This window comes from Symphodus melops, assembly GCF_947650265.1.
Source record: "Symphodus melops genome assembly, chromosome: 14".
Taxonomy (NCBI): Eukaryota; Metazoa; Chordata; class Actinopteri; order Labriformes; family Labridae; genus Symphodus; species Symphodus melops.
Window position 1 is genome coordinate 8260221 of NC_136704.1, and position 68885 is coordinate 8329105.

A 68885-nucleotide genomic window follows, 5' to 3' on the forward strand; every position below is an offset into this window, starting at 1 on the left:
CTTTTAGTTCCTCAAGAGAAGTCCCTGAACCTTTTATTTCCATGAAGAGAAGTCCCTGAACCCTGTAGTTCTGAGAAGAGAAGTCCCTGAACCTTTTAGCTCTTGGAAGAAAAGTCTCTGAACCTTTTAATTCTATGAAGAGAAGTCCCTGAACCTTTTAGTTCTTGGAAGAGAAGTTCCAGAACATTTTAGTTCTTTCAAGAGAAGTCCCTGAACCTTTTAGTTCTATGAAGAGAAGTCCCTGAACCTTTTAGTTCCTGAAGAGACGTCCCTGAACCTTTTGGTTCTATGAAAAGAAGTCCCTGAACCTTTTAATTCTATGAAGAGAAGTCCCTGAACCTTTTAGTTCTTTGAAGAAAAGTCCCTGAACCGTTTAGTTCTATGAAGAGAAGTCCCTGAATCTTCTAGTTCTATCAAGAGAAGTCCCTGAACCTTTTAGTTCTGAGAACAGACGTCCCTGAACCTTTTAGTTCTGAGAAGAGAAGTCCCTGAACCTTTTAGTTCTTTGAAGAGTAGTCCCTAAACCATTTAGTTCTTTGAAGAGAAGTCCCTGAACCATTTAGTTCCATGAAGAGAAGTCCCTGAACCTTATAGTTCTATGAAGAGAACTCCCTGAACCTTTTAGTTCCTTAAGAGAAGTCCGTGAACCTTTTAGTTCTTTAAAGAGAAGTCCCTGATCCTTTTTATTTTCTATGACGAGAAGTCCCTGAACCTTTTTATTTTCTATGACGAGAAGTCCCTGAACCTTTTAGTTGTATGAAGAGAAGTCCCTGAACCTTTTAGTTCAGAGAATAGAAGTCCCTGAACATTTTAGTTCTTTAAAGAGATGTCCCTGAACCTTTTAGTTCTATGAAGAGATGTTCCTGAACATTTTAGTTCTATGAAAAGAAGTCCCTGAACCTTTTAGTTCCTCAAGAGAAGTCCCTGAACCTGTTATTTCCATGAAGAGAAGTCCCTGAACCTTTTAGTTTTGGAAAAGAAGATCTTGAACCATTTAGTTCCTTGAAGAGAAGTCCCTGAACCTTTTTATTTTCTATGACGAGAAGTCCCTGAACCTTTTAATTCTATGAAGAGAAGTCCCTGAACCTTTTACTTCATAGTATAGAAGTCCCTGAACATTTTAGTTCTTTAAAGAGATGTCCCTGAACCTTTTAGTTCTCTGAAGAGAAGTCCCTGAACCTTTTTATTTTCTATGACGAGAAGTCCCTGAACCTTTTTATTTTCTATGACGAGAAGTCCCTGAACCTTTTAGTTCTATGAAGAGAAGTCCCTGAACCTTTTAGTTCAGAGAATAGAAGTCCCTGAACATTTTAGTTCTTTAAAGAGATGTCCCTGAACCTTTTAGTTCTATGAAGAGATGTTCCTGAACCTTTTATTTCATGAAGAGAAGTCCCTGAACCTTTTAGTTCCTCAAGAGAAGTCCCTGAACCTTTTATTTCCATGAAGAGAAGTCCCTGAACCCTGTAGTTCTGAGAAGAGAAGTCCCTGAACCTTTTAGCTCTTGGAAGAAAAGTCTCTGAACCTTTTAATTCTATGAAGAGAAGTCCCTGAACCTTTTAGTTCTTGGAAGAGAAGTTCCAGAACATTTTAGTTCTTTCAAGAGAAGTCCCTGAAACTTTTAGTTCTATGAAGAGAAGTCCCTGAACCTTTTAGTTCCTGAAGAGACGTCCCTGAACCTTTTGGTTCTATGAAAAGAAGTCCCTGAACCTTTTAATTCTATGAAGAGAAGTCCCTGAACCTTTTAGTTCTTTGAAGAAAAGTCCCTGAACCGTTAAGTTCTATGAAGAGAAGTCCCTGAATCTTCTAGTTCTATCAAGAGAAGTCCCTGAACCTTTTAGTTCTGAGAACAGACGTCCCTGAACCTTTTAGTTCTGAGAAGAGAAGTCCCTGAACCTTTTAGTTCTTTGAAGAGTAGTCCCTAAACCATTTAGTTCTTTGAAGAGAAGTCCCTGAACCATTTAGTTCCATGAAGAGAAGTCCCTGAACCTTATAGTTCTATGAAGAGAACTCCCTGAACCTTTTAGTTCCTTAAGAGAAGTCCGTGAACCTTTTAGTTCTTTAAAGAGAAGTCCCTGATCCTTTTTATTTTCTATGACGAGAAGTCCCTGAACCTTTTTATTTTCTATGACGAGAAGTCCCTGAACCTTTTAGTTGTATGAAGAGAAGTCCCTGAACCTTTTAGTTCAGAGAATAGAAGTCCCTGAACATTTTAGTTCTTTAAAGAGATGTCCCTGAACCTTTTAGTTCTATGAAGAGATGTTCCTGAACCTTTTAGTTCTATGAAGAGAAGTCCCTGAACCTTTTACTTCCTCAAGAGAAGTCCCTGAACCTGTTATTTCCATGAAGAGAAGTCCCTGAACCCCGTAGTTCTGAGAAGAGAAGTCCCTGAACCTATTATCTCTTGTAAGAGAAATCCCTGAACCTTTTAGTTCCTCAAGAGAAGTCCCTGAACCTGTTATTTCCATGAAGAGAAGTCCCTGAACCCTGTAGTTCTGAAAAGAGAAGTCCCTGAACCTTTTAGCTCTTGGAAGAGAAATCCCTGAACCTTTTAATTCTATGAAGAGAAGTCCCTGAACCTTTTAGTTCTTGGAAGAGACGTTCCAGAACATTTTAGTTCTTTCAAGAGAAGTCCCTGAACCTTTTAGTTCTATGAAGAGAAGTCCCTGAACCTTTTAGTTCCTGAAGAGACGTCCCTGAACCTTTTGGTTCTATGAAAAGAAGTCCCTGAACCTTTTAATTCTATGAAGAGAAGTCCCTGAACCTTGTAGTTCTTTGAAGAAAAGCCCCTGAACCGTTTAGTTCTATGAAGAGAATTCCCTGAATCTTGTAGTTCTATCAAGAGAAGTCCCTGAACCTTTTAGTTCTGAGAAGAGAAGTCCCTGAACCTTTTAGTTCTGAGAAGAGAAGTCCCTGAACCTTATAGTTCTATGAAGAGAACTCCCTGAACCTTTTACTTCCTTAAGAGAAGTCCCTGAACCTTTTAGTTCTTTAAAGAGAAGTCCCTGAACCTTTTAGTTCTTGGAAGAGAAGTCCCTGAACCTTTTAGTTCTATGAAGAGCAATCCCTGAACCTTTTAGTTCTTTCAAGAGAAGTCCCTGAACCTTTTAGTTCTGAGAAGAGAAGACCCTCAAGCTTTTATTTCTATGACGAGAAGTCCCTGAAACTCGTTGTTCTATGAAGAGAAGTCCCTGAACCTTTTAGTTCTTTGAAGAGAAGTTCCTGAAGCTTTTAGTTCCTTGAAGAGAAGTCCCTGAACCGTTTAGTTCTATGAAGAGAAGTCCCTGAAACTTGTAGTTCTTTGAAGAGAAGTCCCTGAACCGTTTAGTTCTATGAAGAGAAGTCCCTGAACCTTGTGGTTCTATCAGGAGAAGTCCCTGAACCTTGTAGTTCTATCAAGAGACGTCCCGGAACCTTTTAGTTCTGAGAAGAGAAGTCCCTGAACCTTATAGTTCAATGAAGAGAACTCCCTGAACCTTTTAGTTCCTTAAGAGAAGTCCCTGAACCTTTTAGTTCTTTCAAGAGAAGTCCCTGAACCTTTTAGTTCTGAGAAGAGAAGTCCCTCAAGCTTTTAGTTCTATGACGAGAAGTCCCTGAAACTCTTTGTTCTATGAAGAAAAGTCCCTGAACCTTTTAGTTCTTTGAAGAGAAGTCCCTGAACCATTTAGTTCCATGAAGAGAAGTCCCTGAACCTTTTAATTCTATGAAGAGAAGTCCCTGAACCTTTTAGTTTTGGAAAAGAAGATCCTGAACCATTTAGTTCCTTGAAGAGAAGTCCCTGAACCTTTTTATTTTCTATGACGAGAAGTCCCTGAACCTTTTAGTTCTATGAAGAGAAGTCGCTGAACCTTTTACTTCAGAGTATAGAAGTCCCTAAACATTTTAGTTCTTTAAAGAGATGTCCCTGAGCCTTTTAGTTCTATGAAGAGAAGTCCCTGAACCTTTTTATTTTCTATGACGAGAAGTCCCTGAACCTTTTTATTTTCTATGACGAGAAGTCCCTGAACCTTTTAGTTCTATGAAGAGAAGTCCCTGAACCTTTTAGTTCAGAGAATAGAAGTCCCTGAACCTTTTTATTTTCTATGACGAGAAGTCCCTGAACCTTTTTATTTTCTATGACGAGAAGTCCCTGAACCTTTTAGTTCTTTAAAGAGATGTCCCTGAACCTTTTAGTTCTATGAAGAGATGTTCCTGAACCTTTTAGTTCATGAAGAGAAGTCCCTGAACCTTTTAGTTCCTCAAGAGAAGTCCCTGAACCTTTTATTTCCATGAAGAGAAGTCCCTGAACCCGGTAGTTCTGAGAATAGAAGTCCCTGAACCTTTTAGCTCTTGGAAAAGAAGTCCCTGAACCTTTTAATTCTATGAAGAGAAGTCCCTGAACCTTTTAGTTCTTGGAAGAGAAGTTCCAGAACATTTTAGTTCTTTCAAGAGAAGTCCCTGAACCTTTTAGTTCTATGAAGAGAAGTCCCTGAACCTTTTAGTTCCTGAAGAGACGTCCCTGAACCTTTTGGTTCTATGAAAAGAAGTCCCTGAACCTTTTAATTCTATGAAGAGAAGTCCCTGAACCTTTTAGTTCTTTGAAGAAAAGTCCCTGAACCGTTTAGTTCTATGAAGAGAAGTCCCTGAATCTTGTAGTTCTATCAAGAGAAGTCCCTGAACCTTTTAGTTCTGAGAACAGACATCCCTGAACCTTTTAGTTCTGAGAAGAGAAGTCCCTGAACCTTTTAGTTCTTTGAAGAGTAGTCCCTAAACCATTTAGTTCTTTGAAGAGAAGTCCCTGAACCATTTAGTTCCATGAAGAGAAGTCCCTGAACCTTATAGTTCTATGAAGAGAACTCCCTGAACCTTTTAGTTCCTTAAGAGAAGTCCGTGAACCTTTTAGTTCTTTAAAGAGAAGTCCCTGATCCTTTTTATTTTCTATGACGAGAAGTCCCTGAACCTTTTTATTTTCTATGACGAGAAGTCCCTGAACCTTTTAGTTGTATGAAGAGAAGTCCCTGAACCTTTTAGTTCAGAGAATAGAAGTCCCTGAACATTTTAGTTCTTTAAAGAGATGTCCCTGAACCTTTTAGTTCTATGAAGAGATGTTCCTGAACCTGTTATTTCCATGAAGAGAAGTCCCTGAACCCTGTAGTTCTGAGAAGAGAAGTCCCTGAACCTATTATCTCTTGGAAGAGAAATCCCTGAACCTTTTAGTTCCTCAAGAGAAGTCCCTGAACCTGTTATTTCCATGAAGAGAAGTCCCTGAACCCTGTAGTTCTGAAAAGAGAAGTCCCTGAACCTTTTAGCTCTTGGAAGAGAAATCCCTGAACCTTTTAATTCTATGAAGAGAAGTCCCTGAACCTTTTAGTTCTTGGAAGAGACGTTCCAGAACATTTTAGTTCTTTCAAGAGAAGTCCCTGAACCTTTTAGTTCTATGAAGAGAAGTCCCTGAACCTTTTAGTTCCTGAAGAGACGTCCCTGAACCTTTTGGTTCTATGAAAAGAAGTCCCTGAACCTTTTAATTCTATGAAGAGAAGTCCCTGAACTTTGTAGTTCTTTGAAGAAAAGCCACTGAACCGTTTAGTTCTATGAAGAGAATTCCCTTAATCTTGTAGTTCTATCAAGAGAAGTCCCTGAACCTTTTAGTTCTGAGAAGAGACGTCCCTGAACCTTTTAGTTCTGAGAAGAGAAGTCCCTGAACCTTTTAGTTCTTTGAAGAGAAGTCCCTGAATAATTTAGTTATTTGAAGAGAAGTCCCTGAACCTTATAGTTCTATGAAGAGAACTCCCTGAACCTTTTACTTCCTTAAGAGAAGTCCCTGAACCTTTTAGTTCTTTAAAGAGAAGTCCCTGAACCTTTTAGTTCTTGGAAGAGAAGTCCCTGAACCTTTTAGTTCTATGAAGAGCAGTCCCTGAACCTTTTAGTTCTGAGAAGAGAAGTCCCTGAACCTTTTAGTTCTTTCAAGAGAAGTCCCTGAACCTTTTAGTTCTTCGAAAAGAAGTCCCTGAACCTTTTAGTTCTATGAGTAGAAGTCCCTGAACCTTTTAGGTCCCCAAGAGAAGTCCCTGAACCTTTTATATACTAAAGAGAAGTCCATGAACCTTTTAGTTCTATGAAGAGAAGTCTGTGAACCTTTTAGTTCCTGAAGAGAAGTCCCTGAACCTTTTAGTTCTATGAAAAGAAGTCCCTGAACCTTTTAGTTCCTGAAGAGAAGTCCCTGAACCTTTTAGTTATTGGAAGAGAGGTTTCTGAACCTTTTAGTTATTGGAAGAGAGGTTTCTGAACCTTTTAGTTCGATGACGAGAAGTCCCTGAATCTTTTAGTTCTATGAAGAGAAGTCCTTGAACCTTTTAGCTCCTGAAGAGAAGTCCCTGAACCTTTTTGTTCTATGAAGAGAAGTCCTTGAACCTTTTAGCTCCTGAAGAGAAGTCCCTGAACCTATTAGTTCTACGAAAAGCAGTCCCTGAACCTTTTAGTTCTACGAAGAGCAGTCCCTGAACCTTTTAGTTCTGAGAAGAGAAGTCCCTGAACCTTTTAGTTCTTTCAAGAGAAGTCCCTGAACCTTTTAGTTCTTCGAAGAGAAGTCCCTGAACCTTTTAGTTCTATGAGTAGAGGTCCCTGAACCTTTTAGTTCTATGAAGAGAAGTCCCTGAACCTTTTAGTTCTACAAAGAGCAGTCCCTGAACCTTTTAGTTCTATGAAGAGAAGTCCCTGAACCTTTTAGTTCTACAAAGAGCAGTCCCTGAACCTTTTTGTTCTATGACGAGAAGTCCCTGAACCTTTTAGTTCTATGAAGAGAAGTCCCTGAACCTTTTATTTCGGTCAATAGAAGTCCCTGAACCTTTTAGGTCTATGAAGAGAAGTCCCTGGACCTTTTAGTTCTTTCAAGAGAAGTCCCTGAACCTTTTAGTTCTATGAAAAGAAGTCCCTGAACCTTTTAGTTCCTGAAGAGAAGTCCCTATACCTTTTAGTTATTGGAAGAGAGGTTTCTGAACCTTTTAGTAATTGGAAGAGAGGTTTCTGAACCTTTTAGTTCTATGAAGAGAAGTCCCTGAATCTTTTAGTTCTATGAAGAGAAGTCCCTGAAGCTTTTAGTTCTTGGAAGAGAAGTCCCTGAACCTCTTAGTTCTGAGAAGAGAAGTCCCTGAACCTTTTAGTTCTTCCAAGAGAAGTTCCAGAACCTTTTAGTTCTGAGCAGAGAAGTCCCTGAACCTTTTAGTTCTATGAAAAGAAGTCCCTGAACCTTTTAGTTCCTGAAGAGAAGTCCCTGATCCTTTTTGTTCTATGAAGAGAAGTCCTTGAACCTTTTAGGTCTCCAAGAGAAGTCTCTGAACCTTTTAGCTCTTGAAGAGAAGTCCATGAACCTTTTAGTTCTATGAAGAGAAGTCATTGAACCTTTTCGTTCTACGAAGAGCAGTCCCTGAACCTTTTAGTTCTGAGAAGAGAAGTCCCTGAACCTTTTAGTTCTTTCAAGAGAAGTCCCTGAACCTTTTAGTTCTTCGAAGAGAAGTCCCTGAACCTTTTAGTTCTATGAGTAGAAGTCCCTGAACCTTTTAGGTCCTCAAGAGAAGTCCCTGAACCTTTTATTTCCTAAAGAGAAGTCCATGAACCTTTTAGTTCTATGAAGAGAAGTCCCTGAACCTTTTAGTTCTAAAAAGAGCAGTCCCTGAACCTTTTAGTTCTATGACGAGAAGTCCCTGAACCTTTTAGTTCTATGAAGAGAAGTCCCTGAACCTTTTATTTCGGTCAATAGAAGTCCCTGAACCTTTTAGGTCTATGAAGAGAAGTCCATGAACCTTTTAGTTCTTTGAATCGAAGTCCCTGAACCTTTTAGTTCTATGGAGAGAAGTCCCTGAACCTTTTAGTTCTGAGAAGAGAAGTCCCTGAACCTTTTAGTTCTTTCAAGAGAAGTCCCTGAACCTTTTACTTTCTATGAAGAGAAGTCCCTGAACCTTTTACTTCTGAGAAGAGAAGTCCCTGAACCATTTAGTTCTATGAAGAGAAGTCCCTGAATATTTTAGTTCCTCAAGAGAAGTCCCTGAACCTTTTAGTTCCTGAAGAGAAGTCCCTGAACCTTTTAGTTCCTGAAGAGAAGTACCTGAACCTTTTAGTTCTTTAACGAGAAGTCCCTGAACCTTTTAGTTCTTCCAAGACAAGTTCCAGAACCTTTTAGTTCTGAGCAGAGAAGTCCCTGAACCTTTTAGTTCTATGAAAAGAAGTCCCTGAACCTTTCAGTTCCTGGAGAGAAGTCCCTGAACCTTTTTGGTGTATGAAGAGAAGTCCTTGAACCTTTTAGGTCCCCAAGAGAAGTCTCTGAACCTTTTAGCTCCTGAAGAGAAGTCCATGAACCTTTTAGTTCTATGAAGAGAAGTCCCTGAACCTTTTAGTTCTACGAAGAGCAGTCCCTGAACCTTTTAGTTCTGAGAAAAGAAGTCCCTGAACATTTTAGTTCTTTCAAGAGAAGTCCCTGAACCTTTTAGTTCTTAGAAGAGAAGTCCCTGAACCTTTTAGGTCTATGAGTAGAAGTCCCTGAACCTTTTAGGTCCCCAAGAGAAGTCCCTGAACCTTTTATTTACTAAAGAGAAGTCCATGAACCTTTTAGTTCTATGAAGAGAAGTCTGTGAACCTTTTAGTTCATGAAGAGAAGTCCCTGAAACTTTTAGTTCTTTAAAGAGATGTCCCTGAACCTTTTAGTTCTATGAAGAGATGTTCCTGAACCTTTTAGTTCATGAAGAGAAGTCCCTGAACCTTTTAGTTCCTCAAGAGAAGTCCCTGAACCTTTTATTTCCATGAAGAGAAGTCCCTGAACCCGGTAGTTCTGAGAATAGAAGTCCCTGAACCTTTTAGCTCTTGGAAAAGAAGTCCCTGAACCTTTTAATTCTATGAAGAGAAGTCCCTGAACCTTTTAGTTCTTGGAAGAGAAGTTCCAGAACATTTTAGTTCTTTCAAGAGAAGTCCCTGAACCTTTTAGTTCTATGAAGAGAAGTCCCTGAACCTTTTAGTTCCTGAAGAGACGTCCCTGAACCTTTTGGTTCTATGAAAAGAAGTCCCTGAACCTTTTAATTCTATGAAGAGAAGTCCCTGAACCTTTTAGTTCTTTGAAGAAAAGTCCCTGAACCGTTTAGTTCTATGAAGAGAAGTCCCTGAATCTTGTAGTTCTATCAAGAGAAGTCCCTGAACCTTTTAGTTCTGAGAACAGACATCCCTGAACCTTTTAGTTCTGAGAAGAGAAGTCCCTGAACCTTTTAGTTCTTTGAAGAGTAGTCCCTAAACCATTTAGTTCTTTGAAGAGAAGTCCCTGAACCATTTAGTTCCATGAAGAGAAGTCCCTGAACCTTATAGTTCTATGAAGAGAACTCCCTGAACCTTTTAGTTCCTTAAGAGAAGTCCGTGAACCTTTTAGTTCTTGGAAGAGAAGTTCCAGAACATTTTAGTTCTTTCAAGAGAAGTCCCTGAACCTTTTAGTTCTATGAAGAGAAGTCCCTGAACCTTTTAGTTCCTGAAGAGACGTCCCTGAACCTTTTGGTTCTATGAAAAGAAGTCCCTGAACCTTTTAATTCTATGAAGAGAAGTCCCTGAACCTTTTAGTTCTTTGAAGAAAAGTCCCTGAACCGTTTAGTTCTATGAAGAGAAGTCCCTGAATCTTGTAGTTCTATCAAGAGAAGTCCCTGAACCTTTTAGTTCTGAGAACAGACATCCCTGAACCTTTTAGTTCTGAGAAGAGAAGTCCCTGAACCATTTAGTTCCATGAAGAGAAGTCCCTGAACCTTATAGTTCTATGAAGAGAACTCCCTGAACCTTTTAGTTCCTTAAGAGAAGTCCGTGAACCTTTTAGTTCTTTAAAGAGAAGTCCCTGATCCTTTTTATTTTCTATGACGAGAAGTCCCTGAACCTTTTTATTTTCTATGACGAGAAGTCCCTGAACCTTTTAGTTGTATGAAGAGAAGTCCCTGAACCTTTTAGTTCAGAGAATAGAAGTCCCTGAACATTTTAGTTCTTTAAAGAGATGTCCCTGAACCTTTTAGTTCTATGAAGAGATGTTCCTGAACCTGTTATTTCCATGAAGAGAAGTCCCTGAACCCTGTAGTTCTGAGAAGAGAAGTCCCTGAACCTATTATCTCTTGGAAGAGAAATCCCTGAACCTTTTAGTTCCTCAAGAGAAGTCCCTGAACCTGTTATTTCCATGAAGAGAAGTCCATGAACCCTGTAGTTTTGAAAAGAGAAGTCCCTGAACCTTTTAGCTCTTGGAAGAGAAATCCCTGAACCTTTTAATTCTATGAAGAGAAGTCCCTGAACCTTTTAGTTCTTGGAAGAGACGTTCCAGAACATTTTAGTTCTTTCAAGAGAAGTCCCTGAACCTTTTAGTTCTATGAAGAGAAGTCCCTGAACCTTTTAGTTCCTGAAGAGACGTCCCTGAACCTTTTGGTTCTATGAAAAGAAGTCCCTGAACCTTTTAATTCTATGAAGAGAAGTCCCTGAACTTTGTAGTTCTTTGAAGAAAAGCCACTGAACCGTTTAGTTCTATGAAGAGAATTCCCTTAATCTTGTAGTTCTATCAAGAGAAGTCCCTGAACCTTTTAGTTCTGAGAAGAGAAGTCCCTGAACCTTTTAGTTCTGAGAAGAGAAGTCCCTGAACCTTTTAGTTCTTTGAAGAGAAGTCCCTGAGTATTTTAGTTATTTGAAGAGAAGTCCCTGAACCTTATAGTTCTATGAAGAGAACTCCCTGAACCTTTTACTTCCTTAAGAGAAGTCCCTGAACCTTTTAGTTCTTTAAAGAGAAGTCCCTGAACCTTTTAGTTCTTGGAAGAGAAGTCCCTGAACCTTTTAGTTCTATGAAGAGCAGTCCCTGAACCTTTTAGTTCTGAGAAGAGAAGTCCCTGAACCTTTTAGTTCTTTCAAGAGAAGTCCCTGAACCTTTTAGTTCTTCGAAAAGAAGTCCCTGAACCTTTTAGTTCTATGAGTAGAAGTCCCTGAACCTTTTAGGTCCCCAAGAGAAGTCCCTGAACCTTTTATATACTAAAGAGAAGTCCATGAACCTTTTAGTTCTATGAAGAGAAGTCTGTGAACCTTTTAGTTCCTGAAGAGAAGTCCCTGAACCTTTTAGTTCTATGAAAAGAAGTCCCTGAACCTTTTAGTTCCTGAAGAGAAGTCCCTGAACCTTTTAGTTATTGGAAGAGAGGTTTCTGAACCTTTTAGTTATTGGAAGAGAGGTTTCTGAACCTTTTAGTTCGATGACGAGAAGTCCCTGAATCTTTTAGTTCTATGAAGAGAAGTCCCTGAAGCTTTTAGTTCTTGGAAGAGAAGTCCCTGAACCTCTTAGTTCTGAGAAGAGAAGTCCCTGAACCTTTTAATTCTAAGAAGAGAAGTCCCTGAACCTTTTAGTTCTTCCAAGAGAAGTTCCAGAACCTTTTAGTTCTGAGCAGAGAAGTCCCTGAACCTTTTAGTTCTATGAAAAGAAGTCCCTGAACCTTTTAGTTCCTGAAGAGAAGTCCTTGAACCTTTTAGCTCCTGAAGAGAAGTCCCTGAACCTTTTAGTTCTACGAAAAGCAGTCCCTGAACCTTTTAGTTCTACGAAGAGCAGTCCCTGAACGTTTTAGTTCTGAGAAGAGAAGTCCCTGAACCTTTTAGTTCTTTCAAGAGAAGTCCCTGAACCTTTTAGTTCTTCGAAGAGAAGTCCCTGAACCTTTTAGTTCTATGAGTAGAGGTCCCTGAACCTTTTAGTTCTATGAAGAGAAGTCCCTGAACCTTTTAGTTCTACAAAGAGCAGTCCCTGAACCTTTTAGTTCTATGAAGAGAAGTCCCTGAACCTTTTAGTTCTACAAAGAGCAGTCCCTGAACCTTTTTGTTCTATGACGAGAAGTCCCTGAACCTTTTAGTTCTATGAAGAGAAGTCCCTGAACCTTTTATTTCGGTCAATAGAAGTCCCTGAACCTTTTAGGTCTATGAAGAGAAGTCCCTGGACCTTTTAGTTCTTTCAAGAGAAGTCCCTGAACCTTTTTTGTTCTATGAAAAGAAGTCCCTGAACCTTTTAGTTCCTGAAGAGAAGTCCCTGAACCTTTTAGTTATTGGAAGAGAGGTTTCTGAACCTTTTAGTAATTGGAAGAGAGGTTTCTGAACCTTTTAGTTCTATGAAGAGAAGTCCCTCAATCTTTTAGTTCTATGAAGAGAAGTCCCTGAAGCTTTTAGTTCTTGGAAGAGAAGTCCCTGAACCTCTTAGTTCTGAGAAGAGAAGTCCCTGAACCTTTTAATTCTAAGAAGAGAAGTCCCTGAACCTTTTAGTTCTTCCAAGAGAAGTTCCAGAACCTTTTAGTTCTGAGCAGAGAAGTCCCTGAACCTTTTAGTTCTATGAAAAGAAGTCCCTGAACCTTTTAGTTCCTGAAGAGAAGTCCCTGATCCTTTTTGTTCTATGAAGAGAAGTCCTTGAACCTTTTAGGTCTCCAAGAGAAGTCTCTGAACCTTTTAGCTCTTGAAGAGAAGTCCATGAACCTTTTAGTTCTATGAAGAGAAGTCATTGAACCTTTTCGTTCTACGAAGAGCAGTCCCTGAACCTTTTAGTTCTGAGAAGAGAAGTCCCTGAACCTTTTAGTTCTTTCAAGAGAAGTCCCTGAACCTTTTAGTTCTTCGAAGAGAAGTCCCTGAACCTTTTAGTTCTATGAGTAGAAGTCCCTGAACCTTTTAGGTCCTCAAGAGAAGTCCCTGAACCTTTTATTTCCTAAAGAGAAGTCCATGAACCTTTTAGTTCTATGAAGAGAAGTCCCTGAACCTTTTAGTTCTAAAAAGAGCAGTCCCTGAACCTTTTAGTTCTATGACGAGAAGTCCCTGAACCTTTTAGGTCTATGAAGAGAAGTCCATGAACCTTTTAGTTCTTTGAATCGAAGTCCCTGAACCTTTTAGTTCTATGGAGAGAAGTCCCTGAACCTTTTAGTTCTGAGAAGAGAAGTCCCTGAACCTTTTAGTTCTTTCAAGAGAAGTCCCTGAACCTTTTACTTTCTATGAAGAGAAGTCCCTGAACCTTTTACTTCTGAGAAGAGAAGTCCCTGAACCTTTTAGTTCTTTCAAGAGAAGTCCCTGAACCTTTTAGTTCTATGAAGAGAAGTCCCTGAATATTTTAGTTCCTCAAGAGAAGTCCCTGAACCTTTTAGTTCCTGAAGAGAAGTCCCTGAACCTTTTAGTTCCTGAAGAGAAGTACCTGAACCTTTTAGTTCTTTAACGAGAAGTCCCTGAACCTTTTAGTTCTCCCAACAGAAGTTCCAGAACCTTTTAGTTCTGAGCAGAGAAGTCCCTGAACCTTTTAGTTCTATGAAAAGAAGTCCCTGAACCTTTCAGTTCCTGGAGAGAAGTCCCTGAACCTTTTTGTTCTATGAAGAGAAGTCCTTGAACCTTTTAGGTCCCCAAGAGAAGTCTCTGAACATTTTAGCTCCTGAAGAGAAGTCCATGAACCTTTTAGTTCTATGAAGAGAAGTCCCTGAACCTTTTAGTTCTACGAAGAGCAGTCCCTGAACCTTTTAGTTCTGAGAAAAGAAGTCCCTGAACATTTTAGTTCTTTCAAGAGAAGTCCCTGAACCTTTTAGTTCTTAGAAGAGAAGTCCCTGAACCTTTTAGGTCTATGAGTAGAAGTCCCTGAACCTTTTAGGTCCCCAAGAGAAGTCCCTGAACCTTTTATTTACTAAAGAGAAGTCCATGAACCTTTTAGTTCTATGAAGAGAAGTCTGTGAACCTTTTAGTTCCTGAAGAGAAGTCCCTGAACCTTTTAGTTCTTGGAAGAGAAGTTTCTGAACCTTTTAGTTCTATGAAGAGAAGTCCCTGAACCTTTTAGTTTTTTCAAGAGAAGTCCCTGAACCTTTTAGTTCTATGAAGAGAAGTCCCTGAAGCTTTTAGTTCTTGGAAGAGAAGTTCCTGAACCTTTTAGTTCTGAGAAGAGAAGTCCCTGAACCTTTTAGTTCTTTGAAGAATAGTCCCTGAACCTTTTAGTTCTATGAAGAAAAGTCCCTGAACCTTTTAGTTCCTGAAGAGAAGTACCTGAACCTTTTAGTTCTTTAAAAAGAAGTCCCTGAGAATTTTGAATCTATGAAGAGAAGTCCCTGAACCTTTTAGTTCCTCAAGAGAAGTCTCTGAACCTTTTACTTCTATGAAGAGAAGTCCCTGAATCTTTTAGTTCTATGAAGAGAAGTCCCTGAACCTTTTATTTCGTTCAAGAGAAGTCCCTGAACCTTTTAGTTCTTTGAAGAGAAGTCCCTGAACCTTTTAGTTCTATGAAGAGAAGTCCCTGAACCTTTTAGTTCTTGGAAGAGAAGTTCCTGAACCTTTTAGTTCTGAGAAGAGAAGTCCCTGAACCTTTTAGCTATTGGAAGAGAAGTCCCTGAACCTCTTAGTTCTGAAAAGAGAACTCCCTGAACCTTTTAATTCTATGAAGAGAAGTCCCTGAACCTTTTAGTTCTCGCAAGAGAAGCTCCAAAACCTTTTAGTTCTGAGCAGAGAAGTCCCTGAACCTTTTAGTTCTATGAAGAGAAGTCCGTGAACCTTTTAGGTCCCCAAGAGAAGTCCGTGAACCTTTTAGCTCCTGAAGAGAAGTCCCTGAACCTTTTAGTTCTACGAAGAGCAGTCCCTGAACCTTTTAGTTCCTGAAGAGAAGTCCCTGAACCTTTTAGTTCTTTAAAGAGAAGTCCCTGAACCTTTTAGGTCCCCAAGAGAAGTCCCTGAACCTTTTAATACTATGTAGAGAAGTCCCTGAACCTTTTAGTTTTGGAAAAGAAGATCCTGAACCATTTAGTTCCTTGAAGAGAAGTCCCTGAACCTTTTTATTTTCTATGACGAGAAGTCCCTGAACCTTTTAGTTCTATGAAGAGAAGTCCCTGAACCTTTTACTTCAGAGTATAGAAGTCCCTGAACATTTTAGTTCTTTAAAGAGATGTCCCTGAACCTTTTAGTTCTATGAAGAGAACTCCCTGAACCTTTTTATTTTCTATGACGAGAAGTCCCTGAACCTTTTTATTTTCTATGACGAGAAGTCCCTGAACCTTTTAGTTCTATGAAGAGAAGTCCCTGAACCTTTTAGTTCAGAGAATAGAAGTCCCTGAACATTTTAGTTCTTTAAAGAGATGTCCCTGAACCTTTTATTTCCATGAAGAGAAGTCCCTGAACCCTGTAGTTCTGAGAAGAGAAGTCCCTGAACCTTTTAGCTCTTGGAAGAGAAGTCCCTGAACCTTTTAATTCTATGAAGAGAAGTCCCTGAACCTTTTAGTTCTTGGAAGAGAAGTTCCAGAACATTTTAGTTCTTTCAAGAGAAGTCCCTGAACCTTTTAGTTCTATGAAGAGATGTCCCTGAACCTTTTAGTTCCTGAAGAGACGTCCCTGAACCTTTTGGTTCTATGAAAAGAAGTCCCTGAACCTTTTAATTCTATGAAGAGAAGTCCCTGAACCTTTTAGTTCTTTGAAGAAAAGTCCCTGAACCGTTTAGTTCTATGAAGAGAAGTCCCTGAATCTTGTAGTTCTATCAAGAGAAGTCCCTGAACCTTTTAGTTCTGAGAACAGACGTCCCTGAACCTTTTAGTTCTGAGAAGAGAAGTCCCTGAACCTTTTAGTTCTTTGAAGAGTTATCCCTAAACCATTTAGTTTTTTGAAGAGAAGTCCCTGAACCATTTAGTTCCATGAAGAGAAGTCCCTGAACCTTATAGTTCTGGGAAGAGAAGTCCCTGAACCTTTTAATTCTATGAAGAGAAGTCCCTGAACCTTTTAGTTCTTGGAAGAGAAGTTCCAGAACATTTTAGTTCTTTCAAGAGAAGTCCGTGAACCTTTTAGTTCTTTAAAGAGAAGTCCCTGAACCTTTTTATTTTCTATGACGAGAAGTCCCTGAACCTTTTTATTTTCTATGACGAGAAGTCCCTGAACCTTTTAGTTGTATGAAGAGAAGTCCCTGAACCATTTAGTTCAGAGAATAGAAGTCCCTGAACATTTTAGTTCTTTAAAGAGATGTCCCTGAACCTTTTAGTTCTATGAAGAGATGTTCCTGAACCTTTTAGTTCTATGAAGAGAAGTCCCTGAACCTTTTAGTTCCTCAAGAGAAGTCCCTGAACCTGTTATTTCCATGAAGAGAAGTCCCTGAACCCTGTAGTTCTGAGAAGAGAAGTCCCTGAACCTATTAGCTCTTGGAAGAGAAATCCCTGAACTTTTTAGTTCCTCAAGAGAAGTCCCTGAACCTGTTATTTCCATGAAGAGAAGTCCCTGAACCCTGTAGTTCTGAAAAGAGAAGTCCCTGAACCTTTTAGCTCTTGGAAGAGAAATCCCTGAACCTTTTAATTCTATGAAGAGAAGTCCCTGAACCTTTTAGTTCTTGGAAGAGACGTTCCAGAACATTTTAGTTCTTTCAAGAGAAGTCCCTGAACCTTTTAGTTCTATGAAGAGAAGTCCCTGAACCTTTTAGTTCCTGAAGAGACGTCCCTGAACCTTTTGGTTCTATGAAAAGAAGTCCCTGAACCTTTCAATTCTATGAAGAGAAGTCCCTGAACCTTGTAGTTCTTTGAAGAAAAGCCTCTGAACCGTTTAGTTCTATGAAGAGAATTCCCTGAATCTTTTAGTTCTATCAAGAGAAGTCCCTGAACCTTTTAGTTCTATGAAGAGAAGTCTGTGAACCTTTTAGTTCCTGAAGAGAAGTCCCTGAACCTTTTAGTTCTATGAAAAGAAGTCCCTGAACCTTTTAGTTCCTGAAGAGAAGTCCCTGAACCTTTTAGTTATTGGAAGAGAGGTTTCTGAACCTTTTAGTTATTGGAAGAGAGGTTTCTGAACCTTTTAGTTCTATGACGAGAAGTCCCTGAATCTTTTAGTTCTATGAAGAGAAGTCCCTGAAGCTTTTAGTTCTTGGAAGAGAAGTCCCTGAACCTCTTAGTTCTGAGAAGAGAAGTCCCTGAACCTTTTAATTCTAAGAAGAGAAGTTCCAGAACCTTTTAGTTCTGAGCAGAGAAGTCCCTGAACCTTTTAGTTCTATGAAAAGAAGTCCCTGAACCTTTTAGTTCCTGAAGAGAAGTCCCTGAACCTTTTTGTTCTATGAAGAGAAGTCCTTGAACCTTTTAGCTCCTGAAGAGAAGTCCCTGAACCTTTTAGTTCTACGAAAAGCAGTCCCTGAACCTTTTAGTTCTACGAAGAGCAGTCCCTGAACCTTTTAGTTCTGAGAAGAGAAGTCCCTGAACCTTTTAGTTCTTTCAAGAGAAGTCCCTGAACCTTTTAGTTCTACAAAGAGCAGTCCCTGAACCTTTTTGTTCTATGACGAGAAGTCCCTGAACCTTTTAGTTCTACAAAGAGCAGTCCCTGAACCTTTTTGTTCTATGACGAGAAGTCCCTGAACCTTTTAGGTCTATGAAGAGAAGTCCCTGAACCTTTTAGTTCTTTCAAGAGAAGTCCCTGAACCTTTTAGTTCTATGAAAAGAAGTCCCTGAACCTTTTAGTTCCTGACGAGAAGTCCCTGAACCTTTTAGTTATTGGAAGAGAGGTTTCTGAACCTTTTAGTTATTGGAAGAGAGGTTTCTGAACCTTTTAGTTCTATGAAGAGAAGTCCCTGAATCTTTTAGTTCTATGAAGAGCAGTCCCTGAACCTTTTAGTTCTATGAAGAGAAGTCCCTGAACCTTTTAGTTCTACAAAGAGCAGTCCCTGAACCTTTTTGTTCTATGACGAGAAGTCCCTGAACCTTTTAGTTCTATGAAGAGAAGTCCCTGAACCTTTTATTTCGGTCAATAGAAGTCCCTGAACCTTTTAGGTCTATGAAGAGAAGTCCCTTACCTTTTAGTTCTTTCAAGAGAAGTCCCTGAACCTTTTAGTTCTATGAAAAGAAGTCCCTGAACCTTTTAGTTCCTGAAGAGAAGTCACTGAACCTTTTAGTTATTGGAAGAGAGGTTTCTGAACCTTTTAGTTATTGGAAGAGAGGTTTCTGAACCTTTTAGTTCTATGAAGAGAAGTCCCTGAATCTTTTAGTTCTATGAAGAGAAGTCCCTGAAGCTTTTAGTTCTTGGAAGAGAAGTCCCTGAACCTCTTAGTTCTGAGAAGAGAAGTCCCTGAACCTTTTAATTCTAAGAAGAGAAGTCCCTGAACCTTTTAGTTCTTCCAAGAGAAGTTCCAGAACCTTTTAGTTCTGAGCAGAGAAGTCCCTGAACCTTTTAGTTCTATGAAAAGAAGTCCCTGAACCTTTTAGTTCCTGAAGAGAAGTCCCTGATCCTTTTTGTTCTATGAAGAGAAGTCATTGAACCTTTTCGTTCTACGAAGAGCAGTCCCTGAACCTTTTAGTTCTGAGAAGAGAAGTCCCTGAACCTTTTAGTTCTTTCAAGAGAAGTCCCTGAACCTTTTAGTTCTTCGAAGAGAAGTCCCTGAACCTTTTAGTTCTATGAGTAGAAGTCCCTGAACCTTTTAGGTCCTCAAGAGAAGTCCCTGAACCTTTTATTTCCTAAAGAGAAGTCCATGAACCTTTTAGTTCTATGAAGAGAAGTCCCTGAACCTTTTAGTTCTAAAAAGAGCAGTCCCTGAACCTTTTAGTTCTATGACGAGAAGTCCCTGAACCTTTTAGTTCTATGAAGAGAAGTCCCTGAACCTTTTATTTCGGTCAATAGAAGTCCCTGAACCTTTTAGGTCTATGAAGAGAAGTCCATGAACCTTTTAGTTCTTTGAATCGAAGTCCCTGAACCTTTTAGTTCTATGGAGAGAAGTCCCTGAACCTTTTAGTTCTGAGAAGAGAAGTCCCTGAACCTTTTAGTTCTTTCAAGAGAAGTCCCTGAACCTTTTACTTCTATGAAGAGAAGTCCCTGAACCTTTTACTTCTGAGAAGAGAAGTCCCTGAACCTTTTAGTTCTTTCAAGAGAAGTCCCTGAATATTTTAGTTATTTGAAGAGAAGTCCCTGAACCCTGTAGTTCTGAAAAGAGAAGTCCCTGAACCTTTTAGCTCTTGGAAGAGAAATCCCTGAACCTTTTAATTCTATGAAGAGAAGTCCCTGAACCTTTTAGTTCTTGGAAGAGACGTTCCAGAACATTTTAGTTCTTTCAAGAGAAGTCCCTGAACCTTTTAGTTCTATGAAGAGAAGTCCCTGAACCTTTTAGTTCCTGAAGAGACGTCCCTGAACCTTTTGGTTCTATGAAAAGAAGTCCCTGAACCTTTTAATTCTATGAAGAGAAGTCCCTGAACCTTGTAGTTCTTTGAAGAAAAGCCCCTGAACCGTTTAGTTCTATGAAGAGAATTCCCTGAATCTTGTAGTTCTATCAAGAGAAGTCCCTGAACCTTTTAGTTCTGAGAAGAGACGTCCCTGAACCTTTTAGTTCTGAGAAGAGAAGTCCCTGAACCTTTTAGTTCTTTGAAGAGAAGTCCCTGAACCTTTTAGTTCCTGAAGAGACGTCCCTGAACCTTTTGGTTCTATGAAAAGAAGTCCCTGAACCTTTTAATTCTATGAAGAGAAGTCCCTGAACTTTGTAGTTCTTTGAAGAAAAGCCACTGAACCGTTTAGTTCTATGAAGAGAATTCCCTTAATCTTGTAGTTCTATCAAGAGAAGTCCCTGAACCTTTTAGTTCTGAGAAGAGACGTCCCTGAACCTTTTAGTTCTGAGAAGAGAAGTCCCTGAACCTTATAGTTCTTTGAAGAGAAGTCCCTGAATATTTTAGTTATTTGAAGAGAAGTCCCTGAACCTTATAGTTCTATGAAGAGAACTCCCTGAACCTTTTACTTCCTTAAGAGAAGTCCCTGAACCTTTTAGTTCTTTAAAGAGAAGTCCCTGAACCTTTTAGTTCTTGGAAGAGAAGTCCCTGAACCTTTTAGTTCTATGAAGAGCAGTCCCTGAACCTTTTAGTTCTGAGAAGAGAAGTCCCTGAACCTTTTAGTTCTTTCAAGAGAAGTCCCTGAACCTTTTAGTTCTTCGAAAAGAAGTCCCTGAACCTTTTAGTTCTATGAGTAGAAGTCCCTGAACCTTTTAGGTCCCCAAGAGAAGTCCCTGAACCTTTTATATACTAAAGAGAAGTCCATGAACCTTTTAGTTCTATGAAGAGAAGTCTGTGAACCTTTTAGTTCCTGAAGAGAAGTCCCTGAACCTTTTAGTTCTATGAAAAGAAGTCCCTGAACCTTTTAGTTCCTGAAGAGAAGTCCCTGAACCTTTTAGTTATTGAAAGGGAGGTTTCTGAACCTTTTAGTTATTGGAAGAGAGGTTTCTGAACCTTTTAGTTCGATGACGAGAAGTCCCTGAATCTTTTAGTTCTATGAAGAGAAGTCCCTGAAGCTTTTAGTTCTTGGAAGAGAAGTCCCTGAACCTCTTAGTTCTGAGAAGAGAAGTCCCTGAACCTTTTAGTTCTATGAAAAGAAGTCCCTGAACCTTTTAGTTCCTGACGAGAAGTCCCTGAACCTTTTAGTTATTGGAAGAGAGGTTTCTGAACCTTTTAGTTATTGGAAGAGAGGTTTCTGAACCTTTTAGTTCTATGAAGAGAAGTCCCTGAATCTTTTAGTTCTATGAAGAGCAGTCCCTGAACCTTTTAGTTCTATGAAGAGAAGTCCCTGAACCTTTTAGTTCTACAAAGAGCAGTCCCTGAACCTTTTTGTTCTATGACGAGAAGTCCCTGAACCTTTTAGTTCTATGAAGAGAAGTCCCTGAACCTTTTATTTCGGTCAATAGAAGTCCCTGAACCTTTTAGGTCTATGAAGAGAAGTCCCTGAACCTTTTAGTTCTTTCAAGAGAAGTCCCTGAACCTTTTAGTTCTATGAAAAGAAGTCCCTGAACCTTTTAGTTCCTGAAGAGAAGTCACTGAACCTTTTAGTTATTGGAAGAGAGGTTTCTGAACCTTTTAGTTATTGGAAGAGAGGTTTCTGAACCTTTTAGTTCTATGAAGAGAAGTCCCTGAATCTTTTAGTTCTATCAAGAGAAGTCCCTGAAGCTTTTAGTTCTTGGAAGAGAAGTCCCTGAACCTCTTAGTTCTGAGAAGAGAAGTCCCTGAACCTTTTAATTCTAAGAAGAGAAGTCCCTGAACCTTTTAGTTCTTCCAAGAGAAGTTCCAGAACCTTTTAGTTCTGAGCAGAGAAGTCCCTGAACCTTTTAGTTCTATGAGTAGAAGTCCCTGAACCTTTTAGGTCCTCAAGAGAAGTCCCTGAACCTTTTATTTCCTAAAGAGAAGTCCATGAACCTTTTAGTTCTATGAAGAGAAGTCCCTGAACCTTTTAGTTCTAAAAAGAGCAGTCCCTGAACCTTTTAGTTCTATGACGAGAAGTCCCTGAACCTTTTAGTTCTATGAAGAGAAGTCCCTGAACCTTTTATTTCGGTCAATAGAAGTCCCTGAACCTTTTAGGTCTATGAAGAGAAGTCCATGAACCTTTTAGTTCTTTGAATCGAAGTCCCTGAACCTTTTAGTTCTATGGAGAGAAGTCCCTGAACCTTTTAGTTCTGAGAAGAGAAGTCCCTGAACCTTTTAGTTCTTTCAAGAGAAGTCCCTGAACCTTTTACTTCTATGAAGAGAAGTCCCTGAACCTTTTACTTCTGAGAAGAGAAGTCCCTGAACCTTTTAGTTCTTTCAAGAGAAGTCCCTGAATATTTTAGTTATTTGAAGAGAAGTCCCTGAACCCTGTAGTTCTGAAAAGAGAAGTCCCTGAACCTTTTAGCTCTTGGAAGAGAAATCCCTGAACCTTTTAATTCTATGAAGAGAAGTCCCTGAACCTTTTAGTTCTTGTAAGAGACGTTCCAGAACATTTTAGTTCTTTCAAGAGAAGTCCCTGAACCTTTTAGTTCTATGAAGAGAAGTCCCTGAACCTTTTAGTTCCTGAAGAGAAGTCCATGAACCTTTTACTTCAGAGTATAGAAGTCCCTGAACATTTTAGTTCTTTAAAGAGATGTCCCTGAACCTTTTAGTTCTATGAAGAGAACTCCCTGAACCTTTTTATTTTCTATGACGAGAAGTCCCTGAACCTTTTTATTTTCTATGACGAGAAGTCCCTGAACCTTTTAGTTCTATGAAGAGAAGTCCCTGAACCTTTTACTTCAGAGTATAGAAGTCCCTGAACATTTTAGTTCTTTAAAGAGATGTCCCTGAACCTTTTAGTTCTATGAAGAGAACTCCCTGAACCTTTTTATTTTCTATGACGAGAAGTCCCTGAACCTTTTTATTTTCTATGACGAGAAGTCCCTGAACCTTTTAGTTCTATGAAGAGAAGTCCCTGAACCTTTTAGTTCAGAGAATAGAAGTCCCTGAACATTTTAGTTCTTTAAAGAGATGTCCCTGAACCTTTTATTTCCATGAAGAGAAGTCCCTGAACCCTGTAGTTCTGAGAAGAGAAGTCCCTGAACCTTTTAGCTCTTGGAAGAGAAGTCCCTGAACCTTTTAATTCTATGAAGAGAAGTCCCTGAACCTTTTAGTTCTTGGAAGAGAAGTTCCAGAACATTTTAGTTCTTTCAAGAGAAGTCCCTGAACCTTTTAGTTCTATGAAGAGATGTCCCTGAACCTTTTAGTTCCTGAAGAGACGTCCCTGAACCTTTTGGTTCTATGAAAAGAAGTCCCTGAACCTTTTAATTCTATGAAGAGAAGTCCCTGAACCTTTTAGTTCTTTGAAGAAAAGTCCCTGAACCGTTTAGTTCTATGAAGAGAAGTCCCTGAATCTTGTAGTTCTATCAAGAGCAGTCCCTGAACCTTTTAGTTCTGAGAACAGACGTCCCTGAACCTTTTAGTTCTGAGAAGAGAAGTCCCTGAACCTTTTAGTTCTTTGAAGAGTTATCCCTAAACCATTTAGTTTTTTGAAGAGAAGTCCCTGAACCATTTAGTTCCATGAAGAGAAGTCCCTGAACCTTATAGTTCTGGGAAGAGAAGTCCCTGAACCTTTTAATTCTATGAAGAGAAGTCCCTGAACCTTTTAGTTCTTGGAAGAGAAGTTCCAGAACATTTTAGTTCTTTCAAGAGAAGTCCGTGAACCTTTTAGTTCTTTAAAGAGAAGTCCCTGAACCTTTTTATTTTCTATGACGAGAAGTCCCTGAACCTTTTTATTTTCTATGACGAGAAGTCCCTGAACCTTTTAGTTGTATGAAGAGAAGTCCCTGAACCATTTAGTTCAGAGAATAGAAGTCCCTGAACATTTTAGTTCTTTAAAGAGATGTCCCTGAACCTTTTAGTTCTATGAAGAGATGTTCCTGAACCTTTTAGTTCTATGAAGAGAAGTCCCTGAACCTTTTAGTTCCTCAAGAGAAGTCCCTGAACCTGTTATTTCCATGAAGAGAAGTCCCTGAACCCTGTAGTTCTGAGAAGAGAAGTCCCTGAACCTATTAGCTCTTGGAAGAGAAATCCCTGAACTTTTTAGTTCCTCAAGAGAAGTCCCTGAACCTGTTATTTCCATGAAGAGAAGTCCCTGAACCCTGTAGTTCTGAAAAGAGAAGTCCCTGAACCTTTTAGCTCTTGGAAGAGAAATCCCTGAACCTTTTAATTCTATGAAGAGAAGTCCCTGAACCTTTTAGTTCTTGGAAGAGACGTTCCAGAACATTTTAGTTCTTTCAAGAGAAGTCCCTGAACCTTTTAGTTCTATGAAGAGAAGTCCCTGAACCTTTTAGTTCCTGAAGAGACGTCCCTGAACCTTTTGGTTCTATGAAAAGAAGTCCCTGAACCTTTCAATTCTATGAAGAGAAGTCCCTGAACCTTGTAGTTCTTTGAAGAAAAGCCCCTGAACCGTTTAGTTCTATGAAGAGAATTCCCTGAATCTTTTAGTTCTATCAAGAGAAGTCCCTGAACCTTTTAGTTCTATGAAGAGAAGTCTGTGAACCTTTTAGTTCCTGAAGAGAAGTCCCTGAACCTTTTAGTTCTATGAAAAGAAGTCCCTGAACCTTTTAGTTCCTGAAGAGAAGTCCCTGAACCTTTTAGTTATTGGAAGAGAGGTTTCTGAACCTTTTAGTTATTGGAAGAGAGGTTTCTGAACCTTTTAGTTCTATGACGAGAAGTCCCTGAATCTTTTAGTTCTATGAAGAGAAGTCCCTGAAGCTTTTAGTTCTTGGAAGAGAAGTCCCTGAACCTCTTAGTTCTGAGAAGAGAAGTCCCTGAACCTTTTAATTCTAAGAAGAGAAGTTCCAGAACCTTTTAGTTCTGAGCAGAGAAGTCCCTGAACCTTTTAGTTCTATGAAAAGAAGTCCCTGAACCTTTTAGTTCCTGAAGAGAAGTCCCTGAACCTTTTTGTTCTATGAAGAGAAGTCCTTGAACCTTTTAGCTCCTGAAGAGAAGTCCCTGAACCTTTTAGTTCTACGAAAAGCAGTCCCTGAACCTTTTAGTTCTACGAAGAGCAGTCCCTGAACCTTTTAGTTCTGAGAAGAGAAGTCCCTGAACCTTTTAGTTCTTTCAAGAGAAGTCCCTGAACCTTTTAGTTCTACAAAGAGCAGTCCCTGAACCTTTTTGTTCTATGACGAGAAGTCCCTGAACCTTTTAGTTCTACAAAGAGCAGTCCCTGAACCTTTTTGTTCTATGACGAGAAGTCCCTGAACCTTTTAGGTCTATGAAGAGAAGTCCCTGAACCTTTTACTTCAGAGTATAGAAGTCCCTGAACATTTTAGTTCTTTAAAGAGATGTCCCTGAACCTTTTAGTTCTATGAAGAGAACTCCCTGAACCTTTTTATTTTCTATGACGAGAAGTCCCTGAACCTTTTTATTTTCTATGACGAGAAGTCCCTGAACCTTTTAGTTCTATGAAGAGAAGTCCCTGAACCTTTTAGTTCAGAGAATAGAAGTCCCTGAACATTTTAGTTCTTTAAAGAGATGTCCCTGAACCTTTTATTTCCATGAAGAGAAGTCCCTGAACCCTGTAGTTCTGAGAAGAGAAGTCCCTGAACCTTTTAGCTCTTGGAAGAGAAGTCCCTGAACCTTTTAATTCTATGAAGAGAAGTCCCTGAACCTTTTAGTTCTTGGAAGAGAAGTTCCAGAACATTTTAGTTCTTTCAAGAGAAGTCCCTGAACCTTTTAGTTCTATGAAGAGATGTCCCTGAACCTTTTAGTTCCTGAAGAGACGTCCCTGAACCTTTTGGTTCTATGAAAAGAAGTCCCTGAACCTTTTAATTCTATGAAGAGAAGTCCCTGAACCTTTTAGTTCTTTGAAGAAAAGTCCCTGAACCGTTTAGTTCTATGAAGAGAAGTCCCTGAATCTTGTAGTTCTATCAAGAGCAGTCCCTGAACCTTTTAGTTCTGAGAACAGACGTCCCTGAACCTTTTAGTTCTGAGAAGAGAAGTCCCTGAACCTTTTAGTTCTTTGAAGAGTTATCCCTAAACCATTTAGTTTTTTGAAGAGAAGTCCCTGAACCATTTAGTTCCATGAAGAGAAGTCCCTGAACCTTATAGTTCTGGGAAGAGAAGTCCCTGAACCTTTTAATTCTATGAAGAGAAGTCCCTGAACCTTTTAGTTCTTGGAAGAGAAGTTCCAGAACATTTTAGTTCTTTCAAGAGAAGTCCGTGAACCTTTTAGTTCTTTAAAGAGAAGTCCCTGAACCTTTTTATTTTCTATGACGAGAAGTCCCTGAACCTTTTTATTTTCTATGACGAGAAGTCCCTGAACCTTTTAGTTGTATGAAGAGAAGTCCCTGAACCATTTAGTTCAGAGAATAGAAGTCCCTGAACATTTTAGTTCTTTAAAGAGATGTCCCTGAACCTTTTAGTTCTATGAAGAGATGTTCCTGAACCTTTTAGTTCTATGAAGAGAAGTCCCTGAACCTTTTAGTTCCTCAAGAGAAGTCCCTGAACCTGTTATTTCCATGAAGAGAAGTCCCTGAACCCTGTAGTTCTGAGAAGAGAAGTCCCTGAACCTATTAGCTCTTGGAAGAGAAATCCCTGAACTTTTTAGTTCCTCAAGAGAAGTCCCTGAACCTGTTATTTCCATGAAGAGAAGTCCCTGAACCCTGTAGTTCTGAAAAGAGAAGTCCCTGAACCTTTTAGCTCTTGGAAGAGAAATCCCTGAACCTTTTAATTCTATGAAGAGAAGTCCCTGAACCTTTTAGTTCTTGGAAGAGACGTTCCAGAACATTTTAGTTCTTTCAAGAGAAGTCCCTGAACCTTTTAGTTCTATGAAGAGAAGTCCCTGAACCTTTTAGTTCCTGAAGAGACGTCCCTGAACCTTTTGGTTCTATGAAAAGAAGTCCCTGAACCTTTCAATTCTATGAAGAGAAGTCCCTGAACCTTGTAGTTCTTTGAAGAAAAGCCCCTGAACCGTTTAGTTCTATGAAGAGAATTCCCTGAATCTTTTAGTTCTATCAAGAGAAGTCCCTGAACCTTTTAGTTCTATGAAGAGAAGTCTGTGAACCTTTTAGTTCCTGAAGAGAAGTCCCTGAACCTTTTAGTTCTATGAAAAGAAGTCCCTGAACCTTTTAGTTCCTGAAGAGAAGTCCCTGAACCTTTTAGTTATTGGAAGAGAGGTTTCTGAACCTTTTAGTTATTGGAAGAGAGGTTTCTGAACCTTTTAGTTCTATGACGAGAAGTCCCTGAATCTTTTAGTTCTATGAAGAGAAGTCCCTGAAGCTTTTAGTTCTTGGAAGAGAAGTCCCTGAACCTCTTAGTTCTGAGAAGAGAAGTCCCTGAACCTTTTAATTCTAAGAAGAGAAGTTCCAGAACCTTTTAGTTCTGAGCAGAGAAGTCCCTGAACCTTTTAGTTCTATGAAAAGAAGTCCCTGAACCTTTTAGTTCCTGAAGAGAAGTCCCTGAACCTTTTTGTTCTATGAAGAGAAGTCCTTGAACCTTTTAGCTCCTGAAGAGAAGTCCCTGAACCTTTTAGTTCTACGAAAAGCAGTCCCTGAACCTTTTAGTTCTACGAAGAGCAGTCCCTGAACCTTTTAGTTCTGAGAAGAGAAGTCCCTGAACCTTTTAGTTCTTTCAAGAGAAGTCCCTGAACCTTTTAGTTCTACAAAGAGCAGTCCCTGAACCTTTTTGTTCTATGACGAGAAGTCCCTGAACCTTTTAGTTCTACAAAGAGCAGTCCCTGAACCTTTTTGTTCTATGACGAGAAGTCCCTGAACCTTTTAGGTCTATGAAGAGAAGTCCCTGAACCTTTTAGTTCTTTCAAGAGAAGTCCCTGAACCTTTTAGTTCTATGAAAAGAAGTCCCTGAACCTTTTAGTTCCTGACGAGAAGTCCCTGAACCTTTTAGTTATTGGAAGAGAGGTTTCTGAACCTTTTAGTTATTGGAAGAGAGGTTTCTGAACCTTTTAGTTCTATGAAGAGAAGTCCCTGAATCTTTTAGTTCTATGAAGAGCAGTCCCTGAACCTTTTAGTTCTATGAAGAGAAGTCCCTGAACCTTTTAGTTCTACAAAGAGCAGTCCCTGAACCTTTTTGTTCTATGACGAGAAGTCCCTGAACCTTTTAGTTCTATGAAGAGAAGTCCCTGAACCTTTTATTTCGGTCAATAGAAGTCCCTGAACCTTTTAGGTCTATGAAGAGAAGTCCCTGAACCTTTTAGTTCTTTCAAGAGAAGTCCCTGAACCTTTTAGTTCTATGAAAAGAAGTCCCTGAACCTTTTAGTTCCTGAAGAGAAGTCACTGAACCTTTTAGTTATTGGAAGAGAGGTTTCTGAACCTTTTAGTTATTGGAAGAGAGGTTTCTGAACCTTTTAGTTCTATGAAGAGAAGTCCCTGAATCTTTTAGTTCTATGAAGAGAAGTCCCTGAAGCTTTTAGTTCTTGGAAGAGAAGTCCCTGAACCTCTTAGTTCTGAGAAGAGAAGTCCCTGAACCTTTTAATTCTAAGAAGAGAAGTCCCTGAACCTTTTAGTTCTTCCAAGAGAAGTTCCAGAACCTTTTAGTTCTGAGCAGAGAAGTCCCTGAACCTTTTAGTTCTATGAAAAGAAGTCCCTGAACCTTTTAGTTCCTGAAGAGAAGTCCCTGATCCTTTTTGTTCTATGAAGAGAAGTCATTGAACCTTTTCGTTCTACGAAGAGCAGTCCCTGAACCTTTTAGTTCTGAGAAGAGAAGTCCCTGAACCTTTTAGTTCTTTCAAGAGAAGTCCCTGAACCTTTTAGTTCTTCGAAGAGAAGTCCCTGAACCTTTTAGTTCTATGAGTAGAAGTCCCTGAACCTTTTAGGTCCTCAAGAGAAGTCCCTGAACCTTTTATTTCCTAAAGAGAAGTCCATGAACCTTTTAGTTCTATGAAGAGAAGTCCCTGAACCTTTTAGTTCTATGACGAGAAGTCCCTGAACCTTTTAGTTCTATGAAGAGAAGTCCCTGAACCTTTTATTTCGGTCAATAGAAGTCCCTGAACCTTTTAGGTCTATGAAGAGAAGTCCATGAACCTTTTAGTTCTTTGAATCGAAGTCCCTGAACCTTTTAGTTCTATGGAGAGAAGTCCCTGAACCTTTTAGTTCTGAGAAGAGAAGTCCCTGAACCTTTTAGTTCTTTCAAGAGAAGTCCCTGAACCTTTTACTTCTATGAAGAGAAGTCCCTGAACCTTTTACTTCTGAGAAGAGAAGTCCCTGAACCTTTTAGTTCTTTCAAGAGAAGTCCCTGAATATTTTAGTTATTTGAAGAGAAGTCCCTGAACCCTGTAGTTCTGAAAAGAGAAGTCCCTGAACCTTTTAGCTCTTGGAAGAGAAATCCCTGAACCTTTTAATTCTATGAAGAGAAGTCCCTGAACCTTTTAGTTCTTGGAAGAGACGTTCCAGAACATTTTAGTTCTTTCAAGAGAAGTCCCTGAACCTTTTAGTTCTATGAAGAGAAGTCCCTGAACCTTTTAGTTCCTGAAGAGACGTCCCTGAACCTTTTGGTTCTATGAAAAGAAGTCCCTGAACCTTTTAATTCTATGAAGAGAAGTCCCTGAACCTTGTAGTTCTTTGAAGAAAAGCCCCTGAACCGTTTAGTTCTATGAAGAGAATTCCCTGAATCTTGTAGTTCTATCAAGAGAAGTCCCTGAACCTTTTAGTTCTTTGAAGAGAAGTCCCTGAACCTTTTAGTTCCTGAAGAGACGTCCCTGAACCTTTTGGTTCTATGAAAAGAAGTCCCTCAACCTTTTAATTCTATGAAGAGAAGTCCCTGAACTTTGTAGTTCTTTGAAGAAAAGCCACTGAACCGTTTAGTTCTATGAAGAGAATTCCCTTAATCTTGTAGTTCTATCAAGAGAAGTCCCTGAACCTTTTAGTTCTGAGAAGAGACGTCCCTGAACCTTTTAGTTCTGAGAAGAGAAGTCCCTGAACCTTATAGTTCTTTGAAGAGAAGTCCCTGAATATTTTAGTTATTTGAAGAGAAGTCCCTGAACCTTATAGTTCTGAGAAGAGAAGTCCCTGAACCTTTTAGTTCTTTCAAGAGAAGTCCCTGAACCTTTTAGTTCTTCGAAAAGAAGTCCCTGAACCTTTTAGTTCTATGAGTAGAAGTCCCTGAACCTTTTAGGTCCCCAAGAGAAGTCCCTGAACCTTTTATATACTAAAGAGAAGTCCATGAACCTTTTAGTTCTATGAAGAGAAGTCTGTGAACCTTTTAGTTCCTGAAGAGAAGTCCCTGAACCTTTTAGTTCTATGAAAAGAAGTCCCTGAACCTTTTAGTTCCTGAAGAGAAGTCCCTGAACCTTTTAGTTATTGAAAGGGAGGTTTCTGAACCTTTTAGTTATTGGAAGAGAGGTTTCTGAACCTTTTAGTTCGATGACGAGAAGTCCCTGAATCTTTTAGTTCTATGAAGAGAAGTCCCTGAAGCTTTTAGTTCTTGGAAGAGAAGTCCCTGAACCTCTTAGTTCTGAGAAGAGAAGTCCCTGAACCTTTTAGTTCTATGAAAAGAAGTCCCTGAACCTTTTAGTTCCTGACGAGAAGTCCCTGAACCTTTTAGTTATTGGAAGAGAGGTTTCTGAACCTTTTAGTTATTGGAAGAGAGGTTTCTGAACCTTTTAGTTCTATGAAGAGAAGTCCCTGAATCTTTTAGTTCTATGAAGAGCAGTCCCTGAACCTTTTAGTTCTATGAAGAGAAGTCCCTGAACCTTTTAGTTCTACAAAGAGCAGTCCCTGAACCTTTTTGTTCTATGACGAGAAGTCCCTGAACCTTTTAGTTCTATGAAGAGAAGTCCCTGAACCTTTTATTTCGGTCAATAGAAGTCCCTGAACCTTTTAGGTCTATGAAGAGAAGTCCCTGAACCTTTTAGTTCTTTCAAGAGAAGTCCCTGAACCTTTTAGTTCTATGAAAAGAAGTCCCTGAACCTTTTAGTTCCTGAAGAGAAGTCACTGAACCTTTTAGTTATTGGAAGAGAGGTTTCTGAACCTTTTAGTTATTGGAAGAGAGGTTTCTGAACCTTTTAGTTCTATGAAGAGAAGTCCCTGAATCTTTTAGTTCTATGAAGAGAAGTCCCTGAAGCTTTTAGTTCTTGGAAGAGAAGTCCCTGAACCTTTTATTTCGGTCAATAGAAGTCCCTGAACCTTTTACTTCTGAGAAGAGAAGTCCCTGAACCTTTTAGTTCTTTCAAGAGAAGTCCCTGAATATTTTAGTTATTTGAAGAGAAGTCCCTGAACCCTGTAGTTCTGAAAAGAGAAGTCCCTGAACCTTTTAGCTCTTGGAAGAGAAATCCCTGAACCTTTTAATTCTATGAAGAGAAGTCCCTGAACCTTTTAGTTCTTGGAAGAGACGTTCCAGAACATTTTAGTTCTTTCAAGAGAAGTCCCTGAACCTTTTAGTTCTATGAAGAGAAGTCCCTGAACCTTTTAGTTCCTGAAGAGACGTCCCTGAACCTTTTGGTTCTATGAAAAGAAGTCCCTGAACCTTTTAATTCTATGAAGAGAAGTCCCTGAACCTTGTAGTTCTTTGAAGAAAAGCCCCTGAACCGTTTAGTTCTATGAAGAGAATTCCCTGAATCTTGTAGTTCTATCAAGAGAAGTCCCTGAACCTTTTAGTTCTGAGAAGAGACGTCCCTGAACCTTTTAGTTCTGAGAAGAGAAGTCCCTGAACCTTTTAGTTCTTTGAAGAGAAGTCCCTGAACCTTTTAGTTCCTGAAGAGACGTCCCTGAACCTTTTGGTTCTATGAAAAGAAGTCCCTGAACCTTTTAATTCTATGAAGAGAAGTCCCTGAACCTTGTAGTTCTTTGAAGAAAAGCCACTGAACCGTTTAGTTCTATGAAGAGAATTCCCTTAATCTTGTAGTTCTATCAAGAGAAGTCCCTGAACCTTTTAGTTCTGAGAAGAGACGTCCCTGAACCTTTTAGTTCTGAGAAGAGAAGTCCCTGAACCTTATAGTTCTTTGAAGAGAAGTCCCTGAATATTTTAGTTATTTGAAGAGAAGTCCCTGAACCTTATAGTTCTGAGAAGAGAAGTCCCTGAACCTTTTAGTTCTTTCAAGAGAAGTCCCTGAACCTTTTAGTTCTTCGAAAAGAAGTCCCTGAACCTTTTAGTTCTATGAGTAGAAGTCCCTGAACCTTTTAGGTCCCCAAGAGAAGTCCCTGAACCTTTTATATACTAAAGAGAAGTCCATGAACCTTTTAGTTCTATGAAGAGAAGTCTGTGAACCTTTTAGTTCCTGAAGAGAAGTCCCTGAACCTTTTAGTTCTATGAAAAGAAGTCCCTGAACCTTTTAGTTCCTGAAGAGAAGTCCCTGAACCTTTTAGTTATTGAAAGGGAGGTTTCTGAACCTTTTAGTTATTGGAAGAGAGGTTTCTGAACCTTTTAGTTCGATGACGAGAAGTCCCTGAATCTTTTAGTTCTATGAAGAGAAGTCCCTGAAGCTTTTAGTTCTTGGAAGAGAAGTCCCTGAACCTCTTAGTTCTGAGAAGAGAAGTCCCTGAACCTTTTAGTTCTATGAAAAGAAGTCCCTGAACCTTTTAGTTCCTGACGAGAAGTCCCTGAACCTTTTAGTTATTGGAAGAGAGGTTTCTGAACCTTTTAGTTATTGGAAGAGAGGTTTCTGAACCTTTTAGTTCTATGAAGAGAAGTCCCTGAATCTTTTAGTTCTATGAAGAGCAGTCCCTGAACCTTTTAGTTCTATGAAGAGAAGTCCCTGAACCTTTTAGTTCTACAAAGAGCAGTCCCTGAACCTTTTTGTTCTATGACGAGAAGTCCCTGAACCTTTTAGTTCTATGAAGAGAAGTCCCTGAACCTTTTATTTCGGTCAATAGAAGTCCCTGAACCTTTTAGGTCTATGAAGAGAAGTCCCTGAACCTTTTAGTTCTTTCAAGAGAAGTCCCTGAACCTTTTAGTTCTATGAAAAGAAGTCCCTGAACCTTTTAGTTCCTGAAGAGAAGTCACTGAACCTTTTAGTTATTGGAAGAGAGGTTTCTGAACCTTTTAGTTATTGGAAGAGAGGTTTCTGAACCTTTTAGTTCTATGAAGAGAAGTCCCTGAATCTTTTAGTTCTATGAAGAGAAGTCCCTGAAGCTTTTAGTTCTTGGAAGAGAAGTCCCTGAACCTCTTAGTTCTGAGAAGAGAAGTCCCTGAACCTTTTAATTCTAAGAAGAGAAGTCCCTGAACCTTTTAGTTCTTCCAAGAGAAGTTCCAGAACCTTTTAGTTCTGAGCAGAGAAGTCCCTGAACCTTTTAGTTCTATGAAAAGAAGTCCCTGAACCTTTTAGTTCCTGAAGAGAAGTCCCTGATCCTTTTTGTTCTATGAAGAGAAGTCATTGAACCTTTTCGTTCTACGAAGAGCAGTCCCTGAACCTTTTAGTTCTGAGAAGAGAAGTCCCTGAACCTTTTAGTTCTTTCAAGAGAAGTCCCTGAACCTTTTAGTTCTTCGAAGAGAAGTCCCTGAACCTTTTAGTTCTATGAGTAGAAGTCCCTGAACCTTTTAGGTCCTCAAGAGAAGTCCCTGAACCTTTTATTTCCTAAAGAGAAGTCCATGAACCTTTTAGTTCTATGAAGAGAAGTCCCTGAACCTTTTAGTTCTAAAAAGAGCAGTCCCTGAACCTTTTAGTTCTATGACGAGAAGTCCCTGAACCTTTTAGTTCTATGAAGAGAAGTCCCTGAACCTTTTATTTCGGTCAATAGAAGTCCCTGAACCTTTTAGGTCTATGAAGAGAAGTCCATGAACCTTTTAGTTCTTTGAATCGAAGTCCCTGAACCTTTTAGGTCTATGAAGAGAAGTCCCTGAACCTTTTAGTTCTTTCAAGAGAAGTCCCTGAACCTTTTAGTTCTATGAAAAGAAGTCCCTGAACCTTTTAGTTCCTGAAGAGAAGTCACTGAACCTTTTAGTTATTGGAAGAGAGGTTTCTGAACCTTTTAGTTATTGGAAGAGAGGTTTCTGAACCTTTTAGTTCTATGAAGAGAAGTCCCTGAATCTTTTAGTTCTATGAAGAGAAGTCCCTGAAGCTTTTAGTTCTTGGAAGAGAAGTCCCTGAACCTCTTAGTTCTGAGAAGAGAAGTCCCTGAACCTTTTAATTCTAAGAAGAGAAGTCCCTGAACCTTTTAGTTCTTCCAAGAGAAGTTCCAGAACCTTTTAGTTCTGAGCAGAAAAGTCCCTGAACCTTTTAGTTCTATGAGTAGAAGTCCCTGAACCTTTTAGGTCCTCAAGAGAAGTCCCTGAACCTTTTATTTCCTAAAGAGAAGTCCATGAACCTTTTAGTTCTATGAAGAGAAGTCCCTGAACCTTTTAGTTCTAAAAAGAGCAGTCCCTGAACCTTTTAGTTCTATGACGAGAAGTCCCTGAACCTTTTAGTTCTATGAAGAGAAGTCCCTGAACCTTTTATTTCGGTCAATAGAAGTCCCTGAACCTTTTAGGTCTATGAAGAGAAGTCCATGAACCTTTTAGTTCTTTGAATCGAAGTCCCTGAACCTTTTAGTTCTATGGAGAGAAGTCCCTGAACCTTTTAGTTCTGAGAAGAGAAGTCCCTGAACCTTTTAGTTCTTTCAAGAGAAGTCCCTGAACCTTTTACTTCTATGAAGAGAAGTCCCTGAACCTTTTACTTCTGAGAAGAGAAGTCCCTGAACCTTTTAGTTCTTTCAAGAGAAGTCCCTGAATATTTTAGTTATTTGAAGAGAAGTCCCTGAACCCTGTAGTTCTGAAAAGAGAAGTCCCTGAACCTTTTAGCTCTTGGAAGAGAAATCCCTGAACCTTTTAATTCTATGAAGAGAAGTCCCTGAACCTTTTAGTTCTTGTAAGAGACGTTCCAGAACATTTTAGTTCTTTCAAGAGAAGTCCCTGAACCTTTTAGTTCTATGAAGAGAAGTCCCTGAACCTTTTAGTTCCTGAAGAGAAGTCCATGAACCTTTTACTTCAGAGTATAGAAGTCCCTGAACATTTTAGTTCTTTAAAGAGATGTCCCTGAACCTTTTAGTTCTATGAAGAGAACTCCCTGAACCTTTTTATTTTCTATGACGAGAAGTCCCTGAACCTTTTTATTTTCTATGACGAGAAGTCCCTGAACCTTTTAGTTCTATGAAGAGAAGTCCCTGAACCTTTTACTTCAGAGTATAGAAGTCCCTGAACATTTTAGTTCTTTAAAGAGATGTCCCTGAACCTTTTAGTTCTATGAAGAGAACTCCCTGAACCTTTTTATTTTCTATGACGAGAAGTCCCTGAACCTTTTTATTTTCTATGACGAGAAGTCCCTGAACCTTTTAGTTCTATGAAGAGAAGTCCCTGAACCTTTTAGTTCAGAGAATAGAAGTCCCTGAACATTTTAGTTCTTTAAAGAGATGTCCCTGAACCTTTTATTTCCATGAAGAGAAGTCCCTGAACCCTGTAGTTCTGAGAAGAGAAGTCCCTGAACCTTTTAGCTCTTGGAAGAGAAGTCCCTGAACCTTTTAATTCTATGAAGAGAAGTCCCTGAACCTTTTAGTTCTTGGAAGAGAAGTTCCAGAACATTTTAGTTCTTTCAAGAGAAGTCCCTGAACCTTTTAGTTCTATGAAGAGATGTCCCTGAACCTTTTAGTTCCTGAAGAGACGTCCCTGAACCTTTTGGTTCTATGAAAAGAAGTCCCTGAACCTTTTAATTCTATGAAGAGAAGTCCCTGAACCTTTTAGTTCTTTGAAGAAAAGTCCCTGAACCGTTTAGTTCTATGAAGAGAAGTCCCTGAATCTTGTAGTTCTATCAAGAGCAGTCCCTGAACCTTTTAGTTCTGAGAACAGACGTCCCTGAACCTTTTAGTTCTGAGAAGAGAAGTCCCTGAACCTTTTAGTTCTTTGAAGAGTTATCCCTAAACCATTTAGTTTTTTGAAGAGAAGTCCCTGAACCATTTAGTTCCATGAAGAGAAGTCCCTGAACCTTATAGTTCTGGGAAGAGAAGTCCCTGAACCTTTTAATTCTATGAAGAGAAGTCCCTGAACCTTTTAGTTCTTGGAAGAGAAGTTCCAGAACATTTTAGTTCTTTCAAGAGAAGTCCGTGAACCTTTTAGTTCTTTAAAGAGAAGTCCCTGAACCTTTTTATTTTCTATGACGAGAAGTCCCTGAACCTTTTTATTTTCTATGACGAGAAGTCCCTGAACCTTTTAGTTGTATGAAGAGAAGTCCCTGAACCATTTAGTTCAGAGAATAGAAGTCCCTGAACATTTTAGTTCTTTAAAGAGATGTCCCTGAACCTTTTAGTTCTATGAAGAGATGTTCCTGAACCTTTTAGTTCTATGAAGAGAAGTCCCTGAACCTTTTAGTTCCTCAAGAGAAGTCCCTGAACCTGTTATTTCCATGAAGAGAAGTCCCTGAACCCTGTAGTTCTGAGAAGAGAAGTCCCTGAACCTATTAGCTCTTGGAAGAGAAATCCCTGAACTTTTTAGTTCCTCAAGAGAAGTCCCTGAACCTGTTATTTCCATGAAGAGAAGTCCCTGAACCCTGTAGTTCTGAAAAGAGAAGTCCCTGAACCTTTTAGCTCTTGGAAGAGAAATCCCTGAACCTTTTAATTCTATGAAGAGAAGTCCCTGAACCTTTTAGTTCTTGGAAGAGACGTTCCAGAACATTTTAGTTCTTTCAAGAGAAGTCCCTGAACCTTTTAGTTCTATGAAGAGAAGTCCCTGAACCTTTTAGTTCCTGAAGAGACGTCCCTGAACCTTTTGGTTCTATGAAAAGAAGTCCCTGAACCTTTCAATTCTATGAAGAGAAGTCCCTGAACCTTGTAGTTCTTTGAAGAAAAGCCCCTGAACCGTTTAGTTCTATGAAGAGAATTCCCTGAATCTTTTAGTTCTATCAAGAGAAGTCCCTGAACCTTTTAGTTCTATGAAGAGAAGTCTGTGAACCTTTTAGTTCCTGAAGAGAAGTCCCTGAACCTTTTAGTTCTATGAAAAGAAGTCCCTGAACCTTTTAGTTCCTGAAGAGAAGTCCCTGAACCTTTTAGTTATTGGAAGAGAGGTTTCTGAACCTTTTAGTTATTGGAAGAGAGGTTTCTGAACCTTTTAGTTCTATGACGAGAAGTCCCTGAATCTTTTAGTTCTATGAAGAGAAGTCCCTGAAGCTTTTAGTTCTTGGAAGAGAAGTCCCTGAACCTCTTAGTTCTGAGAAGAGAAGTCCCTGAACCTTTTAATTCTAAGAAGAGAAGTTCCAGAACCTTTTAGTTCTGAGCAGAGAAGTCCCTGAACCTTTTAGTTCTATGAAAAGAAGTCCCTGAACCTTTTAGTTCCTGAAGAGAAGTCCCTGAACCTTTTTGTTCTATGAAGAGAAGTCCTTGAACCTTTTAGCTCCTGAAGAGAAGTCCCTGAACCTTTTAGTTCTACGAAAAGCAGTCCCTGAACCTTTTAGTTCTACGAAGAGCAGTCCCTGAACCTTTTAGTTCTGAGAAGAGAAGTCCCTGAACCTTTTAGTTCTTTCAAGAGAAGTCCCTGAACCTTTTAGTTCTACAAAGAGCAGTCCCTGAACCTTTTTGTTCTATGACGAGAAGTCCCTGAACCTTTTAGTTCTACAAAGAGCAGTCCCTGAACCTTTTTGTTCTATGACGAGAAGTCCCTGAACCTTTTAGGTCTATGAAGAGAAGTCCCTGAACATTTTAGTTCTTTCAAGAGAAGTCCCTGAACCTTTTAGTTCTATGAAAAGAAGTCCCTGAACCTTTTAGTTCCTGACGAGAAGTCCCTGAACCTTTTAGTTATTGGAAGAGAGGTTTCTGAACCTTTTAGTTATTGGAAGAGAGGTTTCTGAACCTTTTAGTTCTATGAAGAGAAGTCCCTGAATCTTTTAGTTCTATGAAGAGCAGTCCCTGAACCTTTTAGTTCTATGAAGAGAAGTCCCTGAACCTTTTAGTTCTACAAAGAGCAGTCCCTGAACCTTTTTGTTCTATGACGAGAAGTCCCTGAACCTTTTAGTTCTATGAAGAGAAGTCCCTGAACCTTTTATTTCGGTCAATAGAAGTCCCTGAACCTTTTAGGTCTATGAAGAGAAGTCCCTGAACCTTTTAGTTCTTTCAAGAGAAGTCCCTGAACCTTTTAGTTCTATGAAAAGAAGTCCCTGAACCTTTTAGTTCCTGAAGAGAAGTCACTGAACCTTTTAGTTATTGGAAGAGAGGTTTCTGAACCTTTTAGTTATTGGAAGAGAGGTTTCTGAACCTTTTAGTTCTATGAAGAGAAGTCCCTGAATCTTTTAGTTCTATGAAGAGAAGTCCCTGAAGCTTTTAGTTCTTGGAAGAGAAGTCCCTGAACCTCTTAGTTCTGAGAAGAGAAGTCCCTGAACCTTTTAATTCTAAGAAGAGAAGTCCCTGAACCTTTTAGTTCTTCCAAGAGAAGTTCCAGAACCTTTTAGTTCTGAGCAGAGAAGTCCCTGAACCTTTTAGTTCTATGAAAAGAAGTCCCTGAACCTTTTAGTTCCTGAAGAGAAGTCCCTGATCCTTTTTGTTCTATGAAGAGAAGTCATTGAACCTTTTCGTTCTACGAAGAGCAGTCCCTGAACCTTTTAGTTCTGAGAAGAGAAGTCCCTGAACCTTTTAGTTCTTTCAAGAGAAGTCCTTGAACCTTTTAGTTCTTCGAAGAGAAGTCCCTGAACCTTTTAGTTCTATGAGTAGAAGTCCCTGAACCTTTTAGGTCCTCAAGAGAAGTCCCTGAACCTTTTATTTCCTAAAGAGAAGTCCATGAACCTTTTAGTTCTATGAAGAGAAGTCCCTGAACCTTTTAGTTCTATGACGAGAAGTCCCTGAACCTTTTAGTTCTATGAAGAGAAGTCCCTGAACCTTTTATTTCGGTCAATAGAAGTCCCTGAACCTTTTAGGTCTATGAAGAGAAGTCCATGAACCTTTTAGTTCTTTGAATCGAAGTCCCTGAACCTTTTAGTTCTATGGAGAGAAGTCCCTGAACCTTTTAGTTCTGAGAAGAGAAGTCCCTGAACCTTTTAGTTCTTTCAAGAGAAGTCCCTGAACCTTTTACTTCTATGAAGAGAAGTCCCTGAACCTTTTACTTCTGAGAAGAGAAGTCCCTGAACCTTTTAGTTCTTTCAAGAGAAGTCCCTGAATATTTTAGTTATTTGAAGAGAAGTCCCTGAACCCTGTAGTTCTGAAAAGAGAAGTCCCTGAACCTTTTAGCTCTTGGAAGAGAAATCCCTGAACCTTTTAATTCTATGAAGAGAAGTCCCTGAACCTTTTAGTTCTTGGAAGAGACGTTCCAGAACATTTTAGTTCTTTCAAGAGAAGTCCCTGAACCTTTTAGTTCTATGAAGAGAAGTCCCTGAACCTTTTAGTTCCTGAAGAGACGTCCCTGAACCTTTTGGTTCTATGAAAAGAAGTCCCTGAACCTTTTAATTCTATGAAGAGAAGTCCCTGAACCTTGTAGTTCTTTGAAGAAAAGCCCCTGAACCGTTTAGTTCTATGAAGAGAATTCCCTGAATCTTGTAGTTCTATCAAGAGAAGTCCCTGAACCTTTTAGTTCTGAGAAGAGACGTCCCTGAACCTTTTAGTTCTGAGAAGAGAAGTCCCTGAACCTTTTAGTTCTTTGAAGAGAAGTCCCTGAACCTTTTAGTTCCTGAAGAGACGTCCCTGAACCTTTTGGTTCTATGAAAAGAAGTCCCTGAACCTTTTAATTCTATGAAGAGAAGTCCCTGAACTTTGTAGTTCTTTGAAGAAAAGCCACTGAACCGTTTAGTTCTATGAAGAGAATTCCCTTAATCTTGTAGTTCTATCAAGAGAAGTCCCTGAACCTTTTAGTTCTGAGAAGAGACGTCCCTGAACCTTTTAGTTCTGAGAAGAGAAGTCCCTGAACCTTATAGTTCTTTGAAGAGAAGTCCCTGAATATTTTAGTTATTTGAAGAGAAGTCCCTGAACCTTATAGTTCTGAGAAGAGAAGTCCCTGAACCTTTTAGTTCTTTCAAGAGAAGTCCCTGAACCTTTTAGTTCTTCGAAAAGAAGTCCCTGAACCTTTTAGTTCTATGAGTAGAAGTCCCTGAACCTTTTAGGTCCCCAAGAGAAGTCCCTGAACCTTTTATATACTAAAGAGAAGTCCATGAACCTTTTAGTTCTATGAAGAGAAGTCTGTGAACCTTTTAGTTCCTGAAGAGAAGTCCCTGAACCTTTTAGTTCTATGAAAAGAAGTCCCTGAACCTTTTAGTTCCTGAAGAGAAGTCCCTGAACCTTTTAGTTATTGAAAGGGAGGTTTCTGAACCTTTTAGTTATTGGAAGAGAGGTTTCTGAACCTTTTAGTTCGATGACGAGAAGTCCCTGAATCTTTTAGTTCTATGAAGAGAAGTCCCTGAAGCTTTTAGTTCTTGGAAGAGAAGTCCCTGAACCTCTTAGTTCTGAGAAGAGAAGTCCCTGAACCTTTTAGTTCTATGAAAAGAAGTCCCTGAACCTTTTAGTTCCTGACGAGAAGTCCCTGAACCTTTTAGTTATTGGAAGAGAGGTTTCTGAACCTTTTAGTTATTGGAAGAGAGGTTTCTGAACCTTTTAGTTCTATGAAGAGAAGTCCCTGAATCTTTTAGTTCTATGAAGAGCAGTCCCTGAACCTTTTAGTTCTATGAAGAGAAGTCCCTGAACCTTTTAGTTCTACAAAGAGCAGTCCCTGAACCTTTTTGTTCTATGACGAGAAGTCCCTGAACCTTTTAGTTCTATGAAGAGAAGTCCCTGAACCTTTTATTTCGGTCAATAGAAGTCCCTGAACCTTTTAGGTCTATGAAGAGAAGTCCCTGAACCTTTTAGTTCTTTCAAGAGAAGTCCCTGAACCTTTTAGTTCTATGAAAAGAAGTCCCTGAACCTTTTAGTTCCTGAAGAGAAGTCACTGAACCTTTTAGTTATTGGAAGAGAGGTTTCTGAACCTTTTAGTTATTGGAAGAGAGGTTTCTGAACCTTTTAGTTCTATGAAGAGAAGTCCCTGAATCTTTTAGTTCTATGAAGAGAAGTCCCTGAAGCTTTTAGTTCTTGGAAGAGAAGTCCCTGAACCTCTTAGTTCTGAGAAGAGAAGTCCCTGAACCTTTTAATTCTAAGAAGAGAAGTCCCTGAACCTTTTAGTTCTTCCAAGAGAAGTTCCAGAACCTTTTAGTTCTGAGCAGAGAAGTCCCTGAACCTTTTAGTTCTATGAAAAGAAGTCCCTGAACCTTTTAGTTCCTGAAGAGAAGTCCCTGATCCTTTTTGTTCTATGAAGAGAAGTCATTGAACCTTTTCGTTCTACGAAGAGCAGTCCCTGAACCTTTTAGTTCTGAGAAGAGAAGTCCCTGAACCTTTTAGTTCTTTCAAGAGAAGTCCCTGAACCTTTTAGTTCTTCGAAGAGAAGTCCCTGAACCTTTTAGTTCTATGAGTAGAAGTCCCTGAACCTTTTAGGTCCTCAAGAGAAGTCCCTGAACCTTTTATTTCCTAAAGAGAAGTCCATGAACCTTTTAGTTCTATGAAGAGAAGTCCCTGAACCTTTTAGTTCTAAAAAGAGCAGTCCCTGAACCTTTTAGTTCTATGACGAGAAGTCCCTGAACCTTTTAGTTCTATGAAGAGAAGTCCCTGAACCTTTTATTTCGGTCAATAGAAGTCCCTGAACCTTTTAGGTCTATGAAGAGAAGTCCATGAACCTTTTAGTTCTTTGAATCGAAGTCCCTGAACCTTTTAGTTCTATGGAGAGAAGTCCCTGAACCTTTTAGTTCTGAGAAGAGAAGTCCCTGAACCTTTTAGTTCTTTCAAGAGAAGTCCCTGAACCTTTTACTTCTATGAAGAGAAGTCCCTGAACCTTTTACTTCTGAGAAGAGAAGTCCCTGAACCTTTTAGTTCTTTCAAGAGAAGTCCCTGAATATTTTAGTTATTTGAAGAGAAGTCCCTGAACCCTGTAGTTCTTTCAAGAGAAGTCCCTGAACCTTTTAGTTCTATGAAAAGAAGTCCCTGAACCTTTTAGTTCCTGAAGAGAAGTCACTGAACCTTTTAGTTATTGGAAGAGAGGTTTCTGAACCTTTTAGTTATTGGAAGAGAGGTTTCTGAACCTTTTAGTTCTATGAAGAGAAGTCCCTGAATCTTTTAGTTCTATGAAGAGAAGTCCCTGAAGCTTTTAGTTCTTGGAAGAGAAGTCCCTGAACCTCTTAGTTCTGAGAAGAGAAGTCCCTGAACCTTTTAATTCTAAGAAGAGAAGTCCCTGAACCTTTTAGTTCTTCCAAGAGAAGTTCCAGAACCTTTTAGATCTGAGCAGAGAAGTCCCTGAACCTTTTAGTTCTATGAAAAGAAGTCCCTGAACCTTTTAGTTCCTGAAGAGAAGTCCCTGAACCTTTTTGTTCTATGAAGAGAAGTCCTTGAACCTTTTAGCTCCTGAAGAGAAGTCCCTGAACCTATTAGTTCTACGAAAAGCAGTCCCTGAACCTTTTAGTTCTACGAAGAGCAGTCCCTGAACCTTTTAGTTCTGAGAAGAGAAGTCCCTGAACCTTTTAGTTCTTTCAAGAGAAGTCCCTGAACCTTTTAGTTCTTCGAAGAGAAGTCCCTGAACCTTTTAGTTCTATGAGTAGAGGTCCCTGAACCTTTTAGTTCTATGAAGAGAATTCCCTGAATCTTGTAGTTCTATCAAGAGAAGTCCCTGAACCTTTTAGTTCTGAGAAGAGACGTCCCTGAACCTTTTAGTTCTGAGAAGAGAAGTCCCTGAACCTTTTAGTTCTTTGAAGAGAAGTCCCTGAATATTTTAGTTATTTGAAGAGAAGTCCCTGAACCTTATAGTTCTATGAAGAGAACTCCCTGAACCTTTTACTTCCTTAAGAGAAGTCCCTGAACCTTTTAGTTCTTTAAAGAGAAGTCCCTGAACCTTTTAGTTCTTGGAAGAGAAGTCCCTGAACCTTTTAGTTCTATGAAGAGCAATCCCTGAACCTTTTAGTTCTTTCAAGAGAAGTCCCTGAACCTTTTAGTTCTGAGAAGAGAAGACCCTCAAGCTTTTATTTCTATGACGAGAAGTCCCTGAAACTCGTTGTTCTATGAAGAGAAGTCCCTGAACCTTTTAGTTCTATGAAAAGAAGTCCCTGAACCTTTTAGTTCCTGAAGAGAAGTCCCTGAACCTTTTAGTTATTGGAAGAGAGGTTTCTGAACCTTTTAGTTATTGGAAGAGAGGTTTCTGAACCTTTTAGTTCGATGACGAGAAGTCCCTGAATCTTTTAGTTCTATGAAGAGAAGTCCCTGAAGCTTTTAGTTCTTGGAAGAGAAGTCCCTGAACCTCTTAGTTCTGAGAAGAGAAGTCCCTGAACCTTTTAATTCTAAGAAGAGAAGTCCCTGAACCTTTTAGTTCTTCCAAGAGAAGTTCCAGAACCTTTTAGATCTGAGCAGAGAAGTCCCTGAACCTTTTAGTTCTATGAAAAGAAGTCCCTGAACCTTTTAGTTCCTGAAGAGAAGTCCCTGAACCTTTTTGTTCTATGAAGAGAAGTCCTTGAACCTTTTAGCTCCTGAAGAGAAGTCCCTGAACCTATTAGTTCTACGAAAAGCAGTCCCTGAACCTTTTAGTTCTACGAAGAGCAGTCCCTGAACCTTTTAGTTCTGAGAAGAGAAGTCCCTGAACCTTTTAGTTCTTTCAAGAGAAGTCCCTGAACCTTTTAGTTCTTCGAAGAGAAGTCCCTGAACCTTTTAGTTCTATGAGTAGAGGTCCCTGAACCTTTTAGTTCTATGAAGAGAATTCCCTGAATCTTGTAGTTCTATCAAGAGAAGTCCCTGAACCTTTTAGTTCTGAGAAGAGACGTCCCTGAACCTTTTAGTTCTGAGAAGAGAAGTCCCTGAACCTTTTAGTTCTTTGAAGAGAAGTCCCTGAATATTTAAGTTATTTGAAGAGAAGTCCCTGAACCTTATAGTTCTATGAAGAGAACTCCCTGAACCTTTTACTTCCTTAAGAGAAGTCCCTGAACCTTTTAGTTCTTTAAAGAGAAGTCCCTGAACCTTTTAGTTCTTGGAAGAGAAGTCCCTGAACCTTTTAGTTCTATGAAGAGCAATCCCTGAACCTTTTAGTTCTTTCAAGAGAAGTCCCTGAACCTTTTAGTTCTGAGAAGAGAAGACCCTCAAGCTTTTATTTCTATGACGAGAAGTCCCTGAAACTCGTTGTTCTATGAAGAGAAGTCCCTGAACCTTTTAGTTCTTTGAAGAGAAGTTCCTGAAGCTTTTAGTTCCTTGAAGAGAAGTCCCTGAACCGTTTAGTTCTATGAAGAGAAGTCCCTGAAACTTGTAGTTCTTTGAAGAGAAGTCCCTGAACCGTTTAGTTCTATGAAGAGAAGTCCCTGAACCTTGTGGTTCTATCAGGAGAAGTCCCTGAACCTTGTAGTTCTATCAAGAGACGTCCCGGAACCTTTTAGTTCTGAGAAGAGAAGTCCCTGAACCTTATAGTTCAATGAAGAGAACTCCCTGAACCTTTTAGTTCCTTAAGAAAAGTCCCTGAACCTTTTAGTTCTTTCAAGAGAAGTCCCTGAACCTTTTAGTTCTGAGAAGAGAAGTCCCTCAAGCTTTTAGTTCTATGACGAGAAGTCCCTGAAACTCTTTGTTCTATGAAGAAAAGTCCCTGAACCTTTTAGTTCTTTGAAGAGAAGTCCCTGAACCATTTAGTTCCATGAAGAGAAGTCCCTGAACCTTTTAATTCTATGAAGAGAAGTCCCTGAACCTTTTAGTTTTGGAAAAGAAGATCCTGAACCATTTAGTTCCTTGAAGAGAAGTCCCTGAACCTTTTTATTTTCTATGACGAGAAGTCCCTGAACCTTTTAGTTCTATGAAGAGAAGTCGCTGAACCTTTTACTTCAGAGTATAGAAGTCCCTGAACATTTTAATTCTTTAAAGAGATGTCCCTGAACCTTTTAGTTCTATGAAGAGAAGTCCCTGAACCTTTTTATTTTCTATGACGAGAAGTCCCTGAACCTTTTTATTTTCTATGACGAGAAGTCCCTGAACCTTTTAGTTCTATGAAGAGAAGTCCCTGAACCTTTTAGTTCAGAGAATAGAAGTCCCTGAACCTTTTTATTTTCTATGACGAGAAGTCCCTGAACCTTTTTATTTTCTATGACGAGAAGTCCCTGAACCTTTTAGTTCTTTAAAGAGATGTCCCTGAACCTTTTAGTTCTATGAAGAGATGTTCCTGAACCTTTTAGTTCATGAAGAGAAGTCCCTGAACCTTTTAGTTCCTCAAGAGAAGTCCCTGAACCTTTTATTTCCATGAAGAGAAGTCCCTGAACCCGGTAGTTCTGAGAATAGAAGTCCCTGAACCTTTTAGCTCTTGGAAAAGAAGTCCCTGAACAATTTAATTCTATGAAGAGAAGTCCCTGAACCTTTTAGTTCTTGGAAGAGAAGTTCCAGAACATTTTAGTTCTTTCAAGAGAAGTCCCTGAACCTTTTAGTTCTATGAAGAGAAGTCCCTGAACCTTTTAGTTCCTGAAGAGACGTCCCTGAACCTTTTGGTTCTATGAAAAGAAGTCCCTGAACCTTTTAATTCTATGAAGAGAAGTCCCTGAACCTTTTAGTTCTTTGAAGAAAAGTCCCTGAACCGTTTAGTTCTATGAAGAGAAGTCCCTGAATCTTGTAGTTCTATCAAGAGAAGTCCCTGAACCTTTTAGTTCTGAGAACAGACATCCCTGAACCTTTTAGTTCTGAGAAGAGAAGTCCCTGAACCTTTTAGTTCTTTGAAGAGTAGTCCCTAAACCATTTAGTTCTTTGAAGAGAAGTCCCTGAACCATTTAGTTCCATGAAGAGAAGTCCCTGAACCTTATAGTTCTATGAAGAGAACTCCCTGAACCTTTTAGTTCCTTAAGAGAAGTCCGTGAACCTTTTAGTTCTTTAAAGAGAAGTCCCTGATCCTTTTTATTTTCTATGACGAGAAGTCCCTGAACCTTTTTATTTTCTATGACGAGAAGTCCCTGAACCTTTTAGTTGTATGAAGAGAAGTCCCTGAACCTTTTAGTTCAGAGAATAGAAGTCCCTGAACATTTTAGTTCTTTAAAGAGATGTCCCTGAACCTTTTAGTTCTATGAAGAGATGTTCCTGAACCTGTTATTTCCATGAAGAGAAGTCCCTGAACCCTGTAGTTCTGAGAAGAGAAGTCCCTGAACCTATTATCTCTTGGAAGAGAAATCCCTGAACCTTTTAGTTCCTCAAGAGAAGTCCCTGAACCTGTTATTTCCATGAAGAGAAGTCCCTGAACCCTGTAGTTCTGAAAAGAGAAGTCCCTGAACCTTTTAGCTCTTGGAAGAGAAATCCCTGAACCTTTTAATTCTATGAAGAGAAGTCCCTGAACCTTTTAGTTCTTGGAAGAGACGTTCCAGAACATTTTAGTTCTTTCAAGAGAAGTCCCTGAACCTTTTAGTTCTATGAAGAGAAGTCCCTGAACCTTTTAGTTCCTGAAGAGACGTCCCTGAACCTTTTGGTTCTATGAAAAGAAGTCCCTGAACCTTTTAATTCTATGAAGAGAAGTCCCTGAACTTTGTAGTTCTTTGAAGAAAAGCCACTGAACCGTTTAGTTCTATGAAGAGAATTCCCTTAATCTTGTAGTTCTATCAAGAGAAGTCCCTGAACCTTTTAGTTCTGAGAAGAGACGTCCCTGAACCTTTTAGTTCTGAGAAGAGAAGTCCCTGAACCTTTTAGTTCTTTGAAGAGAAGTCCCTGAATATTTTAGTTATTTGAAGAGAAGTCCCTGAACCTTATAGTTCTATGAAGAGAACTCCCTGATCCTTTTACTTCCTTAAGAGAAGTCCCTGAACCTTTTAGTTCTTTAAAGAGAAGTCCCTGAACCTTTTAGTTCTTGGAAGAGAAGTCCCTGAACCTTTTAGTTCTGAGAAGAGAAGTCCCTGAACCTTTTAGTTCTTTCAAGAGAAGTCCCTGAACCTTTTAGTTCTTCGAAAAGAAGTCCCTGAACCTTTTAGTTCTATGAGTAGAAGTCCCTGAACCTTTTAGGTCCCCAAGAGAAGTCCCTGAACCTTTTATTTACTAAAGAGAAGTCCATGAACCTTTTAGTTCTATGAAGAGAAGTCTGTGAACCTTTTAGTTCCTGAAGAGAAGTCCCTGAACCTTTTAGTTCTATGAAAAGAAGTCCCTGAACCTTTTAGTTCCTGAAGAGAAGTCCCTGAACCTTTTAGTTATTGGAAGAGAGGTTTCTGAACCTTTTAGTTATTGGAAGAGAGGTTTCTGAACCTTTTAGTTCGATGACGAGAAGTCCCTGAATCTTTTAGTTCTATGAAGAGAAGTCCCTGAAGCTTTTAGTTCTTGGAAGAGAAGTCCCTGAACCTCTTAGTTCTGAGAAGAGAAGTCCCTGAACCTTTTAATTCTAAGAAGAGAAGTCCCTGAACCTTTTAGTTCTTCCAAGAGAAGTTCCAGAACCTTTTAGTTCTGAGCAGAGAAGTCCCTGAACCTTTTAGTTCTATGAAAAGAAGTCCCTGAACCTTTTAGTTCCTGAAGAGAAGTCCCTGAACCTTTTTGTTCTATGAAGAGAAGTCCTTGAACCTTTTAGCTCCTGAAGAGAAGTCCCTGAACCTATTAGTTCTACGAAAAGCAGTCCCTGAACCTTTTAGTTCTACGAAGAGCAGTCCCTGAACCTTTTAGTTCTGAGAAGAGAAGTCCCTGAACCTTTTAGTTCTTTCAAGAGAAGTCCCTGAACCTTTTAGTTCTTCGAAGAGAAGTCCCTGAACCTTTTAGTTCTATGAGTAGAGGTCCCTGAACCTTTTAGTTCTATGAAGAGAAGTCCCTGAACCTTTTAGTTCTACAAAGAGCAGTCCCTGAACCTTTTAGTTCTATGAAGAGAAGTCCCTGAACCTTTTAGTTCTACAAAGAGCAGTCCCTGAACCTTTTTGTTCTATGACGAGAAGTCCCTGAACCTTTTAGTTCTATGAAGAGAAGTCCCTGAACCTTTTATTTCGGTCAATAGAAGTCCCTGAACCTTTTAGGTCTATGAAGAGAAGTCCCTGGACCTTTTAGTTCTTTCAAGAGAAGTCCCTGAACCTTTTAGTTCTATGAAAAGAAGTCCCTGAACCTTTTAGTTCCTGAAGAGAAGTCCCTGAACCTTTTAGTTATTGGAAGAGAGGTTTTTGAACCTTTTAGTAATTGGAAGAGAGGTTTCTGAACCTTTTAGTTCTATGAAGAGAAGTCCCTGAATCTTTTAGTTCTATGAAGAGAAGTCCCTGAAGCTTTTAGTTCTTGGAAGAGAAGTCCCTGAACCTCTTAGTTCTGAGAAGAGAAGTCCCTGAACCTTTTAATTCTAAGAAGAGAAGTCCCTGAACCTTTTAGTTCTTCCAAGAGAAGTTCCAGAACCTTTTAGTTCTGAGCAGAGAAGTCCCTGAACCTTTTAGTTCTATGAAAAGAAGTCCCTGAACCTTTTAGTTCCTGAAGAGAAGTCCCTGATCCTTTTTGTTCTATGAAGAGAAGTCCTTGAACCTTTTAGGTCTCCAAGAGAAGTCTCTGAACCTTTTAGCTCTTGAAGAGAAGTCCATGAACCTTTTAGTTCTATGAAGAGAAGACATTGAACCTTTTCGTTCTACGAAGAGCAGTCCCTGAACCTTTTAGTTCTGAGAAGAGAAGTCCCTGAACCTTTTAGTTCTTTCAAGAGAAGTCCCTGAACCTTTTAGTTCTTCGAAGAGAAGTCCCTGAACCTTTTAGTTCTATGAGTAGAAGTCCCTGAACCTTTTAGGTCCTCAAGAGAAGTCCCTGAACCTTTTATTTCCTAAAGAGAAGTCCATGAACCTTTTAGTTCTATGAAGAGAAGTCCCTGAACCTTTTAGTTCTAAAAAGAGCAGTCCCTGAACCTTTTAGTTCTATGACGAGAAGTCCCTGAACCTTTTAGTTCTATGAAGAGAAGTCCCTGAACCTTTTATTTCGGTCAATAGAAGTCCCTGAACCTTTTAGGTCTATGAAGAGAAGTCCATGAACCTTTTAGTTCTTTGAATAGAAGTCCCTGAACCTTTTAGTTCCTGAAGAGAAGTCCCTGAACCTTTTAGTTATTGGAAGAGAGGTTTCTGAACCTTTTAGTAATTGGAAGAGAGGTTTCTGAACCTTTTAGTTCTATGAAGAGAAGTCCCTGAATCTTTTAGTTCTATGAAGAGAAGTCCCTGAAGCTTTTAGTTCTTGGAAGAGAAGTCCCTGAACCTCTTAGTTCTGAGAAGAGAAGTCCCTGAACCTTTTAATTCTAAGAAGAGAAGTCCCTGAACCTTTTAGTTCTTCCAAGAGAAGTTCCAGAACCTTTTAGTTCTGAGCAGAGAAGTCCCTGAACCTTTTAGTTCTATGAAAAGAAGTCCCTGAACCTTTTAGTTCCTGAAGAGAAGTCCCTGATCCTTTTTGTTCTATGAAGAGAAGTCCTTGAACCTTTTAGGTCTCCAAGAGAAGTCTCTGAACCTTTTAGCTCTTGAAGAGAAGTCCATGAACCTTTTAGTTCTATGAAGAGAAGTCATTGAACCTTTTCGTTCTACGAAGAGCAGTCCCTGAACCTTTTAGTTCTGAGAAGAGAAGTCCCTGAACCTTTTAGTTCTTTCAAGAGAAGTCCCTGAACCTTTTAGTTCTTCGAAGAGAAGTCCCTGAACCTTTTAGTTCTATGAGTAGAAGTCCCTGAACCTTTTAGGTCCTCAAGAGAAGTCCCTGAACCTTTTATTTCCTAAAGAGAAGTCCATGAACCTTTTAGTTCTATGAAGAGAAGTCCCTGAACCTTTTAGTTCTAAAAAGAGCAGTCCCTGAACCTTTTAGTTCTATGACGAGAAGTCCCTGAACCTTTTAGTTCTATGAAGAGAAGTCCCTGAACCTTTTATTTCGGTCAATAGAAGTCCCTGAACCTTTTAGGTCTATGAAGAGAAGTCCATGAACCTTTTAGTTCTTTGAATCGAAGTCCCTGAACCTTTTAGTTCTATGGAGAGAAGTCCCTGAACCTTTTAGTTCTGAGAAGAGAAGTCCCTGAACCTTTTAGTTCTTTCAAGAGAAGTCCCTGAACCTTTTACTTTCTATGAAGAGAAGTCCCTGAACCTTTTACTTCTGAGAAGAGAAGTCCCTGAACCTTTTAGTTCTTTCAAGAGAAGTCCCTGAACCTTTTAGTTCTATGAAGAGAAGTCCCTGAATATTTTAGTTCCTCAAGAGAAGTCCCTGAACCTTTTAGTTCCTGAAGAGAAGTCCCTGAACCTTTTAGTTCCTGAAGAGAAGTACCTGAACCTTTTAGTTCTTTAACGAGAAGTCCCTGAACCTTTTAGTTCTTCCAAGACAAGTTCCAGAACCTTTTATTTCTGAGCAGAGAAGTCCCTGAACCTTTTAGTTCTATGAAAAGAAGTCCCTGAACCTTTCAGTTCCTGGAGAGAAGTCCCTGAACCTTTTTGGTGTATGAAGAGAAGTCCTTGAACCTTTTAGGTCCCCAAGAGAAGTCTCTGAACCTTTTAGCTCCTGAAGAGAAGTCCATGAACCTTTTAGTTCTATGAAGAGAAGTCCCTGAACCTTTTAGTTCTACGAAGAGCAGTCCCTGAACCTTTTAGTTCTGAGAAAAGAAGTCCCTGAACATTTTAGTTCTTTCAAGAGAAGTCCCTGAACCTTTTAGTTCTTAGAAGAGAAGTCCCTGAACCTTTTAGGTCTATGAGTAGAAGTCCCTGAACCTTTTAGGTCCCCAAGAGAAGTCCCTGAACCTTTTATTTACTAAAGAGAAGTCCATGAACCTTTTAGTTCTATGAAGAGAAGTCCCTGAACCTTTTAGTTCTTGGAAGAGAAGTTCCTGAACCTTTTAGTTCTGAGAAGAGAAGTCCCTGAACCTTTTAGCTATTGGAAGAGAAGTCCCTGAACCTCTTAGTTCTGAAAAGAGAACTCCCTGAACCTTTTAATTCTATGAAGAGAAGTCCCTGAACCTTTTAGTTCTCGCAAGAGAAGCTCCAAAACCTTTTAGTTCTGAGCAGAGAAGTCCCTGAACCTTTTAGTTCTATGAAGAGAAGTCCGTGAACCTTTTAGCTCCTGAAGAGAAGTCCCTGAACCTTTTAGTTCTACGAAGAGCAGTCCCTGAACCTTTTAGTTCCTGAAGAGAAGTCCCTGAACCTTTTAGTTCTTTAAAGAGAAGTCCCTGAACCTTTTAGGTCCCCAAGAGAAGTCCCTGAACCTTTTAATTCTATGTAGAGAAGTCCCTGAACCTTTTAGTTTTGGAAAAGAAGATCCTGAACCATTTAGTTCCTTGAAGAGAAGTCCCTGAACCTTTTTATTTTCTATGACGAGAAGTCCCTGAACCTTTTAGTTCTATGAAGAGAAGTCCCTGAACCTTTTACTTCAGAGTATAGAAGTCCCTGAACATTTTAGTTCTTTAAAGAGATGTCCCTGAACCTTTTAGTTCTATGAAGAGAAGTCCCTGAACCTTTTTATTTTCTATGACGAGAAGTCCCTGAACCTTTTTATTTTCTATGACGAGAAGTCCCTGAACCTTTTAGTTCTATGAAGAGAAGTCCCTGAACCTTTTAGTTCAGAGAATAGAAGTCCCTGAACATTTTAGTTCTTTAAAGAGATGTCCCTGAACCTTTTATTTCCATGAAGAGAAGTCCCTGAACCCTGTAGTTCTGAGAAGAGAAGTCCCTGAACCTTTTAGCTCTTGGAAGAGAAGTCCCTGAACCTTTTAATTCTATGAAGAGAAGTCCCTGAACCTTTTAGTTCTTGGAAGAGAAGTTCCAGAACATTTTAGTTCTTTCAAGAGAAGTCCCTGAACCTTTTAGTTCTATGAAGAGATGTCCCTGAACCTTTTAGTTCCTGAAGAGACGTCCCTGAACCTTTTGGTTCTATGAAAAGAAGTCCCTGAACCTTTTAATTCTATGAAGAGAAGTCCCTGAACCTTTTAGTTCTTTGAAGAAAAGTCCCTGAACCGTTTAGTTCTATGAAGAGAAGTCCCTGAATCTTGTAGTTCTATCAAGAGAAGTCCCTGAACCTTTTAGTTCTGAGAACAGACGTCCCTGAACCTTTTAGTTCTGAGAAGAGAAGTCCCTGAACCTTTTAGTTCTTTGAAGAGTTATCCCTAAACCATTTAGTTCTTTGAAGAGAAGTCCCTGAACCATTTAGTTCCATGAAGAGAAGTCCCTGAACCTTATAGTTCTTTGAAGAGAAGTCCCTGAATATTTTAGTTCTTTGAAGAGAAGTCCCTGAACCTTATAGTTCTATGAAGAGAACTCCCTGAACCTTTTAGTTCCTTAAGAGCAGTCCGTGAACCTTTTAGTTCTTTAAAGAGAAGTCCCTGAACCTTTTTATTTTCTATGACGAGAAGTCCCTGAACCTTTTTATTTTCTATGACGAGAAGTCCCTGAACCTTTTAGTTGTATGAAGAGAAGTCCCTGAACCATTTAGTTCAGAGAATAGAAGTCCCTGAACATTTTAGTTCTTTAAAGAGATGTCCCTGAACCTTTTAGTTCTATGAAGAGATGTTCCTGAACCTTTTAGTTCAATGAAGAGAAGTCCCTGAACCTTTTAGTTCCTCAAGAGAAGTCCCTGAACCTGTTATTTCCATGAAGAGAAGTCCCTGAACCCTGTAGTTCTGAGAAGAGAAGTCCCTGAACCTATTAGCTCTTGGAAGAGAAATCCCTGAACCTTTTAGTTCCTCAAGAGAAGTCCCTGAACCTGTTATTTCCATGAAGAGAAGTCCCTGAACCATGTAGTTCTGAAAAGAGAAGTCCCTGAACCTTTTAGCTCTTGGAAGAGAAATCCCTGAACCTTTTAATTCTATGAAGAGAAGTCCCTGAACCTTGTAGTTCTTTGAAGAAAAGCCCCTGAACCGTTTAGTTCTATGAAGAGAATTCCCTGAATCTTGTAGTTCTATCAAGAGAAGTCCCTGAACCTTTTAGTTCTATGAAGAGAAGTCCCTGAACCTTTTAATTCTATGAAGAGAAGTCCCTGAACCTTTTAGTTCTTGGAAGAGAAGTTCCAGAACATTTTAGTTCTTTCAAGAGAAGTCCCTGAACCTTTTAGTTCTATGAAGAGATGTCCCTGAACCTTTTAGTTCCTGAAGAGACGTCCCTGAACCTTTTGGTTCTATGAAAAGAAGTCCCTGAACCTTTTAGTTCTATGAAGAGAAGTCCCTGAACCTTTTAGTTCTATGAGTAGAGGTCCCTGAACCTTTTAGTTCTGAGAAGAGAAGTCCCTGAACCTTTTAGTTCTTTCAAGAGAAGTCCCTGAACCTTTTAGTTCTTCGAAGAGAAGTCCCTGAACCTTTTAGTTCTATGAGTAGAGGTCCCTGAACCTTTTAGTTCTATGAAGAGAAGTCCCTGAACCTTTTAGTTCTACAAAGAGCAGTCCCTGAACCTTTTAGTTCTATGAAGAGAAGTCCCTGAACCTTTTAGTTCTACAAAGAGCAGTCCCTGAACCTTTTTGTTCTATGACGAGAAGTCCCTGAACCTTTTAGTTATTGGAAGAGAGGTTTCTGAACCTTTTAGTAATTGGAAGAGAGGTTTCTGAACCTTTTAGTTCTATGAAGAGAAGTCCCTGAATCTTTTAGTTCTATGAAGAGAAGTCCCTGAAGCTTTTAGTTCTTGGAAGAGAAGTCCCTGAACCTCTTAGTTCTGAGAAGAGAAGTCCCTGAACCTTTTAGTTCTTCCAAGAGAAGTTCCAGAACCTTTTAGTTCTGAGCAGAGAAGTCCCTGAACCTTTTAGTTCTATGAAAAGAAGTCCCTGAACCTTTTAGTTCCTGAAGAGAAGTCCCTGATCCTTTTTGTTCTATGAAGAGAAGTCCTTGAACCTTTTAGGTCTCCAAGAGAAGTCTCTGAACCTTTTAGCTCTTGAAGAGAAGTCCATGAACCTTTTAGTTCTATGAAGAGAAGTCATTGAACCTTTTCGTTCTACGAAGAGCAGTCCCTGAACCTTTTAGTTCTGAGAAGAGAAGTCCCTGAACCTTTTAGTTCTTTCAAGAGAAGTCCCTGAACCTTTTAGTTCTTCGAAGAGAAGTCCCTGAACCTTTTAGTTCTATGAGTAGAAGTCCCTGAACCTTTTAGGTCCTCAAGAGAAGTCCCTGAACCTTTTATTTCCTAAAGAGAAGTCCATGAACCTTTTAGTTCTATGAAGAGAAGTCCCTGAACCTTTTAGTTCTAAAAAGAGCAGTCCCTGAACCTTTTAGTTCTATGACGAGAAGTCCCTGAACCTTTTAGTTCTATGAAGAGAAGTCCCTGAACCTTTTATTTCGGTCAATAGAAGTCCCTGAACCTTTTAGGTCTATGAAGAGAAGTCCATGAACCTTTTAGTTCTTTGAATCGAAGTCCCTGAACCTTTTAGTTCTATGGAGAGAAGTCCCTGAACCTTTTAGTTCTGAGAAGAGAAGTCCCTGAACCTTTTAGTTCTTTCAAGAGAAGTCCCTGAACCTTTTACTTTCTATGAAGAGAAGTCCCTGAACCTTTTACTTCTGAGAAGAGAAGTCCCTGAACCTTTTAGTTCTTTCAAGAGAAGTCCCTGAACCTTTTAGTTCTATGAAGAGAAGTCCCTGAATATTTTAGTTCCTCAAGAGAAGTCCCTGAACCTTTTAGTTCCTGAAGAGAAGTCCCTGAACCTTTTAGTTCCTGAAGAGAAGTACCTGAACCTTTTAGTTCTTTAACGAGAAGTCCCTGAACCTTTTAGTTCTTCCAAGACAAGTTCCAGAACCTTTTATTTCTGAGCAGAGAAGTCCCTGAACCTTTTAGTTCTATGAAAAGAAGTCCCTGAACCTTTCAGTTCCTGGAGAGAAGTCCCTGAACCTTTTTGGTGTATGAAGAGAAGTCCTTGAACCTTTTAGGTCCCCAAGAGAAGTCTCTGAACCTTTTAGCTCCTGAAGAGAAGTCCATGAACCTTTTAGTTCTATGAAGAGAAGTCCCTGAACCTTTTAGTTCTACGAAGAGCAGTCCCTGAACCTTTTAGTTCTGAGAAAAGAAGTCCCTGAACATTTTAGTTCTTTCAAGAGAAGTCCCTGAACCTTTTAGTTCTTAGAAGAGAAGTCCCTGAACCTTTTAGGTCTATGAGTAGAAGTCCCTGAACCTTTTAGGTCCCCAAGAGAAGTCCCTGAACCTTTTATTTACTAAAGAGAAGTCCATGAACCTTTTAGTTCTATGAAGAGAAGTCTGTGAACCTTTTAGTTCCTGAAGAGAAGTCCCTGAACCTTTTAGTTCTTGGAAGAGAAGTTTCTGAACCTTTTAGTTCTATGAAGAGAAGTCCCTGAACCTTTTAGTTTTTTCAAGAGAAGTCCCTGAACCTTTTAGTTCTATGAAGAGAAGTCCCTGAAGCTTTTAGTTCTTGGAAGAGAAGTTCCTGAACCTTTTAGTTCTGAGAAGAGAAGTCCCTGAACCTTTTAGTTCTTTGAAGAAAAGTCCCTGAACCTTTTAGTTCTATGAAGAAAAGTCCCTGAACCTTTTAGTTCCTGAAGAGAAGTACCTGAACCTTTTAGTTCTTTAAAAAGAAGTCCCTGAGAATTTTGAATCTATGAAGAGAAGTCCCTGAACCTTTTAGTTCCTCAAGAGAAGTCTCTGAACCTTTTACTTCTATGAAGAGAAGTCCCTGAATCTTTTAGTTCTATGAAGAGAAGTCCCTGAACCTTTTATTTCGTTCAAGAGAAGTCCCTGAACCTTTTAGTTCTTTGAAGAGAAGTCCCTGAACCTTTTAGTTCTATGAAGAGAAGTCCCTGAACCTTTTAGTTCTTGGAAGAGAAGTTCCTGAACCTTTTAGTTCTGAGAAGAGAAGTCCCTGAACCTTTTAGCTATTGGAAGAGAAGTCCCTGAACCTCTTAGTTCTGAAAAGAGAACTCCCTGAACCTTTTAATTCTATGAAGAGAAGTCCCTGAACCTTTTAGTTCTCGCAAGAGAAGCTCCAAAACCTTTTAGTTCTGAGCAGAGAAGTCCCTGAACCTTTTAGTTCTATGAAGAGAAGTCCGTGAACCTTTTAGGTCCCCAAGAGAAGTCCGTGAACCTTTTAGCTCCTGAAGAGAAGTCCCTGAACCTTTTAGTTCTACGAAGAGCAGTCCCTGAACCTTTTAGTTCCTGAAGAGAAGTCCCTGAACCTTTTAGTTCTTTAAAGAGAAGTCCCTGAACCTTTTAGGTCCCCAAGAGAAGTCCCTGAACCTTTTAATTCTATGTAGAGAAGTCCCTGAACCTTTTAGTTTTGGAAAAGAAGATCCTGAACCATTTAGTTCCTTGAAGAGAAATCCCTGAACCTTTTTATTTTCTATGACGAGAAGTCCCTGAACCTTTTAGTTCTATGAAGAGAAGTCCCTGAACCTTTTACTTCAGAGTATAGAAGTCCCTGAACATTTTAGTTCTTTAAAGAGATGTCCCTGAACCTTTTAGTTCTATGAAGAGAAGTCCCTGAACCTTTTTATTTTCTATGACGAGAAGTCCCTGAACCTTTTTATTTTCTATGACGAGAAGTCCCTGAACCTTTTAGTTCTATGAAGAGAAGTCCCTGAACCTTTTAGTTCAGAGAATAGAAGTCCCTGAACATTTTAGTTCTTTAAAGAGATGTCCCTGAACCTTTTATTTCCATGAAGAGAAGTCCCTGAACCCTGTAGTTCTGAGAAGAGAAGTCCCTGAACCTTTTAGCTCTTGGAAGAGAAGTCCCTGAACCTTTTAATTCTATGAAGAGAAGTCCCTGAACCTTTTAGTTCTTGGAAGAGAAGTTCCAGAACATTTTAGTTCTTTCAAGAGAAGTCCCTGAACCTTTTAGTTCTATGAAGAGATGTCCCTGAACCTTTTAGTTCCTGAAGAGACGTCCCTGAACCTTTTGGTTCTATGAAAAGAAGTCCCTGAACCTTTTAATTCTATGAAGAGAAGTCCCTGAACCTTTTAGTTCTTTGAAGAAAAGTCCCTGAACCGTTTAGTTCTATGAAGAGAAGTCCCTGAATCTTGTAGTTCTATCAAGAGAAGTCCCTGAACCTTTTAGTTCTGAGAACAGACGTCCCTGAACCTTTTAGTTCTGAGAAGAGAAGTCCCTGAACCTTTTAGTTCTTTGAAGAGTTTTCCCTAAACCATTTAGTTCTTTGAAGAGAAGTCCCTGAACCATTTAGTTCCATGAAGAGAAGTCCCTGAACCTTATAGTTCTTTGAAGAGAAGTCCCTGAATATTTTAGTTCTTTGAAGAGAAGTCCCTGAACCTTATAGTTCTATGAAGAGAACTCCCTGAACCTTTTAGTTCCTTAAGAGCAGTCCGTGAACCTTTTAGTTCTTTAAAGAGAAGTCCCTGAACCTTTTTATTTTCTATGACGAGAAGTCCCTGAACCTTTTAGTTGTATGAAGAGAAGTCCCTGAACCATTTAGTTCAGAGAATAGAAGTCCCTGAACATTTTAGTTCTTTAAAGAGATGTCCCTGAACCTTTTAGTTCTATGAAGAGATGTTCCTGAACCTTTTAGTTCTATGAAGAGAAGTCCCTGAACCTTTTAGTTCCTCAAGAGAAGTCCCTGAACCTGTTATTTCCATGAAGAGAAGTCCCTGAACCCTGTAGTTCTGAGAAGAGAAGTCCCTGAACCTATTAGCTCTTGGAAGAGAAATCCCTGAAGCTTTTAGTTCCTCAAGAGAAGTCCCTGAACCTGTTATTTCCATGAAGAGAAGTCCCTGAACCATGTAGTTCTGAAAAGAGAAGTCCCTGAACCTTTTAGCTCTTGGAAGAGAAATCCCTGAACCTTTTAATTCTATGAAGAGAAGTCCCTGAACCTTTTAGTTCTTGGAAGAGACGTTCCAGAACATTTTAGTTCTTTCAAGAGAAGTCCCTGAACCTTTTAGTTCTATGAAGAGAAGTCCCTGAACCTTTTAGTTCCTGAAGAGACGTCCCTGAACCTTTTGGTTCTATGAAAAGAAGTCCCTGAACCTTTCAATTCTATGAAGAGAAGTCCCTGAACCTTGTAGTTCTTTGAAGAAAAGCCCCTGAACCGTTTAGTTCTATGAAGAGAATTCCCTGAATCTTGTAGTTCTATCAAGAGAAGTCCCTGAACCTTTTAGTTCTATGAAGAGAAGTCTGTGAACCTTTTAGTTCCTGAAGAGAAGTCCCTGAACCTTTTAGTTATTGGAAGAGAGGTTTCTGAACCTTTTAGTTATTGGAAGAGAGGTTTCTGAACCTTTTAGTTCTATGACGAGAAGTCCCTGAATCTTTTAGTTCTATGAAGAGAAGTCCCTGAAGCTTTTAGTTCTTGGAAGAGAAGTCCCTGAACCTCTTAGTTCTGAGAAGAGAAGTCCCTGAACCTTTTAATTCTAAGAAGAGAAGTCCCTGAACCTTTTAGTTCTTCCAAGAGAAGTTCCAGAACCTTTTAGTTCTGAGCAGAGAAGTCCCTGAACCTTTTAGTTCTATGAAAAGAAGTCCCTGAATCTTTTAGTTCTATGAAGAGCAGTCCCTGAACCTTTTAGTTCTATGAAGAGAAGTCCCTGAACCTTTTAGTTCTACAAAGAGCAGTCCCTGAACCTTTTTGTTCTATGACGAGAAGTCCCTGAACCTTTTAGTTCTATGAAGAGAAGTCCCTGAACCTTTTATTTCGGTCAATAGAAGTCCCTGAACCTTTTAGGTCTATGAAGAGAAGTCCCTGAACCTTTTAGTTCTATGAAGAGAAGTCCCTGAACCTTTTAGTTCTATGAGTAGAGGTCCCTGAACCTTTTAGTTCTGAGAAGAGAAGTCCCTGAACCTTTTAGTTCTTTCAAGAGAAGTCCCTGAACCTTTTAGTTCTTCGAAGAGAAGTCCCTGAACCTTTTAGTTCTATGAGTAGAGGTCCCTGAACCTTTTAGTTCTATGAAGAGAAGTCCCTGAACCTTTTAGTTCTACAAAGAGCAGTCCCTGAACCTTTTAGTTCTATGAAGAGAAGTCCCTGAACCTTTTAGTTCTACAAAGAGCAGTCCCTGAACCTTTTTGTTCTATGACGAGAAGTCCCTGAACCTTTTAGTTATTGGAAGAGAGGTTTCTGAACCTTTTAGTAATTGGAAGAGAGGTTTCTGAACCTTTTAGTTCTATGAAGAGAAGTCCCTGAATCTTTTAGTTCTATGAAGAGAAGTCCCTGAAGCTTTTAGTTCTTGGAAGAGAAGTCCCTGAACCTCTTAGTTCTGAGAAGAGAAGTCCCTGAACCTTTTAGTTCTTCCAAGAGAAGTTCCAGAACCTTTTAGTTCTGAGCAGAGAAGTCCCTGAACCTTTTAGTTCTATGAAAAGAAGTCCCTGAACCTTTTAGTTCCTGAAGAGAAGTCCCTGATCCTTTTTGTTCTATGAAGAGAAGTCCTTGAACCTTTTAGGTCTCCAAGAGAAGTCTCTGAACCTTTTAGCTCTTGAAGAGAAGTCCATGAACCTTTTAGTTCTATGAAGAGAAGTCATTGAACCTTTTCGTTCTACGAAGAGCAGTCCCTGAACCTTTTAGTTCTGAGAAGAGAAGTCCCTGAACCTTTTAGTTCTTTCAAGAGAAGTCCCTGAACCTTTTAGTTCTTCGAAGAGAAGTCCCTGAACCTTTTAGTTCTATGAGTAGAAGTCCCTGAACCTTTTAGGTCCTCAAGAGAAGTCCCTGAACCTTTTATTTCCTAAAGAGAAGTCCATGAACCTTTTAGTTCTATGAAGAGAAGTCCCTGAACCTTTTAGTTCTAAAAAGAGCAGTCCCTGAACCTTTTAGTTCTATGACGAGAAGTCCCTGAACCTTTTAGTTCTATGAAGAGAAGTCCCTGAACCTTTTATTTCGGTCAATAGAAGTCCCTGAACCTTTTAGGTCTATGAAGAGAAGTCCATGAACCTTTTAGTTCTTTGAATCGAAGTCCCTGAACCTTTTAGTTCTATGGAGAGAAGTCCCTGAACCTTTTAGTTCTGAGAAGAGAAGTCCCTGAACCTTTTAGTTCTTTCAAGAGAAGTCCCTGAACCTTTTACTTTCTATGAAGAGAAGTCCCTGAACCTTTTACTTCTGAGAAGAGAAGTCCCTGAACCTTTTAGTTCTTTCAAGAGAAGTCCCTGAACCTTTTAGTTCTATGAAGAGAAGTCCCTGAATATTTTAGTTCCTCAAGAGAAGTCCCTGAACCTTTTAGTTCCTGAAGAGAAGTCCCTGAACCTTTTAGTTCCTGAAGAGAAGTACCTGAACCTTTTAGTTCTTTAACGAGAAGTCCCTGAACCTTTTAGTTCTTCCAAGACAAGTTCCAGAACCTTTTATTTCTGAGCAGAGAAGTCCCTGAACCTTTTAGTTCTATGAAAAGAAGTCCCTGAACCTTTCAGTTCCTGGAGAGAAGTCCCTGAACCTTTTTGGTGTATGAAGAGAAGTCCTTGAACCTTTTAGGTCCCCAAGAGAAGTCTCTGAACCTTTTAGCTCCTGAAGAGAAGTCCATGAACCTTTTAGTTCTATGAAGAGAAGTCCCTGAACCTTTTAGTTCTACGAAGAGCAGTCCCTGAACCTTTTAGTTCTGAGAAAAGAAGTCCCTGAACATTTTAGTTCTTTCAAGAGAAGTCCCTGAACCTTTTAGTTCTTAGAAGAGAAGTCCCTGAACCTTTTAGGTCTATGAGTAGAAGTCCCTGAACCTTTTAGGTCCCCAAGAGAAGTCCCTGAACCTTTTATTTACTAAAGAGAAGTCCATGAACCTTTTAGTTCTATGAAGAGAAGTCTGTGAACCTTTTAGTTCCTGAAGAGAAGTCCCTGAACCTTTTAGTTCTTGGAAGAGAAGTTTCTGAACCTTTTAGTTCTATGAAGAGAAGTCCCTGAACCTTTTAGTTTTTTCAAGAGAAGTCCCTGAACCTTTTAGTTCTATGAAGAGAAGTCCCTGAAGCTTTTAGTTCTTGGAAGAGAAGTTCCTGAACCTTTTAGTTCTGAGAAGAGAAGTCCCTGAACCTTTTAGTTCTTTGAAGAAAAGTCCCTGAACCTTTTAGTTCTATGAAGAAAAGTCCCTGAACCTTTTAGTTCCTGAAGAGAAGTACCTGAACCTTTTAGTTCTTTAAAAAGAAGTCCCTGAGAATTTTGAATCTATGAAGAGAAGTCCCTGAACCTTTTAGTTCCTCAAGAGAAGTCTCTGAACCTTTTACTTCTATGAAGAGAAGTCCCTGAATCTTTTAGTTCTATGAAGAGAAGTCCCTGAACCTTTTATTTCGTTCAAGAGAAGTCCCTGAACCTTTTAGTTCTTTGAAGAGAAGTCCCTGAACCTTTTAGTTCTATGAAGAGAAGTCCCTGAACCTTTTAGTTCTTGGAAGAGAAGTTCCTGAACCTTTTAGTTCTGAGAAGAGAAGTCCCTGAACCTTTTAGCTATTGGAAGAGAAGTCCCTGAACCTCTTAGTTCTGAAAAGAGAACTCCCTGAACCTTTTAATTCTATGAAGAGAAGTCCCTGAACCTTTTAGTTCTCGCAAGAGAAGCTCCAAAACCTTTTAGTTCTGAGCAGAGAAGTCCCTGAACCTTTTAGTTCTATGAAGAGAAGTCCGTGAACCTTTTAGGTCCCCAAGAGAAGTCCGTGAACCTTTTAGCTCCTGAAGAGAAGTCCCTGAACCTTTTAGTTCTACGAAGAGCAGTCCCTGAACCTTTTAGTTCCTGAAGAGAAGTCCCTGAACCTTTTAGTTCTTTAAAGAGAAGTCCCTGAACCTTTTAGGTCCCCAAGAGAAGTCCCTGAACCTTTTAATTCTATGTAGAGAAGTCCCTGAACCTTTTAGTTTTGGAAAAGAAGATCCTGAACCATTTAGTTCCTTGAAGAGAAATCCCTGAACCTTTTTATTTTCTATGACGAGAAGTCCCTGAACCTTTTAGTTCTATGAAGAGAAGTCCCTGAACCTTTTACTTCAGAGTATAGAAGTCCCTGAACATTTTAGTTCTTTAAAGAGATGTCCCTGAACCTTTTAGTTCTATGAAGAGAAGTCCCTGAACCTTTTTATTTTCTATGACGAGAAGTCCCTGAACCTTTTTATTTTCTATGACGAGAAGTCCCTGAACCTTTTAGTTCTATGAAGAGAAGTCCCTGAACCTTTTAGTTCAGAGAATAGAAGTCCCTGAACATTTTAGTTCTTTAAAGAGATGTCCCTGAACCTTTTATTTCCATGAAGAGAAGTCCCTGAACCCTGTAGTTCTGAGAAGAGAAGTCCCTGAACCTTTTAGCTCTTGGAAGAGAAGTCCCTGAACCTTTTAATTCTATGAAGAGAAGTCCCTGAACCTTTTAGTTCTTGGAAGAGAAGTTCCAGAACATTTTAGTTCTTTCAAGAGAAGTCCCTGAACCTTTTAGTTCTATGAAGAGATGTCCCTGAACCTTTTAGTTCCTGAAGAGACGTCCCTGAACCTTTTGGTTCTATGAAAAGAAGTCCCTGAACCTTTTAATTCTATGAAGAGAAGTCCCTGAACCTTTTAGTTCTTTGAAGAAAAGTCCCTGAACCGTTTAGTTCTATGAAGAGAAGTCCCTGAATCTTGTAGTTCTATCAAGAGAAGTCCCTGAACCTTTTAGTTCTGAGAACAGACGTCCCTGAACCTTTTAGTTCTGAGAAGAGAAGTCCCTGAACCTTTTAGTTCTTTGAAGAGTTTTCCCTAAACCATTTAGTTCTTTGAAGAGAAGTCCCTGAACCATTTAGTTCCATGAAGAGAAGTCCCTGAACCTTATAGTTCTTTGAAGAGAAGTCCCTGAATATTTTAGTTCTTTGAAGAGAAGTCCCTGAACCTTATAGTTCTATGAAGAGAACTCCCTGAACCTTTTAGTTCCTTAAGAGCAGTCCGTGAACCTTTTAGTTCTTTAAAGAGAAGTCCCTGAACCTTTTTATTTTCTATGACGAGAAGTCCCTGAACCTTTTAGTTGTATGAAGAGAAGTCCCTGAACCATTTAGTTCAGAGAATAGAAGTCCCTGAACATTTTAGTTCTTTAAAGAGATGTCCCTGAACCTTTTAGTTCTATGAAGAGATGTTCCTGAACCTTTTAGTTCTATGAAGAGAAGTCCCTGAACCTTTTAGTTCCTCAAGAGAAGTCCCTGAACCTGTTATTTCCATGAAGAGAAGTCCCTGAACCCTGTAGTTCTGAGAAGAGAAGTCCCTGAACCTATTAGCTCTTGGAAGAGAAATCCCTGAAGCTTTTAGTTCCTCAAGAGAAGTCCCTGAACCTGTTATTTCCATGAAGAGAAGTCCCTGAACCATGTAGTTCTGAAAAGAGAAGTCCCTGAACCTTTTAGCTCTTGGAAGAGAAATCCCTGAACCTTTTAATTCTATGAAGAGAAGTCCCTGAACCTTTTAGTTCTTGGAAGAGACGTTCCAGAACATTTTAGTTCTTTCAAGAGAAGTCCCTGAACCTTTTAGTTCTATGAAGAGAAGTCCCTGAACCTTTTAGTTCCTGAAGAGACGTCCCTGAACCTTTTGGTTCTATGAAAAGAAGTCCCTGAACCTTTCAATTCTATGAAGAGAAGTCCCTGAACCTTGTAGTTCTTTGAAGAAAAGCCCCTGAACCGTTTAGTTCTATGAAGAGAATTCCCTGAATCTTGTAGTTCTATCAAGAGAAGTCCCTGAACCTTTTAGTTCTATGAAGAGAAGTCTGTGAACCTTTTAGTTCCTGAAGAGAAGTCCCTGAACCTTTTAGTTCTATGAAAAGAAGTCCCTGAACCTTTTAGTCCCTGAAGAGAAGTCCCTGAACCTTTTAGTTATTGGAAGAGAGGTTTCTGAACCTTTTAGTTATTGGAAGAGAGGTTTCTGAACCTTTTAGTTCTATGACGAGAAGTCCCTGAATCTTTTAGTTCTATGAAGAGAAGTCCCTGAAGCTTTTAGTTCTTGGAAGAGAAGTCCCTGAACCTCTTAGTTCTGAGAAGAGAAGTCCCTGAACCTTTTAATTCTAAGAAGAGAAGTCCCTGAACCTTTTAGTTCTTCCAAGAGAAGTTCCAGAACCTTTTAGTTCTGAGCAGAGAAGTCCCTGAACCTTTTAGTTCTATGAAAAGAAGTCCCTGAACCTTTTAGTTCTATGAAGAGAAGTCCCTGAACCTTTTAGTTCTACAAAGAGCAGTCCCTGAACCTTTTTGTTCTATGACGAGAAGTCCCTGAACCTTTTAGTTCTATGAAGAGAAGTCCCTGAACCTTTTAGTTCTTGGAAGAGAAGTTCCAGAACATTTTAGTTCTTTCAAGAGAAGTCCCTGAACCTTTTAATTCTATGAAGAGAAGTCCCTGAACCTTTTAGTTCTTTGAAGAAAAGTCCCTGAACCGTTTAGTTCTATGAAGAGAAGTCCCTGAATCTTGTAGTTCTATCAAGAGAAGTCCCTGAACCTTTTAGTTCTGAGAACAGACGTCCCTGAACCTTTTAGTTCTGAGAAGAGAAGTCCCTGAACCTTTTAGTTCTTTGAAGAGTTTTCCCTAAACCATTTAGTTCTTTGAAGAGAAGTCCCTGAACCATTTAGTTCCATGAAGAGAAGTCCCTGAACCTTATAGTTCTTTGAAGAGAAGTCCCTGAATATTTTAGTTCTTTGAAGAGAAGTCCCTGAACCTTATAGTTCTATGAAGAGAACTCCCTGAACCTTTTAGTTCCTTAAGAGCAGTCCGTGAACCTTTTAGTTCTTTAAAGAGAAGTCCCTGAACCTTTTTATTTTCTATGACGAGAAGTCCCTGAACCTTTTAGTTGTATGAAGAGAAGTCCCTGAACCATTTAGTTCAGAGAATAGAAGTCCCTGAACATTTTAGTTCTTTAAAGAGATGTCCCTGAACCTTTTAGTTCTATGAAGAGATGTTCCTGAACCTTTTAGTTCTATGAAGAGAAGTCCCTGAACCTTTTAGTTCCTCAAGAGAAGTCCCTGAACCTGTTATTTCCATGAAGAGAAGTCCCTGAACCCTGTAGTTCTGAGAAGAGAAGTCCCTGAACCTATTAGCTCTTGGAAGAGAAATCCCTGAAGCTTTTAGTTCCTCAAGAGAAGTCCCTGAACCTGTTATTTCCATGAAGAGAAGTCCCTGAACCATGTAGTTCTGAAAAGAGAAGTCCCTGAACCTTTTAGCTCTTGGAAGAGAAATCCCTGAACCTTTTAATTCTATGAAGAGAAGTCCCTGAACCTTTTAGTTCTTGGAAGAGACGTTCCAGAACATTTTAGTTCTTTCAAGAGAAGTCCCTGAACCTTTTAGTTCTATGAAGAGAAGTCCCTGAACCTTTTAGTTCCTGAAGAGACGTCCCTGAACCTTTTGGTTCTATGAAAAGAAGTCCCTGAACCTTTCAATTCTATGAAGAGAAGTCCCTGAACCTTGTAGTTCTTTGAAGAAAAGCCCCTGAACCGTTTAGTTCTATGAAGAGAATTCCCTGAATCTTGTAGTTCTATCAAGAGAAGTCCCTGAACCTTTTAGTTCTATGAAGAGAAGTCTGTGAACCTTTTAGTTCCTGAAGAGAAGTCCCTGAACCTTTTAGTTCTATGAAAAGAAGTCCCTGAACCTTTTAGTCCCTGAAGAGAAGTCCCTGAACCTTTTAGTTATTGGAAGAGAGGTTTCTGAACCTTTTAGTTATTGGAAGAGAGGTTTCTGAACCTTTTAGTTCTATGACGAGAAGTCCCTGAATCTTTTAGTTCTATGAAGAGAAGTCCCTGAAGCTTTTAGTTCTTGGAAGAGAAGTCCCTGAACCTCTTAGTTCTGAGAAGAGAAGTCCCTGAACCTTTTAATTCTAAGAAGAGAAGTCCCTGAACCTTTTAGTTCTTCCAAGAGAAGTTCCAGAACCTTTTAGTTCTGAGCAGAGAAGTCCCTGAACCTTTTAGTTCTATGAAAAGAAGTCCCTGAACCTTTTAGTTCTATGAAGAGAAGTCCCTGAACCTTTTAGTTCTACAAAGAGCAGTCCCTGAACCTTTTTGTTCTATGACGAGAAGTCCCTGAACCTTTTAGTTCTATGAAGAGAAGTCCCTGAACCTTTTAGTTCTTGGAAGAGAAGTTCCAGAACATTTTAGTTCTTTCAAGAGAAGTCCCTGAACCTTTTAGTTCTATGAAGAGATGTCCCTGAACCTTTTAGTTCCTGAAGAGACGTCCCTGAACCTTTTGGTTCTATGAAAAGAAGTCCCTGAACCTTTTAATTCTATGAAGAGAAGTCCCTGAACCTTTTAGTTCTTTGAAGAAAAGTCCCTGAACCGTTTAGTTCTATGAAGAGAAGTCCCTGAATCTTGTAGTTCTATCAAGAGAAGTCCCTGAACCTTTTAGTTCTGAGAACAGACGTCCCTGAACCTTTTAGTTCTGAGAAGAGAAGTCCCTGAACCTTTTAGTTCTTTGAAGAGTTATCCCTAAACCATTTAGTTCTTTGAAGAGAAGTCCCTGAACCATTTAGTTCCATGAAGAGAAGTCCCTGAACCTTATAGTTCTTTGAAGAGAAGTCCCTGAATATTTTAGTTCTTTGAAGAGAAGTCCCTGAACCTTATAGTTCTATGAAGAGAACTCCCTGAACCTTTTAGTTCCTTAAGAGCAGTCCGTGAACCTTTTAGTTCTTTAAAGAGAAGTCCCTGAACCTTTTTATTTTCTATGACGAGAAGTCCCTGAACCTTTTTATTTTCTATGACGAGAAGTCCCTGAACCTTTTAGTTGTATGAAGAGAAGTCCCTGAACCATTTAGTTCAGAGAATAGAAGTCCCTGAACATTTTAGTTCTTTAAAGAGATGTCCCTGAACCTTTTAGTTCTATGAAGAGATGTTCCTGAACCTTTTAGTTCTATGAAGAGAAGTCCCTGAACCTTTTAGTTCCTCAAGAGAAGTCCCTGAACCTGTTATTTCCATGAAGAGAAGTCCCTGAACCCTGTAGTTCTGAGAAGAGAAGTCCCTGAACCTATTAGCTCTTGGAAGAGAAATCCCTGAACCTTTTAGTTCCTCAAGAGAAGTCCCTGAACCTGTTATTTCCATGAAGAGAAGTCCCTGAACCATGTAGTTCTGAAAAGAGAAGTCCCTGAACCTTTTAGCTCTTGGAAGAGAAATCCCTGAACCTTTTAATTCTATGAAGAGAAGTCCCTGAACCTTTTAGTTCTTGGAAGAGACGTTCCAGAACATTTTAGTTCTTTCAAGAGAAGTCCCTGAACCTTTTAGTTCTATGAAGAGAAGTCCCTGAACCTTTTCGTTCCTGAAGAGACGTCCCTGAACCTTTTGGTTCTATGAAAAGAAGTCCCTGAACCTTTCAATTCTATGAAGAGAAGTCCCTGAACCTTGTAGTTCTTTGAAGAAAAGCCCCTGAACCGTTTAGTTCTATGAAGAGAATTCCCTGAATCTTGTAGTTCTATCAAGAGAAGTCCCTGAACCTTTTAGTTCTATGAAGAGAAGTCTGTGAACCTTTTAGTTCCTGAAGAGAAGTCCCTGAACCTTTTAGTTCTATGAAAAGAAGTCCCTGAACCTTTTAGTCCCTGAAGAGAAGTCCCTGAACCTTTTAGTTATTGGAAGAGAGGTTTCTGAACCTTTTAGTTATTGGAAGAGAGGTTTCTGAACCTTTTAGTTCTATGACGAGAAGTCCCTGAATCTTTTAGTTCTATGAAGAGAAGTCCCTGAAGCTTTTAGTTCTTGGAAGAGAAGTCCCTGAACCTCTTAGTTCTGAGAAGAGAAGTCCCTGAACCTTTTAATTCTAAGAAGAGAAGTCCCTGAACCTTTTAGTTCTTCCAAGAGAAGTTCCAGAACCTTTTAGTTCTGAGCAGAGAAGTCCCTGAACCTTTTAGTTCTATGAAAAGAAGTCCCTGAATCTTTTAGTTCTATGAAGAGCAGTCCCTGAACCTTTTAGTTCTATGAAGAGAAGTCCCTGAACCTTTTAGTTCTACAAAGAGCAGTCCCTGAACCTTTTTGTTCTATGACGAGAAGTCCCTGAACCTTTTAGTTCTATGAAGAGAAGTCCCTGAACCTTTTAGTTCTTGGAAGAGAAGTTCCAGAACATTTTAGTTCTTTCAAGAGAAGTCCCTGAACCTTTTAGTTCTATGAAGAGATGTCCCTGAACCTTTTAGTTCCTGAAGAGACGTCCCTGAACCTTTTGGTTCTATGAAAAGAAGTCCCTGAACCTTTTAATTCTATGAAGAGAAGTCCCTGAACCTTTTAGTTCTTTGAAGAAAAGTCCCTGAACCGTTTAGTTCTATGAAGAGAAGTCCCTGAATCTTGTAGTTCTATCAAGAGAAGTCCCTGAACCTTTTAGTTCTGAGAACAGACGTCCCTGAACCTTTTAGTTCTGAGAAGAGAAGTCCCTGAACCTTTTAGTTCTTTGAAGAGTTATCCCTAAACCATTTAGTTCTTTGAAGAGAAGTCCCTGAACCATTTAGTTCCATGAAGAGAAGTCCCTGAACCTTATAGTTCTTTGAAGAGAAGTCCCTGAATATTTTAGTTCTTTGAAGAGAAGTCCCTGAACCTTATAGTTCTATGAAGAGAACTCCCTGAACCTTTTAGTTCCTTAAGAGCAGTCCGTGAACCTTTTAGTTCTTTAAAGAGAAGTCCCTGAACCTTTTTATTTTCTATGACGAGAAGTCCCTGAACCTTTTTATTTTCTATGACGAGAAGTCCCTGAACCTTTTAGTTGTATGAAGAGAAGTCCCTGAACCATTTAGTTCAGAGAATAGAAGTCCCTGAACATTTTAGTTCTTTAAAGAGATGTCCCTGAACCTTTTAGTTCTATGAAGAGATGTTCCTGAACCTTTTAGTTCTATGAAGAGAAGTCCCTGAACCTTTTAGTTCCTCAAGAGAAGTCCCTGAACCTGTTATTTCCATGAAGAGAAGTCCCTGAACCCTGTAGTTCTGAGAAGAGAAGTCCCTGAACCTATTAGCTCTTGGAAGAGAAATCCCTGAACCTTTTAGTTCCTCAAGAGAAGTCCCTGAACCTGTTATTTCCATGAAGAGAAGTCCCTGAACCATGTAGTTCTGAAAAGAGAAGTCCCTGAACCTTTTAGCTCTTGGAAGAGAAATCCCTGAACCTTTTAATTCTATGAAGAGAAGTCCCTGAACCTTTTAGTTCTTGGAAGAGACGTTCCAGAACATTTTAGTTCTTTCAAGAGAAGTCCCTGAACCTTTTAGTTCTATGAAGAGAAGTCCCTGAACCTTTTCGTTCCTGAAGAGACGTCCCTGAACCTTTTGGTTCTATGAAAAGAAGTCCCTGAACCTTTCAATTCTATGAAGAGAAGTCCCTGAACCTTGTAGTTCTTTGAAGAAAAGCCCCTGAACCGTTTAGTTCTATGAAGAGAATTCCCTGAATCTTGTAGTTCTATCAAGAGAAGTCCCTGAACCTTTTAGTTCTATGAAGAGAAGTCTGTGAACCTTTTAGTTCCTGAAGAGAAGTCCCTGAACCTTTTAGTTCTATGAAAAGAAGTCCCTGAACCTTTTAGTCCCTGAAGAGAAGTCCCTGAACCTTTTAGTTATTGGAAGAGAGGTTTCTGAACCTTTTAGTTATTGGAAGAGAGGTTTCTGAACCTTTTAGTTCTATGACGAGAAGTCCCTGAATCTTTTAGTTCTATGAAGAGAAGTCCCTGAAGCTTTTAGTTCTTGGAAGAGAAGTCCCTGAACCTCTTAGTTCTGAGAAGAGAAGTCCCTGAACCTTTTAATTCTAAGAAGAGAAGTCCCTGAACCTTTTAGTTCTTCCAAGAGAAGTTCCAGAACCTTTTAGTTCTGAGCAGAGAAGTCCCTGAACCTTTTAGTTCTATGAAAAGAAGTCCCTGAATCTTTTAGTTCTATGAAGAGCAGTCCCTGAACCTTTTAGTTCTATGAAGAGAAGTCCCTGAACCTTTTAGTTCTACAAAGAGCAGTCCCTGAACCTTTTTGTTCTATGACGAGAAGTCCCTGAACCTTTTAGTTCTATGAAGAGAAGTCCCTGAACCTTTTAGTTCTTGGAAGAGAAGTTCCAGAACATTTTAGTTCTTTCAAGAGAAGTCCCTGAACCTTTTAGTTCTATGAAGAGATGTCCCTGAACCTTTTAGTTCCTGAAGAGACGTCCCTGAACCTTTTGGTTCTATGAAAAGA